General features: G+C 35.6%; 4 protein-coding genes and 1 long non-coding RNA gene across 8 annotated transcripts; 3 read left to right on the top strand and 2 right to left on the bottom strand.

Annotated features, from left to right (window-relative positions):
* The first annotated feature begins 2,392 nt into the window (after positions 1-2,392).
* On the top strand, positions 2,393-4,183 carry LOC145953915 (uncharacterized). Its single transcript, XR_014431136.1, has 3 exons — positions 2,393-2,424; positions 2,516-2,613; positions 3,889-4,183. It is a non-coding gene; the product is annotated as an uncharacterized LOC145953915 (long non-coding RNA).
* A 4,425-nt stretch (positions 4,184-8,608) lies between these two features.
* Positions 8,609-10,640, bottom strand: LOC145952996 (uncharacterized). The gene is made up of 4 exons (XM_083066233.1): positions 10,453-10,640; positions 9,755-10,209; positions 8,968-9,667; positions 8,609-8,615 (listed from the first exon to the last, which is right to left on the bottom strand). The coding sequence occupies exons 1-4, from the start codon at positions 10,638-10,640 to the stop codon at positions 8,609-8,611; spliced, it is 1,350 nt and encodes a 449-aa protein (XP_082922359.1).
* A 16,729-nt stretch (positions 10,641-27,369) lies between these two features.
* Positions 27,370-30,142, top strand: LOC109804539 (uncharacterized). Of its 2 annotated transcripts, none has more exons than XM_020366389.3 (4): positions 27,370-27,564; positions 27,639-27,927; positions 29,229-29,357; positions 29,909-30,142. In XM_020366389.3, the coding sequence occupies exons 1-4, from the start codon at positions 27,502-27,504 to the stop codon at positions 29,953-29,955; spliced, it is 528 nt and encodes a 175-aa protein (XP_020221978.1). In that variant the 5' UTR covers positions 27,370-27,501; the 3' UTR covers positions 29,956-30,142. The 2 variants fall into 2 exon arrangements, with proteins under 2 accessions (XP_020221978.1, XP_020221977.1); XM_020366388.3 differs by having other exon boundaries at positions 27,383-27,564; positions 29,884-30,142.
* A 2,473-nt stretch (positions 30,143-32,615) lies between these two features.
* Positions 32,616-38,078, top strand: LOC145952989 (uncharacterized). Its single transcript, XM_083066200.1, has 2 exons — positions 32,616-33,892; positions 33,938-38,078. Exons 1-2 carry the CDS (start codon positions 32,616-32,618, stop codon positions 38,076-38,078), a joined length of 5,418 nt encoding a protein of 1,805 aa, XP_082922326.1.
* An 8,327-nt stretch (positions 38,079-46,405) lies between these two features.
* Positions 46,406-50,419, bottom strand: LOC109803977 (polyadenylate-binding protein 3). 3 transcript variants are annotated; one of them, XM_083076626.1, is made up of 8 exons: positions 50,263-50,419; positions 49,898-50,141; positions 48,200-48,981; positions 48,001-48,078; positions 47,819-47,908; positions 47,251-47,547; positions 46,873-47,088; positions 46,406-46,773 (listed from the first exon to the last, which is right to left on the bottom strand). In XM_083076626.1, the coding sequence occupies exons 2-8, from the start codon at positions 50,130-50,132 to the stop codon at positions 46,549-46,551; spliced, it is 1,923 nt and encodes a 640-aa protein (XP_082932752.1). In that variant the 5' UTR covers positions 50,133-50,141; positions 50,263-50,419; the 3' UTR covers positions 46,406-46,548. The 3 variants fall into 3 exon arrangements, with proteins under 3 accessions (XP_082932752.1, XP_082932754.1, XP_082932758.1); XM_083076628.1 differs by having other exon boundaries at positions 49,898-50,158; positions 50,263-50,412; XM_083076632.1 differs by having other exon boundaries at positions 49,898-50,173; positions 50,263-50,407.
* Positions 50,420-60,948: the final 10,529 nt, after the last annotated feature.

The following is a 60,948-nucleotide window of genomic DNA, read 5'->3' as shown; positions in this document are numbered from 1 at the left end:
AGCAAAAATAGCTCCTCAAAAGCTTTGTTTCCATGAACACTAAGATAGATGATTCTTTTATTATATTGTGATGATTTTAAACAATTTAAGTTTTGTTTATGATATTCCATGTAGAAAATGATGATTATTGATGATGAACTTAAGGTCGTTTAAAATGAGTTGAGTGATTTATGTTGGTTTATCATATGTTGATTAAGTTGAGGTGTTGTAGTGTTGTAAGTTGTTTCTTTCTAAACCAAGTGGATTTTGATGTTGCTTTTGCATTATTTTTACTAAGTTGAAAGTTGATGAAAAACTAAAGGGGAATGAGTTGATTTTAAGTTGAAAGATCTCAGTGTGTGGATCTGAGTTGTGGTGCTCTAAAAATTGAATATTGAAAACTCCTAGTGAGAGGGTTAGCTCTTGAAAGGACAATTGTTTTTGTAAAGTTGTCCCCTCTATAATGACTCGACAAGTCACTACATTAGCTACTATACAACTATTATGTGCGGAAGGTTAAATTACATGCATCAGAATTAGAGTTTGTATTACAACTAGTAATTGGTATCTAATACACCACATATATATATATATATACATACACAAAATGCAGTACCAATTGCAAAATAAACCTAAGTGTCGATCAATGTCTATGCAAAATCTGACTACTCAAGAGTAGCCTATAACCAAAACTAGTCACCTCCAACATGACTATCCTCCAACTACACAAGTCATCCTGCTAATCTAGCCTGCTCCCATACCAAGTATGATCAACGCAATTCCCACCATAAGAAAAACACAAGGTAAGCTAGTGAAAAGAATTCAACATGCAACTTATAATACTTCATCATATCAAAATAATTCATCTTACAACAAAATAACATCATCATAGCAATTGAACAACTTACAACATATTCATCATGTCAACATACATAAATTTACATCATCTAATGCGTTGTTATGCATATCAACTATAGAGATCCCCTACATCTTAGGTTGAGTAATTTAAGTGGCTTGGCCCTACCAAATCACAATGACTGATATAATACCAGAATCAATGGCTGAAGTTGAGGTCAGAAACAACATCTAACATAAAGCTAAAAAAATATGGCTAGCATGATGGCATCCTTGCTAGCATTGGTGGAGAGATGGTGACCAATGTGAAGGAAGCCTTGACTCCTTGGATCAAGCTCTTCAAGGTGGGGGTGTTTTAGGATGGAAACCAAAAATGGAAGGGTGAGGTGAAGGTATTTGATGAAAGGTTTGATAAGGGGACTCTAGGTTTTGGCTCACTCCATGGGTGATGAAGGTCACTTCTAAGGTTTTCTCTCAAGGTGGAGATAGGTAGGGTTCTTGGCCAAATTTAGACCAAGAGAGACTAAGAAAAATATTAAGGCACAAAAGGCTCACTTAATATTATAACTTCCAAAGTGATTACAAGTGGGATAGCCTAGGGTATTTATAGAAGGGAGGGAGCATTTAGGGTTGCATTTGAGAGTGTATGGCTGAAAATGCAATGCCAAATGCACTTCAAATGAAACCTAAAGTAACCCTAGATGCTACTTGGTGGCCAAGGATGAAATCTTTGGGTTTGGCTAAGCTACAACTAGGTGCATGATAAGACCATGCAACCTAGGTGCCCTCCACTTGGGCCTAGGCCTTGCCAAGTCCAAAAATAAATCCAATGCTCACCAAAAATACGTCTAGGCCTATTTTCTCACCTTAATAAAATAACCTAGTCCAAAAATAAGATCCTATAATCTAAGGCACCCCATAATACAAGGGTAAAATGAGAAATACAAGTGAAAATATATCCTATGACTAAGATACCCTAAAATACAAGGGTAAAATGGGAAATACAAATAAAATAAATCCTGTCTAAGATACCCAAAATACAAGGGTAAAATGGAAAAATTAAAGACAAGGGAAAAATAGGAATAAAAATAAATTATATGCTAACTGTTCTTACCGGAAATCTGCTGTAGAGCTGATCCGTGTAACATTGTAAAAAAAAAAAAAAAAAAAAAAAGAGGCTGATTCAGTAGCCCAGAACGGGCCGTTTCCAAACTGGAACGGGCCGTTCCACACTACTGAATTGAACTACATTTTGTAGTTGAGAACGGGCCGTTCCGGCAAGGAGAACGGGCCGTTCTAGGAAGGAGAACGGGTCGTTCCGGAGGGAGAATGGGCCGTTCCGAAGGGAGAACGAGCTGTTCCTGAGGGAGAACGGGCCGTTCCGGATGAGTCCCGGAACGGGCCGTTCTGTTTTCAGAACGGGCCGTTCTGGGCGTGGATTTTGTGCGTGATCTGGGAGTTCAGAATGGGCCGTTCCGGTATCGGTACGGGCCGTTCTGGCCACTCCGGATTGCCTATAAATAGGGGTGAGGGGGGGGGGCCGTGAGGAGTTCTGGTTCTAGAGAGAAGTTTTAGAGAGAAGGTCTCTGGGTCAGTGAGCTCCTTTCTCTCCCAAATTTCTCTGTTTAACTCCTTTTCTCCTCTAGATCAATAACTCCTTCTGTCTTTTCTTGAAATTCAGATTAGAAAGCTTGTTTTGGGAGGATTGAAGTTTCGAGTTGAGCCTCGAGGGGAAATTCTACTTTTGTTCAGTCTTTGGCTATTTGAGCCAATCTTCAGGTAAGGGAAGCTAGATTGTTTGCATGTGGCTGAATTTGTTAGTTTGGATGAGAGTTTTGAACTCTCTGAATAGTTTTAGGCCGGGCGCAGGTTGAGCGTGTCAGGCGTGGAAGAGCTTAGAGCTCTTGGGTTGGTGTTAGGCCAGGCGCGAGTTGACGGCACTGTGCTTGAATATATTTATGAATGAATTGATGCTTATGCATGTTTAAAGTTGAAGTTTTAGATCATGTATGTATGATATATGATGTATGGTGAGGTGTGATTCATATGTATGCTTTGTGATGATATATATGAATGTTTGAATATGATACGTTCATATGGTATGTATTGATCATAATGGTAGGTAGACCATTTATGATGTATGATGCATTATTGCATGTGATGTCTTATGACATGTGTATGGTTGTTGATCATGATGGTGGGCAGACCATTATGATGTATGATGCATGATTGCATGTGATGCCTATGGTATGAGTCTAGCCTAGGACTTGAGGAGAGGAAAAATATTTTCGAACTAGAAGAGCTCACATAGAGTCTCTTGAGAGTGGTGCTTGGATAGGCCACTGATATATGAGAGTGGTGCTCTGGGAGGCCACTGGATTTGGGAGAGTGGTGCTCAGATAGGCCACTAGGTTGGGTGAGTCTCCTCTAAGTCCTTAGCTAGTGTTGGAGCGGGGTATGAGGTCGAGGGTTATTCCCTTAACCAAGTACTCGGGAAGGTGCGTGGATCCTTGCGGATAGTCGGTGGGCGAACTCCACTATTGACTTGGTTAATGCATGCCAAGGTCGTGGTAAGCCCGTACCCAGCTGTGCTATACCTGACGGTGGATCTGGACTTCCAAGTGTGTAAGTGACATCATCCGAGTAAACCCGAGGGAGGATTATATCCTGTTTAGCTGTGACCGAGCGGGCGCTTTGGGCGTGAAAACGGTTGGGGTGGTTTCGGTAGGATGGAATGTCACTTATACAGCTCTATTGTTATGGAGATCTCCTAGGTGTATGCGTGACGACGCATTAGATGATTGATATGTATGCATACCTGTCATGAGTTGCATTCATTGCATGATTATTAATATGATGAAGTGTGGTGTTTGACTTCATGTTTGGTGAATGAATGATTGATTGAGATGAAAGGTTCCTTAGGGACAGGTTTTGGGATGCATGTGTAGTATAGAATTTTTATTCTGTACTTGTATTATTGATCTTTGAATTCTAGCTTACCCTTCTGTTTTCCATGTGGTGGAACTGCGATGATCATACTTGGTATGGGAGCAGGTCAGGGATAGCTTGGGAGTAGAGATGATCGTTGTGAGACGAGGAGCTGAGTCTCGTGTTTTTAGTTACCATTCTGGGTAACATTTTTTTTGTCAGTGCTTGACCGGCACTAAGGAATATTTTGGGATGACTGTATATATATGGTGCTATATTTTATATACAGAAACTTAATTATTTCGATCTTTATATTTATGCCTGTATGTATGTGTTATCCAGTTTAATATTCTCTTAGTTAACTAGTTGTAGTGCGATTCCACTAAGTGTAGAGACCGTGGCGGGTCGTTACAATCCGCCTGGTAAGATCGGTGAGCCTCCTTTACTAGTACGCTGGTGCTCCAAGATGGGGGTGGTACCTGCAAAAGAGACTCCGATGCTAAAGTTAGTGTTTGTGGGAGTATGAATCTCGTATAAGTAATGCACTTACCTTAGTGTGAATTAGGGTTGCTTTGGGCCTTGGGCCTGAGATAAGATATGATAAGATCAGATAGTGGATCTCGTCTGGAGCGAGATCCCTTGAGATCAGTTATGATCTGCTTAAATGTCGAGCTGACGTCGCGTAGCGCGTTCCCGAGGTCATCTTGTGCTGTAACGCCGAGCTGGGAGCTCGGCCTTGCAGTACGGACAGTACACTAGCCCCCCGAGCTCCGACGACCATAGGTCGAGGAGTTAAGACCGAGCTCACTAGAGGGGAGTGACCTTTCGCGTACGTTGGCCTGTCAAGGTGCCACGTGTTGTAACCGTCGTTTCTCGTTTCGGTAACCAAGGTTGGCGCGTTAATGGGCGTGACGGTTATGTAATGATGGTTTTCATCCATCATGATGGGCCTCATTAAATGTGTCGCCAGTTGTGCCCCCTGGCCGACACGTGTTGTGGCCGTTTGGATTTTGGAAAAAAGCATTTTTCTCGCATTCGCGCCTCTTGGCCTCTCACTTTACTCATTTTCGCTTTCTTTCTCGCTTGGCTTCTTGCGCAAGCTGCTTTGTGCGCCTACCTTTCCGTCCGGTCTCCGTTGCTATTTTCACAATTCCCGTTGCCGTTTCCGGTAACCCTGTCATTATTAGGGTTGTTTTGTGAGGGAGAGTGCCAGGTACTTCCTTTCTACAATTTTCTTTTTTCTTTGCCCCGAATCTTCTTTTTCTTTAATGGCTGGTGGAAGTGGTGCCGGTTCTTCTGCGCCTACCAGGGGCAAGGCGCGCGACAAGGTGGTGGCCACCGGGAAGGCTGTTGTCGAGAAGAAGGACTCGCCTCCGCCCAAGGACCTGGAGCTGGGCATCCCTGGTTACAACTGGGTCAAGCGTGAGATGGCGGGGGTCCAGAGCATTTTCCAGTCCTTTCTTGAGGTTAATGGGATCCCGCAATCGTGTAGGGTTTGTGACCCTTCCATTTCCCGGATGATCCGGCTTGAACCCTGTCAGACCGGTGAGGGCGTGTACATGGGGAAGTCTACCAACCCTCCTCATTTCTATATGTATCACTGTTTTTTTAGGGATTTAGGTGTCTGTCTTCCCTTTACTCAGTTTGAGTGTGATTTTTTGAACTTTGTCAACTCGGCTCCTTGCCAGTTGCACCCCAATAGTTGGGGTTTTTTGAGGGCTTTTCAAGTTCTGTGTACGGTTTTACGGATAGAGGTGTCTCTTCCTGTCTTCCTTCATTTTTACCAATTAAAGTTAGGCGTTCCGCCATACGACACATTATCTCTGAGTGGGAGTAGGGATGGGGGTTTGTTTACTCTCTACTCCCAGTCGTACAAAAATTTTAAACAAGAGTTTTTCCGAGTCGCTCTTGTGAATGTCGACCCCTTGGAAGATGGGGCATTCTACTTCGGCGTTCTACCGAAATTTCCATTCTATTGGTGCCCCCGACCGTCTAGGGTTCATGGGGTGGGCCAAGTGAAGCTGACGGCCTCGGAGGCGGCCGCCATCGAGAATCTTGCCGCGCTTCCTCGTCCGCTGGATTGCAAGCTCGTTCTGTCGCTTGCGAACTCGGCGTACAGGGAGAGGGGCTTGGAGAGTGAGTATTTTATTTTTTGGTGGCTTGTTGGAGTTTGTGTGACTTTCCTTTGCCGATGTGTTTTACTTCCTGTCTGTAGGTATCATGGGGAGGAACCTGTGGCGTGAGCTCAAGCATCGCTACAATGTTACCGAGCTCGAGGTTCCCGAGCCTCGAGAGGAGGATGCTTCCCCCCTGAGGGTTAACCGAAAAAGGAAAAGGGGAGTGAAGGAGGTCGGGGGGACCTCTGCCCCTCCGGACTCCGAGGAGGTGACCTCCAAGGCTGCCGATGCTGACGCGATGGACCTTACTGAGAGTCTGCCGCCCAAGGAGGCTCCTCAGGTGGCCTTTGAGGAGATGGCTCATGCTGCTGAGCAGGTTGCTCAACCTGTCAAGGTGGTGAGTACCTTGTCTCTTCGGCTTTTTGATGTCTTCTATTGTGTTTTCCTGTGTTCTGACCTAGGGTCGTCCTTCGCAGGCAAGAGATGCTGCCGAGGCGGCAACCCAGGCCGCTGGGTAGGCCGCCCATGCTGCCGAGGTGGTGGCTCCAGCCACCGAGCAGGCTGCCCATGCTGCTGAGGTAAGTGGTGTTTCCTTACTTTCGTGATTTCTTGTATGTTGTCTCTTTTTTCTTCCTTTTTTGACGTGGCGCTGGTTTTCGCAGACGAGGTCGGAAGTGCCTATCGTGGACTTTCCAGTTGCCGAGCAGGGGACGCCGGCTTCTGCCTCTGTCGAGACTCGTGGCAAAGGGCCGAGTCTTGAGGTTCCCGTGTCCACCCCTGAAGCTTCGGCGCCGTCGTCTGGTTCGTCACAGGGGGCTTCCCGGAGCCGATACCTAGCCCACCGCTTCGGGAAGGGCCTTTCAAAGGTGTGATTGGACCATGTGAGCGGCTCGGCTGGCATGGATTCGCTGTGGAGCGCGGGGGTGACTGCCAAGAAGTTCTTCTCTCAAGGCTCGCTGAGCTCCGAGAACCAGGGGCTGATAGATGTGGATAGCTTTGACGCCGCCCAGGTCCTTCTGCAGAGGGCTATGGCCATTATGGGCCACTGGAAACCTCAGTGGTCCAAGCAGCAAGAGGACCTGGCCAGATTGAGGGGTCGGGTTCAACCCTTAAGGGACGAAAACAAGGTCCTGAAGGGGGAGAACAAGGTTCTTAAGGAGGAGAACGAGGGCCTAAGTGTCGAATTGCGAGCCGCGAGGGGGGATCTTGCGAGGGTGCAGAAGTCCCTGGAGATTGCTCTGCGTTCGAACGAGAACTATGCTTCTCAAGTGGGCGAGCTGCAGGGATTGGCCTCTTCATCCCGAAGTCGGGTGCGCTTCCTCGAAGATGAGGTGACGTCCTCTCGTGGTCGGGTTCGCTCTTTGGAGGATGAAGTGACCTTTCTGAAGAGTGAGCTGGCGACAACGACCAAGAAGCACCTCTGTGACGAGGTCATCGGAGGCAAAGAGGAGGAGGTCGCCACCTTGAAAGCGGAGCTGGCCAGGCAGGAGGTGGTGAGGGAGGCGCTGGATAAGAAGCTGGAGGAAACCGAACAATCTCTTGTGGTTGAACACAAGCGGGGTTTCCTCAAGGCGGCTCGCTAGGCAAGGCTTCTTGCCCCGGGGTTCGACTTCTTTACCCTGCACATGAAGAAGGTAGTCCGCTTTGGGAAGCTGGTAAAGGAGGACGACCTCGAGGGCAGCTCCAGCGAGAACGCCTCTGTGTAGGCCATTTTTGTTGTAGTTTATTTGATGTTTTTCTGTTTTATTTTCCTGTTGGATTTTGAGTACAGAACTTTAGGATATTGCTTTGTGTATATATATGTTTTTCTCTATTTTTGTTGTTTGCGATGTGGGACATGTGTTTGACATTTTGTTGTTCGTACTTAATTTCGGGATTTTGAGTATGTCTCGTACGGGTTCAAGCTCGACCTTGGATTTTCATTATTTAACTCTTGTAAAGGTTCGTACTCGACCTCGAGTTGATCATGTCGCGGTTCGGACTCGACCTCGGATAAGAGTGTTGAGGTTCGTATTCGACCTCAGATTGGAGTGAAATGATTTTATTAAGGTTCAGATTCGACCTTGGATAAGAGTGTTGAGGTTCGTATTCGACCTCAAATTGGAGTGAAATGATTTTATTAAGGTTCGGATTCGACCTTGGATAAGAGTGTTGAGGTTCGTATTCGACCTCAAATTGGAGTGAAATGATTTAAGGTTCGAACTCGACCTTGGATAAGAGTGTTGAGGTTCGTATTCGACCTCAAATTGGAATGATTTAAGGTTCGAACTCGACCTTATAATAGAGTTAGGCAAATTTTTACGAGGTTCGAACTCGACCTTGGGTAAGAGTATTTAAGGTTCGTATTCGACCTCAAAATTTTAACGAGGTTCGGGCTCGACCTCGGATAAGAGTCTTTAAGGTTCGTACTCGACCTTATAATTTTAACGAGGTTCGGGCTCGACCTCGGATAAGAGTATTTAAGGTTCATACTCGACCTTATAATTTTAACGAGGTTCGGACTCGACCTCGGATAAGAGTATTTAAGGTTCGTACTCGACCTTATAATTTTAACGAGGTTCGGACTCGACCTCGGATAAGCGTTCTTAAGGTTCGTACTCGACCTTAGGGAGGGTGAAAGAGGTTGGTTCGATTTCATCCTTTATAAAAACAAAAAATAACAATATGGATTGAGCCAAATGAGTAATTTTATTTATTATGTATGTGTGCCTCGTTAAAAGCCCTCTCAGTCAAAGACTGAGGCAGGAAAAGAGTGCACAACTTCGTTCATAGAGAAAAAGGAAATGGAACTTAAGGAGCTACGGTGGGGGGATCCCCCTTGCTTTGCTTGCTGGACGAGGAGATCTTCAGGCTCTCGGCGTAACACTGCCGAGCTGTCTTCTGATTTGCTTTGACGGAGATGATTTTACCGTCATTCCCTGGGAATTTCATGGTGAGGTGTGGAGTGGATACCACCGCTCCGAGCTGATTCAAGGTTGGCCTCCCGATAATGATGTTATAGGAGGTGTTGGCCTCCACGAGGAGGTATCGAACCATGATTCTCCTTGTATCCGGAGGTACTCCGAAAGTTGTCAGTAGGTCTACGTACTCGCGAGTGTGAACTCGCTCTCCTGCAAAACCAACTAGGGGCTCCGTATGAGGTTGGATGAGGGAATGGGGGACGTCTAGCCTGAGGAACGTTGGCCAGTACAGGACGTCGGCCGAACTCCCTTGGTCAATGAGTGTCTTCTGTACTTCCCAGTTGGCGACTTCCACGACGATAACCATGGGATCATCTTGGTTAGAGCTGACACCCGTGTAGTCCTCGTCGGAGAAAGAGATCGGCGGTGAGCTTTGGTGCGAGGCTGAGGTGGTAGAGTGGATGCAGTTGATATTTCGTAGGTGCCTCTTCCGGGCCGAGCTGCTGGCGCCTCCCCCAGCGAAACCACCTGCGATTGTGTTAATCACTCCCCGTAAGGGGGCTATCCCTGTCTCTTGGCTTATCTCGGCTTGCACTGCGCCGCCAACATTTTGTTGGGAGTCAGAGGGTTGGTCCGTGCGAGCTCCAGAACCTCGGCCTCTGACTCGCCCCCGACCGCCATAGCCTCCTCGGTGACCGTGCTGTCGCTGGATGTACTGGCCGAGGTGACATGCTTGGATGAGCTCTTCGATACGGTCTCGGAGCGTGCGACACTCCTCCGTGGTGTGACCGTGGTTCCTGTGGTACCGACAATGTTTGGACTTGTCGGCGCTGTTGGGAGTGTGACCTGGTGGTGGTAGGGCGAGTAGGTTGTTGTTGCTGGCTTCTTCTAGGATGTGGACTCTGGGTGCGTTCAGGGGAGTGTAGAAGTCATATCTCCCCCCTCTGTTTGCCCTAACCGACTTCTTGAACTGACTGTCATTGTTGACTTTGATCTTATCGTTGTGCCCCTGTTCTGGCTTCGCTGGTCCTTTTTCGCGAATCTGGTCACGGAAGGCGGAGTGTTCCTCCATCTGGATGTAGCCTGCAGCGCGGGCTCGGAGCTCGTCCATGTCACGGGGAGATTCGCGACACAGGCTGTCGACGAATGGCCCGGGCTTGAGTGCCATGAGCATGGCATGTAGGGCGACCTCGGGATTTAGGTTCCTGATCTTGATCGAGGTGGAAGCGAATCGATCCATGAACGCCCGGAGTGGTTCGTCGTCGTTTTGTTTGAGACTGGCCAGGGTGGCTGAAGTGACATGGTGAGGTCGCCTCGTCGCATATTGCGTGGTGAACCTCCTGACTAGGGTGCCGAAGCTGTCGATGGACTCGGCAGGCAGTTGGGTATACCAGTTGAGCGCGACCCCTTTAAGTGAGGTCGGGAACACCCTACACAGGATAACATCGTTGTTAGTGTAGAGATTTACCTGTGTTGTGTACAGGTCGATGTGCTCATCCGGGTCCGTCGTGCCATCGTAGCGGTCGAGGTGGAGAGGCTTCCACCTGTGAGGGAGTGGTGTCTCCATAATGCCATCCACAAAAGGGTGGCGGCAGAAGGTTGCCTAATCCCCCGCGGCATGAGTAGGAGCCTTGTTGACTTCATGGGTCGGCTTGTGCGTCGGTGCATGAGACCGATGTGAGGCAGGTCTGGGGGTTGGAACCCTAGTTGAAGTCCGGGATTGGGAGACTGAGTGTGCTTCTTCCTCGTGGAGGTTGCTCGCCTGAGGCTGATGATCAGAGGGACGCCTAAGGAGTTGAGCGCGAATACACTCGTTCTCGGCGCGCAACGCCGCCAGGTCGACCTCATTGGCGATTCGCATTGCCGCTAGGTCAGTTTCGTGCTTGGCATGCATGTTGCGCAGGTCGGCATCGTATTGTTGCCGCATCTGTTCGACTTGGTCGATTAGTCTCCTCAACGTGGCTTCGTTATCCATGGCAGTTGAATGTTCTGCGTCGTTTGTCGCGCGTCTACTATGGCTTCTGGTGAATACCATGTGTGTGGCCGATAAGAGCTGTCTCGATCGGCCCCACGGTGGGCGCCAAATGTTCTTACCGGAAATCTACTGTAGAACTGATCCGCCTGGTAAGATCGGTGAGCCTCCTTTACTGGTACGCTGGTGCTCCAAGATGGGGGTGGTACCTGCAAAAGAGACTCCGATGCTAAAGTTAGTGTTTGTGGGAGTATGAATCTCGTATAAGTAATGCACGTACCTTAGTGTGAATTAGGGTTGCTTTGGGCCTTGGGCCTGAGATAAGATATGATAAGATCAGATAGTGGATCTCAACTGGAGCGAGATACCTTGAGATCAGTTATGATCTGCTTAAATGCCGAGCTAACGTTGCGTAGTGCGTGCCCGAGGTCATCTTGTGCTGTAACGCCGAGCTGGGAGCTTGGCCTTGCAGTACGGACAGTACACTAACAAAGCTTAGGAGAAAGATCAATATTCTTTAACCATAAGAAGCATGCCTCTAGGGGTGTTAGCTCCCCTATCCTCTTCCAATCTCCTAGCCATGGACCTATTGATGGGTCCCACATGAAGCTCCAAGGATGGTCCTCCATCATTTCCTCCTTCTTGGGAAGGATTTGACCTTAAATCTTTAAGCTCATCCATTCCATTGGTCCCTTCAAAAGATGTGAGACCACAATTAGTGAAATAAAATACTAAAACTTACTTACACAATCCTTAAGTACATGATTTAGATGAATGAAAGCGTTAGGGGCATTGGGGAAGCCAAAAGGCATCACTAACCAAGCACATAGGAAAATTTAAAAAAATTTGGTGACCCCATGCAATTCATTCATCAAATCATCTATCTTAGGGATTGGATGCCTAAACTTTATTTAATGATGGCTTTCATAAACGGTGCTCATCCTCTATTGCCATCTTTCTTTGGCACCAAAAGAATGAGGATGGCACAAGGGTTAAGGTTTTCTTGAACCTAGCCCTTCTTTCTCTCCAAAAAGAGAATTCTTTTGTTTTTGTTTTTGTTTTTGTTTTTGCTTTTCTCCTCTTCATCTTTCTTGGCTTTCAATTTGAGTTGGTCCTCACTCATTTGAAAAGGTGATAGAGGACACCACACAAATTTCTTACCCAAGTGTTGGAAACTTATTTTATTTGTGAGGCCATCATGGATTGTTTTCTTGTCAAATTGCCATGGCCTCCCAAGAAAGACATGACTAGCCTCCAATGGTATTATGTCACACAAAACTTCTTTTTTATATTTACCAATGGAGATTGGTATGCTTGCTTGTTGATTAACTACAATACCTCTTTCCTCATTGATCCATTGCATTTTGTAAGGTTTAGGATGAGGTTTTGTAGTTAAGGGCTAACTTATTAACCAACCTAGTACTACAACAATTTGAACTAGACCCGCTATCTACAATGAGAGAACAAGTGTTTTCTAAAACTTTGCATTTTGTGTGAAACAAGTTCTCTCTTTGAGATTGGTCAATTTCACTTGGTTGATTGTTAAGAAGCCTTCTAACCAATAGTAAGTCTCCTTCATAAGGTAAGATTTCTTCCTCGGAATCTATGGCTTCTTCTTCACTACTAGAGGAAGATGAAGTAGCTTCATCAAGGCTATTATAGTAATCTTGGGCTTTTAAAATCATAGTTTTCTTTGTAGGACATTGAGAAGCAATATGTGTTCTTCCAAGACACTTGAAGCACTTGATGTCACTTGACTTAGATTCTTTGGAAGGTGCTTTGAAAGATGATTTTTCTTTTTCTTTATCTTTTTCCTTTTCTTTTTCTTCTTTGGGAAAAGGTTGGGAAGAGTGGCCCTCTTTCTTAAAACTCTTAGAATAAGAGGGAGTGGAGTCTTTTTGAAAAGATTTTCTTTTTAGTTGATGCTCCACCCTTGAGAAAAGTTGAATAAATTCATTCAAATCTCTATAAGGAAAAAGTTCAACTTTGTCTCTTATCTCAAGATTAAGACCACTTTGAAATCTAGAGATTGTGGTCCTCTCTTCCTCCCTAATCCCAGCCCTCATCATTAGCAACTCCATAGATTGTCTATATTCTTCCACACTACATGACCATTGTTTTAATCTTTGAAGTTTATCCATGAGTTCTCGGTCATAGTATGGAGGAATATGTCTCCTTCTCAAGGCACTACGGAGCTCATTCCAATATTGGATTAGGGGCTCTTGATTTATTCTCCTTTCTTTTTCTAAGGAGGTCCACCAATACATGGCATGCCCTTGGAAGCTAAGGGTTGCCAAAGAAACCTTCTTTTCTTCACTCACTCCATGGTAAGAAAAAAGTTGTTCAGCTTTCATTTCCCAATCTAAATAGGTTTTAACGTTGTCTTTGCCATGGAATGGGGGAAGAGTGATGTTGGGTTCCTTATTGGAAGACTCCTTATGTCATGGTTGCCTTGGGGGTCTTTGATAGTAATCATCATTGTGATGACTATTATAGAAGTTATCACTTGGAGGTTGGGTGTGATGCCCTTCCTCCTCATGAATACTTGAAGGTATTCTAACCCCCTTGCCCTTTGAGGACTTAGGTGAGGGAAATCTAGGGTTTAATCCACTAGCCTCCCCTCCGACAACTAACCTTGCAAGTAGTTGTCTTATTTCCTCATTATTTCTAGCATTCTCTTTTTCTAAGTTTTTCCTCTCTTTTTATATTTTCCTCCTCCTTTTTTCTCAAATACTCTTTTAATTCTCTAAGTTCTTCTCTAACACTAGGTCTAGTACTACAAGAATTATGACCATGTACACTAGAATGATCACTCATCTTTAATCAAGAAAAGGTTTTCACAAATATGTTTCAAAAAGGTTGGCAAAAAAGGTTTTCGCAAAGAGTGAGTGATGAAAAGATTTTCACAAAAGGTTTTCAAGGTGTAAGATTGGTATGAAAAGGCCTTAGTGTACAAATTGAACTATCAAGGGAGGTGGACTACAAGGAATCACTTAAAAACCAAACATTTTCAAGTAAGAATCACTAAGCCTTTTCGCACTTTTCTCACAAAAAAAATTTCACAATACTTATGTGTGTGCACGGCCCCCTAGTAGGCAACTTGTAGCCTTATAAAACAAAGCAAGGAAGAATAAAGAACCTAAGCAATTATACTACCAAAGCCATAAAGCATGCAATAAGGCAATTAAAGCATGTGCTAGTCGGATTCCCTAGGGTGGGAACTTGAAGTGACCTTGGTGGTATTCAAGCCACTCCCACAAGCACTACTCAAATTACCCTAAGACTAAGAGGTTTAAAAAGGCCATTTACAAACCAAAATGAATGAATAGAAAGGCAAAAAACACAAAAGGCCGAGAATTGAACAAAAAGAAGCAAGTAGGAAAGAAAATTTGCAAGTCTTCAAGTCTTCAATTCTCCACCCCCTTCACAATGAACACCCAAGGTTAGCCTTTCAATGGTGTATGCACTCTTTGATTTGGTGTAATCCTCCAAAGCACCTTGAACTCAATTTGGACAGCCCCTCCACTCAATTCACCAAGAGAGTGTGTGGTGTTTAGAAGCTTTCCTCACATAGGTCAAGAAGAGACCAAAACCCAAGAGTACAAGAGGCCAAGGAAGAAAAACTAAAAAATCACAATTAAAAAAAAGGCTAAACTCAAGTGGAATTGATGAGACAAACTTAAGAGTAGAAAGAAGACATAAAACTAAAATTAAGGCACATTAAATAAAGGCAAACACTCAAAAGATTAAGTCATAAAATGGCACTAGAATGGAATTCAATCAAATAGGTCTAAAATGAATAATGCACTTAATATGTTTGATAAAAGGTTTTATACAACCATACAATTTTTGTTCAAAGGTCCAAGAATAACTCCATTGCTAAGATAGGAAAATTTTGGTCCCAAAATTCACAAGTCTAGCAAAGGTTCCCTTTTTACTTGTTTTTAATTCTTTTGTTGCTTTTCACTTGTTTATGACTCATTTTTTTTCTTTAGAACAATGTCCAGCCACTTTTCCTTTTTTTTTTATATTAAAGTTCTTCCTTTGCTTGGGTTTTACACTTGTGTCCAAAAAATGAATTAGCAAAATTTTAGGAGTATCCTTTTAATATCTTGTGATGGCTTAATGAGACAATAACTTAAGTGATTTTTAAAAATTTTAATGTGTGTAGACACCCAATTTCGTCCAGGGGCATACAAACAAGGAAATGGACCTCTGTTATGAAGGGAAAGAGCTCCCGAAGCATGCAAACAACAAGATAGGACATCAGAAGGCTTAAAGCCCAAATAAATTGGTTTTAGTGGCCCAGAACGGGCTGTTCCAAAATCGGAACGGGTGTTCCAAGCCACAAAAAAGGCCTAAAAACCTAGTCTGGAATGGGCCGTTCCAAAACTAGAACGGGCCGTTCCAAACCAGGCAAAAGGCCTAAAAATAATAGGCTGGAACGGGTCGTTCCTAAGCCAGAACGGGACGTTTCAAAATTGAAACGGGTCGTTCCAAAATTGGAACGGGCTGTTCCAAGTGACAAAAAAAGCCTCAAATCTTAATTTGGAACGGGTCGTTCCAGCATAACAATTATGTGTTAAATGCACCTTTGGAACAGGCCGTTCCGATTTCAGAACGGGTCGTTCCAATATATGCAATTAACACATAACGGTCAGATCCAGAATGGGCCATTCTGATTTTGGAACGGGCCGTTCTGGCACCCTTCTGATGCCTATAAATAGACAGCTCGGGCACAGTTCTCAAGACCCCAAAAATTTTATCCAAGACTCCTTAGAGTTCGAAATTTCTCTATCTCTCTCCCTCCTATTGTATCTCTTGAAATTTGTAAGGCATATTGTAGTGTGAAAGGTTGTCATAAAGCACCTTCTCCATATTTGAAGATTCAATAGAGCTCGTTCAAGAGGTATTTCAATCAATCTTCTACTATATTTTATTTCTCATCTTTATCTTCATCTTTTATTTATAACAAACACAATCATGTAGATATTTTAGGATTAGTCGTATAATTTAAATTTTAAGCATGTAAATAGTCATCAATAAAAGGGGATTTAATATTTATATTATTATTGCTTATAAGAGCACCTCCAACGGGAGGTGCTTATGCTGTCCCTTAAAAATAAGCTCCAGTGCTTAGAAGCACTTCCCATTGGAGTAGTCCTAGCTGGCATAGAAAGTTGCTTATTTTTTAGCAACGGAGCTTCAGCAAGCAACGTTGCTTAGCTCTTATTAACTGTACCAAATTTTATAAAATGTAGTGTGAGGTGTCAAAAAGTGTAGTATAAGTTGTAAAAAGTAGGAGTGCTTATAAGCAATTTCCATTGGAGCAAAAATTATAAAAATATAGTATGAGTTGCTTATGAGTGACGTGGCACAGTAGGACCCATTTAAAGTGATTGGGAGTTGCTTATAAGTAACTCCCATTGTAGATGCTCTAATGTTAACTTCATCATAGGGTATCGATTAAGGGCGTTATAGGGGTGCTTAAAACCTTCCTTACACGTAACCGACCCCCGAACCCAATTCTGGTATCAAGGCCATTATTGGATTTTAAAAAAAACCTTTTCTTTTTCCAATATTTTGAGTAAAACATTGGTGGCGACTCCTAAGAACCTATTTTCAAAACCATTGATTAAGGATTAGTCTGGCGTCCGGACATTCCTTAATTGATGAGATTTTTAAAAGGATGTCAAAACCATAGGTCGCAAGATCAGAAATTTTCAGATTGCGACAAATAGCGACTCCACTAGGGACATTTAAAGAGGGTCAGGCCCATTTAATTGATGAAGTTAATAAAATAAAAATATTAATTTAAATATTTTTCCCCTTTACTTTGTTTGCTTTATTCGTTTGGCTTTAATATCTGTTTGCCTGTTTAAATTTCGCATATGTTTGAAATAAATTGCACACAAACCTTTCCACACAATAGTTCCCCCCCACACCCGGGGGCATGAGGGTATTAAACATAAGGAGTGGTTGACGTAAGACCGACCCAAGTTTGGCCTTGGAGCCTATGAGCCTTGTCGAAAATCACACTCAAGGTGATAACCGGTTACTCTAGCCCAAAATACTGCGACAGACCTTAGAGTTTGCCAGGTGACGGCGATAGAGATACTGGGTCCCTATAATGGGGGCACCTTGGGGATCTTAAGACCAGTGAGATTAGAACTGTCCTATACAATGCACTTTTCTTGTAGGGACCACAGACCAAGGATTTAAACGTGACTGTTTACGGGTGTATGTTGATTGAGCATGTGTGTGTGCATTTGTTTGCATTATTTGTTCTAATAAGAGTGGATTAATTTTTTTAAAACAAGCAAACTGATAATAAAAATATTAAAAAAAAATAAAGAAATATATACCCCTTTTGTACATTCTTAGGTCATCCCATTAACATCATATAGGTAGTTTCCTTTTTGTAAAAAAAATCAATAAAATAAATCTCATCTTTACCATGCATCATTCCCCTTTAGATAATAGAAACATGATAAAGATTAGGCAAAAAAAAATGACATGCATTCTAGATTAGCTCATTAATTTCACTCATTTTATTTTATTAGCTAAGGAGCATTAGGTTGCCGTATGTATAGCAAGTTAAGAAAAGTGAATGCTCTAATATACGATAGTATCTGCGCCATAAAGAAAAGTCCAAAACAATTTTTAAAAAATACTATGGTTGGGCCCTTGCTTTGATATGTTTGTTAAAGTAAGTCTTATTAGAACCTAATATAGATTCTCGTTTAATACTGTCAAAATCTATTTGAGCATTCACAGATAAAAAAATTAATGAGATATTTATTTTTTTCAACTTTCTCTACATTCTGCATTACATTCATTTAGAACAAATCCCTCCTTGTAAAAGAATAAATGAGAATAAAAAGGAAGATTAACCTATGTGCATTAGTCGAAAGTAATGGGATATAAGCCATATACATAAAGAGTTTTCAAGACGCCAACTCCTGCCTAAAGAAGATAAAGTCGTGTTGTGCAACTGTGAAATCCAAGTAGAATATGAGAAACGAATAAGAATGGATGGATCCACACTCTTAACGAGTTGCAAGCAAATAAAGAGAACTTGAGGAGGACGAATCCCTCAAAACACTAAGGCAAAATGGATAGAGCTTTCTTGAAAGATGATTTCAACAAGAGAGAAACATTGCTTGTTAAGAAACTACTAGAATGAAAACCCGCAAAGGGCATTCTAGGAAAAAAAGCAATGTTTGTTCAAGCTGAAAATCGAGAGATAGCTTGAATGTTCCTCTTGAGAAGCAAGACTCCATGGAAAGCTCTACTATCATCGCTTCTACCCATTCCTACTTCTTAGGAAAGTCTCAAGATATGGGTTGACAACACCTTCATGAGAGAAGAAGTCAAAGGACCTCCCTCTACACGAGATCTTCTGAAGTGCCACATCCAAGCAAGTGTAGGACTAGCCCTACAGTCAGACAACCTAGGCCTCTCTAAGGGGCAACCTCCTTCTTTTTTTCTTTGTGTACGAATCACGAACTTGGGGCATGCCCGGGCCCTTAAGCTACATTAATGGGCACGTGTAAATTGAAAATTCTATTTTAATGTCATACACTTTTCTACTTCATTTATCTTCTCCCTTTTATCTGCTCTAAGCCTTATTAACAAACCTTAAATGAACAAGTACATTTGAAATAAAGACGTCATTAGAAACAATGGCTTAATACGCAATAAGGAACACATAAAGATCAATCAAATTTGGCATGACTTGTGGATAAAAGTCCAAGCGAAATCAGTGCAAGGGGCACCCCTTTTATTGAAGGAATGAAAGATGATCACAAATGCTGCAAAGACAAAAGCCTGGAAGGAAACCCACTAAGGGGGTTGCGCAAAAATTAGGGCAAGGTCCGCTAGGAGACTCACAAACAAAAAGGGTAGCCTAGGCAAAAGTGAAGATCAAAAGAAAATGTCCGCTAGGGAACACATCTCAAGTAACCTAGGCAAAAGTTAGGACAAAGCAGCATCCCGAGCTGAAAACCGAAAGGCGGCTCGAGAAGATCATTTAATGAATATGCAATCCCAAGTCATCGCTTAACTTTGAAGGAAATAATAAGCTAACGCGGAAAATGATTTCCTCACTTTGAATGTGCTTGTTCATCAGCCTAAACTACTAGCCTACCTCGGCCAGCCATTCTTCTATAAACCATTTTTTCTACCAAAACTTTTACAAAAAATATATATATATCCTCTTCCTCTCTTTCCTCTTGACCTATATGGCATTAAGATAAATTTGAGAGATACACAGTGAAAACTCACAAGGAGAAGATGGAGGTGTCCTAGAACAGAGTCTAGGTACACCTGATCTAAGGGCTAACATATCATTTCCGGTACAAGCGAAAGGGCTGAACTACACAAACCTTAGGTTCAATAAGAAACACTGAATTTGACAAGGCTAAAGGCTAACAATCCATGTCATTGATCAATACGCATAGATTAATTTCTTGAAAGTAAAAATAAATTTGCATTTTAAGCATTAGCATAGAAGCATCATTGCATAACATGCATATGGAACAAGTGTGCACAAAAGGATATAAGTTCAAAAAAAAAAATTGAAAAAAATCCAATACATTCCTGCTTCGTATTTTCTTTTGCATTATTGCATTCTTTGTGTGTATCTATCCATCACTTGTCGAAGGAATCAAGAGGTCGAAGCACTCACAAAAAAGATCAACAGCTAGACAGTGCCTTAAGAGCCAAGATCATGTCAAAAAAGCATAGCCCCAACAAGGGCATTCCATACAAGTGGTTTCATATAGCCACCCAAAGAAGAAAGACCCGTCAATAGCAAGACGGGATAGAACGGAAAGAGGAAGAATAAGCAAGTCTATAAGCATGAAAAGGCCATCGTCCCCTACTCCTCAACCGAATGAAGGATGATCTAAGAGAATACCAAGGCCAGGAATGACTTCCTAACCAAAGCCAGGAGTGACTTCCAAAATAATAGTCATCAATAAAGATTCAGCAAATAACATCATGGGAATAGATCCCTCCACTAATGATGACAATAAAAAAGCAAAAACAACATGAGGAAAAGGCAAGCTTCATACATGTGGAAAAAGCCGAAGCATTTAGAAAAATAGCAGAAAAAGGAAAGCTTCAAACATGAAAAAGCCGAAGCTAAACAAAGATATAAAATTCAAAAAAAAACCTACCACAAGCATACGCCTGGAGAGGCATTACAATACTTACCTTGACAAGAACAACACCAAACTTTTACCAAACATCCCATAATGAAGGCACCTAGAGAGGCATCACAATATTCACATGGCAGGGGCAACACTAAAATCTCTGTCATCCATCTATCTCTGGCCACCAACATAGGGGCACATCAAACATCTCCTGCCCATTCACTTAGGGGTAGTCTTTCATCCCATAACACCCACAAGAAGACATCTAGTACAAGATTGGTAAGGGTTGCTAGATCCCTAAAACTAGTACAAGATCGGTAAGGGTTGCTAGATCCCTAAAACTAGTACAAGATCGGTAAGGGTTGCTGGATCACCAAAACTAGTACAAGATCGGTAAGAGTTACTAGACCCCAAAACTAGTAGTGGGTCGGCTGAAGCCCTAAATATTAGTCCAGCCTGGAGAGGCTGAGCTCAGAATATACTCCCTCTTTAACAAGCTACAAATAAAGGAACACACTATCATGAAGCAAGGAGAAGCAGTAGGATGCATCAACATCAAAGCCAGAAGCCTAGATGGTACAAGTTTACCATCCTTATCACCCGACAGAGCATATAAACCAATACTCAGCTGCTCTTAGGGACAAGGATACAGGTAAACACCATCTACCCGAAGGAAATGGTGTGGGGGACATCTACACTATTGAAGTAAAGGAGAAGATTCAGACACAACAAGCGACATGGGGCATTCACATGGATCTTGAAGCCTAGATGTTTCAGTTTACCATCCTTGACACCCAACAGAGCATACAACCCAGCACTCAGTTGCTCCAAGGGCAAGGATATAGGGAACACCGTCTACCTAAAGGAAACAACGCGAAGGTATCTATTGTCAAAACAATAGTGAAGATCTGAGTTTTCACCTCACTATCACAAGAGAAACAATAGAGCTTCTACTTGAAGACTGAAGATCAGGTGTACAGTTTGTCAACCTTGTTACCCAATAGAGTACGCAACCAAATGCTCAACTACTCTAAAGGGTGAGGATACAAGCAAATACACCTATCCAAGGGAAACAACGCAGAAGCACCAAAGAGATAAAGAGAAGACCCGGACGAAATGTCTACGTCTTTACTTGCCTTTGGAAAAGTAACACATTACTATCCCAAAGGACAAGTAAAGAGGGGCAGCTGTAGATACCTAATTTCGTCCGGGGGCATATAAACAAGGAAATGGACCTCTATTATGAAGGGAGGAAGCTCCCGAAGCATGCAAACAACAGGATAAGACATCAGAAGGCCTAAAGCCCAAATAAATTAGTTTTAGTGGCCCGTAATGGGCTGTTCCAAAATCAGAACGGGCCGTTCCAAGCCACAAAAAAGGCCTAAAAACCTAGTCTGGAACGGGCCATTCCAAACCAGGCAAAAGGCCTAAAAATAATAGGCTAGAACGGTCTGTTCCTAAGCCAGAACGGGACGTTCCAAAATTGAAATGGGCCGTTCCAAGCTCTTAAAAAAGGCTAAAACCTACATTTGGAACGGGTCGTTCCCAAATTGGAACGGGCCGTTCCAAGTGACAAAAAAAAGCCTCAAATCTTAATTTGGAACGGGCCGTTCCAGCATAGCAATTATGTGTTAAACGCACTTCTGGAACGGGCCGTTCCGATTTCAGAACAGACCGTTCCAATATACACAATTAACACATAACGGTCAGATCCAGAACGGGCCGTTCCGATTTTGGAAAGGGTCGTTCTGGCACCCTTCTGATGCCCATAAATAGACAGTTCGGGCACAGTTCTCAGGACTCCAAAAATTTCGTTCAAAACTCCTTAGAGCTCAAAATTTCTCTCTCTCCCCCTCCTATTGTATTTCTTGAGATTTGTAAGGCATATTGTAGTGTGAAAGGTTGCCATAAAGCACCTTCTCCATATTTGAAGATTCAATAGAGCTCGTTCAAGAGGTATTTCAATCAATCTTCTTCTATATTTTATTTCTCATCTTTATCTCCATCTTTTATTTATAACAAACGCAATCATGTAGATATTTTAGGGTTAGTCGTATAATTTAAATTTTAAGCATGTAAATAGTCATCAATAAAATGGGATTTAATATTTATATTATAATTTCTTATAATGTTAACTTCATCATAGGGTACCGATTAAGGGCGTTGTAGGGGTGCTTAATACCTTCCTTACACGTAACTGACCCCCGAACCCAATTCTGGTATCAAGGCCATTATTGGATTTTTAAAAAAAACCTTTTCTTTTTCCAATGTTTTGAGTAAAACATTGGTGGCGACTCCTAAGAACCTATTTTCAAAATCATTGATTAAGGATTAGTCTAGCGTCCGGGCATTCCTTAATTAATGAGATTTTTAAAAGGATGTCTAAATCATAGGTCAGAAGATCAGAAATTTTCGGGTTGCGACAATGTGCAATGTCCAGCAGCAAAAATATGCACATAAAATTCATTTTCACACTCAAATCATCAAACAACATGTAGGCATATCAAGTGCACAAGGAAATATTCGAAGATGGCCAAAATTTTTGAATAAATGATGTGTAAAGAAATTAATCACACATGAGAAATTAAGTGATTTAGAACATGCTAGGACTAATTAGCATGCATGATTGACCCTCTAAAGCGCACCAGAGACTCACGACCATTTCATCAAACAAGTGGTATGCATGTCATTTTTTTTATCATTTCAAGGTTAAAGCATGAATACTTGGAATTCTTTCAAGGTGGGTTCAAAAGAGACAAGTTAATGACAAAACCGAATGGATTAAAAAACAAAATATATCATATCATCAATGTTTCACATGCAACCCAAAATTTCCAGCAACTCAAACTTAAAAAGAAAATGGTAGAACTTAGGCAAAGATGCCTAAAACACCAAGATGATTCACAAGGATGAAGATGGCATGAATTAACACATGAAGAAAGAAAAATGGATCATGAAAATATGGTAAGGTGATGACCCACTCTAGCACAACAATTTTGACAAGTAAGAAGACTCAAGAACATGACTGAAAATTTAAAAAAAGGACTAGATGTTTTTAATGCATGTCAATGCTATGGTAGGCTCACACATGAGTTGTTTTATTCCTGACAGTAGTACTGAACCTTTCCAATCTAAGTGGCGACATTTGATAAATCATCCTAAGTAGAGTCAATACTAGAAGGATTGTATTCTAAGTCGGTTATTATTCCATTTCTACATCGGTTCTAAAACCGACTTAGATGAAGGCAACTTAGATGAATGAACATATCTACATTAGTTATGTAAAAACTGACTTAGATGTATGTGTTCATCTAAGTTGGTTTTATTAAAACCGTCTTAGAAGTATACATGTGAATGACAACCCAGAATGCTCAACCACCTCTTTTACAGATGAAAATGATTTTTCCCAAATGTCTTCACAAAGCTCTTCAAATTTTTCACGCATTATTATGCTCCTATAAAAAAAATGAACCATGAATATATAAACCCTAATGCCCAATCTATCTCCAAACGAGCCATGAATGAAGTACCTTTTCGTTCCCTCACAACTGCAAAGGGAAACACCTTTGGCATCACTCATTTCTTCGACCCTGTTGTGTTTGAAACACCTCTGGCCACCATCACTTCAGTGAGAGGTTATGCACGAGAGGTTAAGAGTTCTCACAAGGTTGTCGTTGAGAGGTTGTTGAGAGATACGACGAGGTTGAGACGTTGAGAGCAACTGAGAGAGACGATGAGGTTGAGACGTTAAGAGCAAATGAGAGAGAACTGAGAGAGACAACGAGGTTGTAGGTGGTAGATTGAAAGGCGTGCATGAAATGAGAGAAAACGTGCGTGTGATAATTTTGGGTCTCCATCTAAGTCAGTTTTACACAAAAATCATCGTAGATCAGTTATCATCTAAGTCGATTTTACAATAAACCGTCATAGATATGTGCGTCTAAGTTATTCTACTACGGTTATTGTCTAAACCGTAGTAGATTAGATTCATTTTATTTACAAAAATGTCACTGTGTCTTCTTCTTTATCATTTTTTAGTAAACAGTCTTAGATTGAGCGACTTAGATTATTCAAATTGTAGTAGTGAGTTGACCTTAGACCTTGTTTGCAGGGGCAACCACCTAGGACCCATGACCTAGAGAGGCCCATTGTTTTCAAACTATACAATTATGTTATAATTTTTATATTATTTTTAAAATTAAATTAAGATTATCATCTTTTATATATTTAATTATTTGTTATATTTATTGTTAATTTTTTATGCATTACATTCATAAAAGGGTAAAATATGTTTTTAATCCCTGTAAAAATTTTCAAGTTTGGTTCCAGCTTCTCAATTTATTTTTGTCCCTTTAATTTGGAGAAACATTACTTTTGGTCCTTAAAGTTATTTATATAATACTTTTATAATAAATGATAATATGAAAGTAAATTGAATAAAAAAAATGTAGTATATCTACTTAGATTTTTTAATATAATAAAACATGTTATTTTTTATCAAAAGTTTAATACATTGTTTAAGTTTCTAATTAAACTAAAAAAATTTATAATTGAGTTATTCATTATTTTTTGTAATTTAGTCATAGTTACATCAAATTATTATCTCATATATCACCATACCTGTCTAACGGATTTTAATCTACTTATAAAAATTTTCAGTCTCTTTAATCATAACAATAATAGAATAGTAGAAAATTTTAACTAATGGAGTGTAAAACTTAATACACATGAATTATGACATTGGATAATAATATAACATAATTGTCTGAGTATAAGGAAATAAAAAATATTTTGTCAAATTAAATATCACAGATCATAAACAAATTTATAATCATGGAGACTATAAAAAGATAAAAGACCAAATTATAAAAAAAATAGTTTAAAACCTGATTAAAAATTCTCAAAAAAAAATTCATAAACTAGATATATTAAGCATTAATTAAATCATGTATCTATTTTTATATAATAAATGTTTACATTTCAAATTTTTTATATATAAGGGTCCATACTTATTGTTTCGTCCATGGTCCACGAAATGTCAAAACCGACCCTAATCCTAAGTTGCTTACAATTGTTATTCAAAAAGTGTGTTGTTATGTCCTAGAGATGAAAGGTTATATTTGTTGTAAATTCAATAGGGTTAAGTCACTTAGATTTCTTATCATGTTGCAAGATATCTTTAGAGTTGATAAAATGTGTGATGATGCATAGAGTTGTTGTTCATTTGTGTAGTTTTAACTTGCCAAGTTGTGCATGTATAATGATATGTATGCTTTTGTTGAACTTAAGTTATTGAGTGATTTTGAGTTGATGTTTTGTTGTTCGGTTGGAAGTTACTCAGGATGTTGATGTTGAGCTATGAGAGTTGAAATGGAGTTTAATGAAAATTTGGTGTTTGAGTTGTTATTTGTAAGGTTGATTTTTAAGTTGAGTGATTTGAGTTGATGTTTTGTTGTTCGGTTGGAAGTTACTCAGGATGTTGATGTTGAGCTGTGAGAGTTGAAATGAAATTTAATGAAAAATTGGTGTCTTATTTGTTATTTGTAAAGTTGATTTTTAAGTTGTTATAATTAGCTTTTATGCTTTCTAATCCTTTATGGAGTGAGTTTCTCTAAAGTGAGGAGATTTCACTCTAGAGAGAATAGAGTACAATAATAATTATTTATTAAAAATTAATAATAAATATTATAATTGATTTTATTATACATGTATTTGATTTATTACAATTCTAAATTATTTATTTTTTAATCAACAGTGAGAGTATTTTATCCTTTAAAGTGCACCTTTCACCTTAGAAGAGTTGAACCCTTCATTGTAGATTTTAAAAGACTTTGTAAAAATGTCATGATTTTAAATATTTTTTTAAAAGACTTTTAAAACTTGGATTTTAATCAAGACTTTGTAATTTAGATTTTAATATATTTTTGATGAATTTATATTATAAGATTTTAAAGGATTTCAAAGGAAATCATGGATTTGCAATACAACAATATTTAATAAAAAAAATAATATAAATAATAAAGAAAAGTAAAAGCAATACAATTTTTCTATCTTTTGATAAATATTTATCTTTATCTTTTGACAAATAATTGACTTTAATGTCTTTCTAACTAACATGTCTTCACAAATATGAAGTTATACTAGTCCTCGATGCATTGACATATTCTCTTTTATGCATTTGAGTTTGAATAATATGTTTAAAATTATAGTATTTATTAACTAATAATATTGAAAATGAAGATTCATCCACTATTTCAATTAGAAATTTATTTGAACAACATGCTTTGTGAAAAAAAATTATGTAATTCTAGATTCTAATATAAGTTTAGCTTGTGAGAAAGAGAGAGGAGAAAGAAAGGCAAGAAGAAGAGAGGAAAAAATAGTGAGATGGAAAAAAAAAAAAAAAAAAAAAGTAAGAAGAATAATAATAATAATAAAAAAGATAAATGAGAGGAATAAATAAATAAAAAATGAGAAAATGAGATAGGAAAAAGAAAAAAAGACAGAGAAGCAAGAATGGAGAGAGAGAGAGAGAGAATGAGAAAAAAAAAGAATATGAGAGAGAAATAAGAAAAATAAGAGAAAAGTTTTAAGAAAAAGAGAGAAAAAAGAGAGTAGAAATAGGAGGAAAAAAATCATGTGAAATTTTAAGGATTTTGGTAAAATTGTTTGATGAATGAATTACATATAAATTATACTAAAAAGATATCTCAAAATCTAGTATGCAAAATAATTCATTGAAATATCTTTATTTTTTAATATCAATATAATTTTTCAAGTAAAGAAAATCTTAATTGAATACAACTAGATTTGATGGACTCCTAGAAATTTATAATTATCTTAATTAAATATTATCAAATTTTGACGAATTCTTAAAAATTCTTAATTGTTTTGATTAAATATTACTTAATTTTTTTATATTAAAAAATTTTGATTGAATACCAAAAAAAGTTTTATAATAAAAAAATCTTTTAAAATTCATCGAAATTCTAATTAAATATAATCCTAAATTTCTTTGTTAAATTCTATAAAAATATGATATTATTTAATTTTTTTATTTAAATTTGTGAGATTGAAATATAATAATTTTTTTAACTTTTATTTTAGACTTATGGAATTAAATTATTTTAGTTTATTAAATTTGTTTAAACTTATGCGATTAAATTATTTTAATAATTAAATTTAATTTTAAAATTAAAAAATCCTAATTAATAAAATTATGTATAATATTTAAATAATTTTAATTTTAATTTTTAAATTATAATTTTTAAAGATTATTATAATAAATAAAAATTATCATTAAAATATCATTTAAAAATTATATATATTTTTAAAATAAATATTTACAAATATTTATAAATATCTATAAATATTTAAAAAATAAATAAATACTTACTTAACAAATATTCACAAAAATATAAAAATAGAGCGAATATTTATCCAAAAACAAGGAACTTCTGAATAACATCCCTACCTCCAACTCCAAGGCAAGTCTCCACATTTCAAAATTGGGCGGCAAACGCAAAACATTCCCCAATTTAACAAATTTCCCAAACATTTTGCATCTTCAAACACACACAACACTCATTCCAATGTCATCCTCCTCCACCACGCTCTTCATCGCTCTCCAATGCAGCCAATGCTCCACCATGCAGGTACTCTCTCTCTCTCTCTCTCTCTCTCTTTCTCTCTCATCATTCTAATCCCATTTACGCGCCACTCCGTTCAGGTGAAGCAGAAGAAGAAAAGCAGCAACAAATGGAGTTGCGCGATCTGCAACCAGAAACAATCCGTACGCAGAGTCTTCGCCCAGGGATTAATGGCCAAGGACCTTCGCAAGTTCGTTCAGGACTTCAACATGTCCCGCAAATCCTTCGACGACGGAGATTCGCCCCTCGCCGGAACCCTAGATCCGCCGCCGGAACACCACCACGGCGAGGTCGACCGCAAGCAGAAGAGGAGCGATTGGTCCGCGTACCTCGACCGAGAGGAACAACAACAGGATCATATTGATGATGGTTAGTCTTTATTTATATTTTATTTATTTTTAGACCTAAAACCTTATGAAAATATACTATAGAGATTTAAAACAAAAAACACTACAGCTTGATTTTTCTTTTATGTATTATTAATCTGAAGATTTCTAAACCGTTAAACTAATTAGGAATAATTTTAATTTTAAAATAATATTATAAAAATTAATAATCATGTCTTCCATAATTTATAATGAAATAATAACGTAAAAAACTTTAATGTTGTTGAATTTTTAGGTTTAATTATCTAATAATTAAAATATTTTCATTTTAGTTTCTGCATATATCATTTATTTTTTCTTTTACCCCATATAGTCGCACAATCTATCTCTTTTAGTTTTTATAATTGCATAAATTTTTAATTTAGTCATATATTTTCTTTTTTTTTTTAATTTCTATAAAAATAGACAATAAAGCCTAAAAAGAAATAGAAATGATATTTACAGATACTAAAATGAAATGTTTTTAACTATAGTAACTAAAAGTTAAACTTTATAAAATTATATGGATAAAAAGGTAAATAATTCATATTTTTATTATATTTCAATTAAATTACCATCTATCTTCTTAAGTGAGGTTTTGTATTTAAGTTGATAAAAAAGAATGATTGAAAGTATAAATTTTTTATTTTAGTCTTTATAGTTGCATAAATTTTCATTTTTAATTTCTATAAAAATAGACGACAAAGCCTAAAATGAAATAGAAATATTTATGAAATGTTTTTAATTATAGTAACTAAAAGTTAAAGTTTATAAAACTATATGGATAAAAAAGGTAAATAAATCATATTCTTATTATATTTCAATTAAATTACCATCTATCTTCTTAAGTAAGATTTTGTATTTAAGTTGATAAAAAAGAATGAGTGAAACCACTAAAAGTGGTTAATGAAGTTTCTGAATGAAGATCAGTTGTTAACTAAGTAAATCAACCATCCTTTGCCGTCATATTAATGTGTGATATCATAATGGTTAAATTTTGGCGAGTGACTACATGGATTGTTAAATAAGCTAGGCAGCTTCGCACGGTAAAGGAAAAAAAATAAATAGAGAGTACCATATATCATTGTAGATAAAGGGATATTTAGTGGTTTTAATTTATTCAATAGGGATAATCATAATCGTTGTGTGGAGAAGAGGGAAAAGTTACTAGTGTGTTGATCATTGTAATAGTGTTGGTGGTAGATATAATTTATTTTAATAATTGTGGATTAACTGGGTTTTGGTTCGTCATGGTGTGTATTTTAGCTCGATTTTGATGAATTTGGGACGGATTGAATTGAACAGGAGATGATTTTGAGCCACTGGTTGTGACTGAGTTGCAGAAAGGTATGTTCAAGAAACGCAGAGTGGCAGAAGATTCCACTGCAGGAAGTGACAAGCTTTTCAAAATGCCTCTTTCCTATAACGCTCAAGGTGCATATTCCTTCATTTATGTGTTTTTATATTTCAATTTGTTTTGATACTTCACAAATCACAGCATACAAAACAACATATTTTATGTATTGCAATTTGTTGATGAGAAAATTATTGCCTTGTTACTTTGTTTTTGAGCTTTATCTACTTGAGCTTCACAAATGTCAAATCACCATATGCATTTAATCATGTTAATATATAGCATTAGGACCATTATTTGCTACTTAAAATATCATAAGCTATAAGTCTTAATTGAGTGATAAGACAACCAATTTTGGCACTCGTTGAATCCGTTGCAATAGAATGTGGTTTTAGTACTGGAGTGGTTTTCAATGCAGGTGGATAAGGATTAGAGTGAATCTCAATAAAGATAAAATAAATTTTCATCAAAATTTTTTACTTTTAAAATTACATATATCTTTCTAATGCATATGAGCAGAAAATATAGTAAAAATTTTATTTTCTAAATGTATTGAATACATTAATAATGATATTATATCATGTATGTGGATTCATATTGATGCAGACGAGCCAATTATTGATCAACGCAGAGTTACATCATCGACTGAAATCAATCCACATAGAAATAATTACATGACAGCAGATAATCAGAGGACTCAAAAATGCAAAACAAGCAACAACAGGGCAGCCTCCAAATGGAACAATTACTTAACTGAGGACAATGAAAATTTAGAGCTTGGATGGAAGAGAGGCTTTGACTTGGACCAATCAGGTCCATGAAACAACAGCATCTTAGAGGCCATGGCTAGTGAAACAGTAGAAGATGATGTTCACCCAGATTTTGTGTGAATTGTATTATATCGTAGATATAATAATTAGATTACTGATAGTTGAGTTGCATATTTACCAGCGCGGTGACCAATGGCTAGAAGAACAAAAAAAACACTTCACCAAATGAATATAAACAGTGCCTTACATAAAAAATTTCTGAACCTTTTCCGGGTAAAATTTTGCGTTACTTTAAAAGAATTTTGTTTTTCTGTAGTTCTTGACAACAAAGAGAGATTACTGTCGAGAAGAATACTGTATATCTTATTCAAAAGATGGTGATAAGTGCGCATTGTTAGGGTCACCTGTTTTAGTGCTTGATGGCACGTGGTTTTATCTTGATGAGTTAAAGAAAAGGTGTTTATAAACTTTCTTTTATCTCGAATGTTAATCAATGTTAGGTTTTTTCAGCGTGCCGAAACAATAAAATTATTAGTATTCTTGAATTTTTAAAAGTGGCTTAAAACAATATCTAAATGCTAGTTTTCTTCCACAATTAGCCAGGGAAGATACAAATAATAAAAACATTCTCTTTTAAGATCGTTTTATTTCCATGGCAAATATGTTTAATTTGGAATATGGGAACTAAATTAATGTCTCATGAGTGCCAAAACATTCAATGGCATGGTAATTGCAATGTACATAAAAATGGTTTTCTTTTGTCAAAATATATATATATATATATATATATATATATATATATATATATATATATGTTGTGCACCGAGGAGGGATTTTACGCATAAATACATGTCTTCACATTAGTGAGATATTGTCTACTTTAGGTCCAAGTTCTCACGAATTTGCTTTTAGACATTACCCAAAAGGTCTCTCAACCAATCCTTCCCTCAAGCAAAGGACCATAGTTTACCCTCCTCTGCCGCGAAAACTACGAGTATTATTCGACGGTGGTCCCACAGAGCTCACTCATGTTCAGAGTGCTTGCACCACCGCTGATAAGTGTCTAATTAGCTTGATTTAACATTCATTTGAGACACTTATCTAATAGTTTTTGTGTTGTTATTAATGTTATTTTGATTTATATAGGCATGGAATCAAAGAGATACTCTTGATCAATGTTAGCACATAGAACAGGAAGCCTTTGATCTAATTTTGTGCTTATTTTGTAGGATTTGAAACTTGGAGAAGAATGGCTCAGCCATTCTGAGGCGCTCAGCGGAATAAGAACAGAGAGTTTCCACAATGAAGGCGCTCAGCGGATCATATCCGCTCAGTGAATTGGTCCCTAGAAGAAAAGGAATGCTCTCTGCCTCCAATCCGCTCAGCCATTTCCAATCCGCTCAGCGGATTTCATCCAGAAACGTGAAGGTGCTCTCTGCCTCCTATCCGCTCAGCGAATAAAAGGCGCTCAGCGCCTAGGTTCCTTCATGGTGAAGAATTCAGGTTTCTTCATGGTGAAGAACTCCCAATCCGCTCAGCCGTTTAGAGGCGCTGAGCGGATTCATATCTCTCTTGCTTACTCTGTTTTCATATATAAGAAAAGAAAGAGAGAGAAAAAGGGGACTGGCACGAAAGGAAGAAAAAAACAGAGTACTCTGGAGCTCGTGGAAACGCGAATCTTCAAAGGATTTTCTTCTCTTACCTCTCCACTTGTAATTTGGTGATTTCTTGTAATATGGAGAGCTAATCTCTAGGGTTGGGATAGATGTAATCATCAAACTCCTATGTATTCTCTTTGATTCATATATATATATATATCATCCATTACTTTATGTTAGTGATTCTGTCCTGTTCTTAATGCTTTGATAATCTGATCACTTATCTCTGATCTCGGATTTCGGATTTGGTTGGAAAACGTTTCTGAAACCAGACTTGGAACGAATCACCTATTAACTTTGAGAGCCAGGAATGGTCTTGAAATTAATAGTTGTATCAGGTTCTGATTCTTACAGCGGGATGTTTAACTTAATGAAGTGAGGAATCATTCATTGAGTTAAATATCTTAGAATTTCTTATGCCAAGGAATTGGGTTTGAATGAAATTAGGGAACTCAATGACAATGAGTAATGGAATCTTTAGAAAGAATCAATAGGAATACATAGGAGGGAGATTGATGAAATCAAATCCCGACTGTTTCTTATATCTGTTTTCTTTAAATCAAATTACTCTTTGGTTTCTTGAAGTTGGAAAATCATATATATTAAATTTGAATATGTGTAACTATTCCAGTTTTAAATTTATAAGCATCAATTAATATAATAGAAATCTAAGTTATCTCACAAGTCCCTGAGGTTCGACAACCTTTTATTTTTACTACAGAGACTTGGGTGCGCTTGCCTATTTAAAATCTTAACAAGTTTCTTGGCGCCGTTGCCGGGGACTTGTGTCAAGATAGTTGTGATTTCTATTGTACTAGTTGGATCTTATTGTATATATTGTTTAGTTTTCATTTTGTTGAATATATTCTTTACCTGTTGTTCTAACTTTTCTGTTTAAGTCAGTCTTTGTATGCGAGGAAAAATTCCTGCTGAGCAGCTGTTATTTGATCCAGAGATTGAGAAAACAGCTAGGAAAAATAATAGCAGAAGAAGGCGACAAAGGAAGCTTGAACAGAAGAGACGGGAACAGGAGGGTACTTCCACTTCAGTTTCAGCTCAACACTTTAATTCTGAATCAATGGCTGAAGAAGGACCAGGTGGTCATGGACCTCATCATCAGCCAAGGAGACTCCTTGGAGAATACAATCATCAATTGGGTCCTAGGCACTTTTCCAGTATAGCCAGACCAGCTAAGGGGGTGGAGATGAAACCAGCATTATTATCTCTCATCACTGCCAATCAATTTGCAGGGATGGACCATGAAGATCCCTACACACATCTGTCAACTTTCTATGAGCTTATTGGCACTATGGGCATTCCTGGAGAAGATGAAGAAGCGGTCTACTTGAGATTATTTCCCTTCTCTTTGACAGGAAAAGCGAAGACATGGTTGCAGGCTCATCCAAATCAGAGCCTAACTAGATGGGAGGACGTAGAAAGGAAGTTCTTAGCTAGATTCTTTCCTCCTTCTAGATATATAAGTGCCAAATCAGCAATTGCAACATTCTCTCAAGGCGCTGATGAACCTTTGTGTGAGGCTTGGGAGAGATATAAGTCCTTGCTGAGGAAATGCCCAAATCATGGGTTTGATGATGTTGCACAACTCAACATGTTCTGTAATGGGTTAAGGCCTCAAACAAAGATGTTATTGGATGCTTCTGCAGGTGGTTCTATGATGATGAAAGATTCTGAGGAAGCAATCACTATTATTGATGCTTTGGCAGCCAGTGATTACCAAGCTCACCATGACAGGAGCCAGCCTTCAAAAAGGGGAATTCTGGAACTGGATACTCAAAATGCAATTTTAGCTCAGAATAAGCTTCTTTCTCAGCAGATGGAAGAGATAAAGAAACAGATGTCCAAACTTCAAGTAGGATCATCTTCACGCTCTCAACAAGTAATGAGATGTGATTTTTGTGCAGGTGATCATCCAAATGGGCATTGTTCTATATCTGAATCAGAACAGGAGGAGGAAGTTAATTATATGAACAATCCAGGAAGGCAAGGGAATTTCTCTGGTAACTATAATCAGAATCAAGGCTGGAGAAATAATCAAAATCAGTACTCTGGGTGGAAACAAGAAGCAGGACCATCACAAAGGCAGCCTCCACAAAAGCCATATCAAAATCAGTCTTCTTATCAGCCAGATAGGTTGTCAAAAATGGAGGATGCTCTTACACAATTTATGTAGGTTTCCACAACTAACCAGAAAAACACTGAAGCGTCTATCAGAAACCTGGAGGTTCAAGTGGGGCAGCTAGCCAAGCAATTGGCAGATCAACAAAGCAAAAATTTTTCAGCTAATACACAAGTCAATCCTAAAGAGCATTGTCAGTCAATTACAACTAGGAGAGGCACTGTGATAGGAAAAGGGATTGGTGATAATTTGAGAGACAATAATGGTGGAGAAGAAGAAAAAAAGAGTGGAGTTGAGTTAGAAAGTGAGAAAGGAGTGGAGTTGAATAAGGAGGCTAAAAAAAATGGAAAAGACAAAATAGAAAGTCAAAAAAATGAGATTAGAGATGGAGATGTTAAGGAGGAGAGTAAGAAGAAAGGGAAAGAAGTTGTTAGGCCTCCTCCTGTGAAGAATTTACCTTACCCACATGCTCCGTCAAAGAAAGACAAGGAACGACAATTTGCAAGGTTCCTTGATATAATCAAGCGGTTACAGATCAACATACCTTTTGCAGAGGCCTTGGAACAGATGCCATCTTATGCAAGGTTTATGAAAGAGCTTCTGACAAAAAAGAGGAAGTTGAGTGAAGATGGAACAGTGGAGCTAGAGGCAGGTTGCAGTGCTATAATTCAGAAGTCACTTCCACAAAAGTCTAGAGACCCAGGGAGTTTTACTTTGCCAGTCACTATTGGCAATGTTTCTGTGGGGAAGGCATTGTTGGACTTAGGAGCCAGTATCAATCTGATGCCTTTGTCTATGTTACAGAGGATAGGCCAAGTAGAGGTGAGACCTACCAGGATGACCCTGCAGCTGGCTGATAGATCCATTAAGTATCCTCATGGTATTGTTGAAGATCTCTTGGTGAAAGTTGATAAATTTTGGTTCCCAGTTGATTTTGTTGTCATGGATATGGAGGAAGATTCTGAAGTTCCTCTTATTTTAGGACGACCATTCATGAAGACAGCCAAGGTTATTATTGATGTTGATGATGGCAAACTCAAGGTTAGAGTTCAGGATGATGAAGTGAATTTTAATGTATTTGAAGCCATGACACATCCAAGTGATAAGTCAGGCTGCTTCAGGGTGGATGTGATTGATGAGCTGTGTATGGAAGCTCAAAAGTCATTCTCAGTAGCTACACCATTAGAGAAAGCACTGGTTAATGCAGTCAGTGAAATCAATGAGGAGGATGAAAAAGAAATACAGAAGTGTTTGGAAGAGCTGGACAAAGCAAAGGAAATTTCTCCTAGTTCAACAAGTGTTCAAGATTTAAACAAGGAGGAAAAGTTTCAACCTCAGAAATTAGAGTTGAAGCAATTGCCAAGCCATCTCAAGTATGTCTTTCTTGAAGCAAATGGTGGCAAACCAGTTATAATCAGCAGTTCCTTATCTGTGGAGGAGGAAAAGAAATTAGTGGAGGTTCTGAAGGCGAATGAAGGCGCTATTGGGTGGACTCTATCAGATCTCAAAGGTATTAGCCCTTCATATTGTATGCACCGGATCCTGATGGAACAGGATTATAGGCCTGTAGCACAACCTCAAAGGCGCCTCAATCCAACAATGAAGGAGGTGGTCAGAAAAGAGGTGATTAAGTTGCTTGAAGCTGGCATGATTTACCCTATCTCCGATAGTGCATGGGTTAGTCCTGTTCAGGTGGTTCCTAAGAAGGGAGGTATGACGGTCGTGGTGAATGATAAGAATGAATTGATTCCTACACGGACAGTCACGGGTTGGCGGATGTGTATTGATTACCGGAAACTGAACCAGGCCACAAGGAAGGATCATTTCCCATTACCCTTCATGGACCAGATGTTAGAAAGGTTGGCAGGTAAGGCATACTACTATTTTTTGGATGGTTATTCTGGTTATAATCAGATAGCAGTGGATCCGGAGGACCAAGAAAAGATAGCATTTACATGTCCTTTTGGTGTTTTTGCATATAGGAAAATGCCATTTGGATTATGTAACGCACCAGCCACATTTCAAAGGTGCATGTTGGCCATCTTTTCTGATCTTGTTGAGAAGTGTATTGAGATTTTCATGGATGATTTTTCTGTGTTTGGAGCATCATTTGATACATGTTTAGAGAATCTCAACACTGTTTTGAGGCGGTGTGTTGAAACAAATCTGGTTCTTAATTGGGAAAAATGCCACTTCATGGTGACTGAAGGAATAGTGCTTGGTCACAAGATTTCTGACAAGGGTATCGAGGTGGATCCAGCTAAAGTGGAGGTCATTTCTAAGCTTCCTCCACCAACAAATGTGAAAGGGATTAGAAGCTTTCTTGGACACGCTGGATTCTATAGGCGGTTCATTCAAGATTTCTCAAAGATCGCTAAACCGCTTAGCAATCTCCTTGTGAAGGATGTTAAGTTTAAATTTGATGATAATTGCGTGTCTGCTTTTTCACTTTTGAAACAAAAGCTGTGTTCAGCACCCATAATCACTAGCCCTGATTGGAACTTTAATTTTGAGCTAATGTGTGATGCTAGTGACTATGCAGTCGGTGCTGTGTTGGGTCAAAGGAAAAACAAGATTTTTCATGTCATACACTATGCGAGTAAAGTTTTAAATGAAACTCAAATGAATTATGCAACCACAGAGAAAGAATTACTGGCAATAGTGTATGCACTTGAGAAATTTCGTTCTTATTTGATTGGTTCGAAAATCATTGTGTTCACTGACCATGCAGCTATCAAATATTTGTTGACTAAATCTGATTCCAAGCCAAGGTTGATAAGATGGATTTTGCTGCTACAGGAATTTGATTTAGAGATAAAAGATAAGAAAGGCTGTGAAAATCACATTGCAGATCATCTGTCAAGATTAGAAAATGAAGAGGTGACCATACTTGAGAGTGCAATCAATGAAGAATTTCCAGATGAGAAATTGTTCTCTGTGCAAGAAAGGCCTTGGTTTGCTGATATGGCAAATTTCAAAGCAGCTGGGGTCATTCCAGAAGATTTAAATTGGCAGCAGAGGAAGAAATTCTTCAAGGATTCCACTTACTATGTATGGGATGACCCTTATTTATTTAAGATTGGTGCGGATGGTTTGTTGCGAAGATGTGTTTCAGGTGCAGAAATCAAGGATATCTTGTGGCACTGCCACAACTCACCTTATGGAGGTCACTACAATGGAGATCGCACAGCAGCAAAGATCCTCCAGTCTGGATTCTACTGGCCTACTCTCTTTAAGGATTCTCATGAACACTGCAAAAATTGTGATAAGTGTCAGAGAACTGGAGGAATTTCCAAAAGACATGAACTGCCTTTGCAAAATATCCTTGAAGTTGAAGTTTTTGACTGTTGGGGAATTGACTTTGTAGGACCACTTCCATCTTCTTATTCTAATGAATACATTTTAGTTGTTGTGGATTATGTCTCTAAATGGGTGGAAGCTGTAGCAACTCAGAAAGCTGATGCACGAACAGTGATCAAGTTCTTGAAGAAGAATATCTTTACCAGATTTGGAACACCGAGAGTGCTCATAAGTGATGGTGGTTCTCATTTCTGCAACAAACAGTTGAAGAAGGTGTTAGAGCACTATGGTGTGAGACACAAAGTAGCTACGCCTTACCATCCTCAGACAAATGGACAGGCAGAGGTTTCCAATAGGGAGTTGAAGAGGATCTTAGAAAAAACTGTAGCTAACTCAAGGAAAGACTGGGCTTTGAAATTAGATGATACATTGTGGGCTTATAGGACAGCATACAAGACTTCAACTGGACTCTCTCCGTTTCAGCTTGTTTATGGGAAGGCCTGTCATCTCCCAGTTGAGTTGGAGCATAAAGCCTATTGGGCTTTGAAAGCTTTAAATTTTAATTTGAAGGCCGCAGGTGAAAAGAGGAAGCTTCAGCTACATGAGCTCGAGGAAATAAGGTTGCAGGCCTATGAATCCTCCCGGATCTATAAGAGCAAGGTTAAGTCGTATCATGATAGGAAGATTGTTCAAAGAAATTTTCAACCAGGCCAACAGGTGTTGTTGTTCAATTCCAGGTTGAGACTGTTCCCTGGGAAGCTAAAGTCCAAATGGTCAGGACCTTTTGTGATTAAATCAGTTAAGCCATATGGAGCAGTAGAGTTGGAAGAACCAAATTCTGGGAGATCTTGGATGGTGAATGGTCAGAGAGTCAAGCCATACTTAGGTGGTGAGGTTGAGAAGCTCACCACTGTCACTCATCTCAATGATCCATGACCTCAAGAAATGTCAAGCTAATGACAATAAAGAAGCGCTTTCTGGGAGGCAACCCAGCCAACATGTTTTGAAATTAGTTTTGGTTACTTAGTATTTGCAAGTTTTAATTTCAGTGTTGTTGTTTTAGAGATTGAGTTTAGGGATTGAAAACTTAGGTAATTTGCTTATATGCTTGTAGGAAAAGAACTTTACGATTTTTAGGCCAACACTTAGTTAAATTTGGAATCAAGAATTTCTGATCCAGGACTCAGTGGCTCAGCCACTCTGAAGGGCTCAGCCCCTTATATCAGTAAGTAAACCAGATGAGTCCCTGGAGGGAAGGCGCTCAGCGCCTGGAATGGCAAAAATCCCTGGAGCTCTCTGGAGCCAAATGGCTCAGCGGAATTAAGGCGCTCAGCGCCTGAGGTTTGTGAGCTCTCTGGAGGCAAAACGCTCAGCGCATTCCAAGCGCTGAGCGGATGGATCACGGGTTGGGCCTCTAATTGAATTAAAAGTCTCAGCTGAAAAGGGGTTATACACATAACCCACGTTCACTCTCCTATTCTTCACGTTTTGAGCCTATCCCTCTCCCTCTCCCTCTTGCTATGCCTATTCTCACATAACTGCTCTCTATACCCTTGCTTCTGTGATTTTTCTTTGTGCATCTAACAGATTTCAGGTATGTCCATGCATGTTCTTCTTTTGCACCAGCCCTTGGCTTTCATGGATGAATTTTTCTGTCATTGTTCTATGCTGACTAGGGTTTAACTTTTTCTGCTCTATTCTTTAAATTTTGTAATCCCATTGGGTTGCTCTTAATAATGTATGTTGGGGTTTCAAATTTTACATCAAAGTTCATAGACTGTGTTAGGGTTCCTGAGTTTCTGCAATCCATGTTAAGGGCTTAGGCTTGTAAATTCATTGTCATTTCATTTAAAGCCAAAATTGTGTTTTGTGAGAAGGTTTTATTGATTGTTGGGTTTTAAGTTCAAAAACTGAAAATTTTCAAGTTCTAGAGCAAGGCGCTCAGCGCTTCAAAAGCGCTGAGCGGATTGAGGCCAGAAACCCAGGCTTGTTTGAGGCGCTCAGCGGATCAGAGGCGCTGAGCGGATCAGAGGCAGAGACTCATGCTGTTTTTATTATTGAATGAATTATTTGAAATTACCTAACACTTGTGATTTGCAGATGGGAAAACCTAAACCCACCCATGAGATCCCAGCCAGCAAGAAAAGGAAGGGAGCTGCTTCTTCAAATCCTCCTCCACAAGATTCTGACAATGAGGATCCTTCTCCTCCACCTGTCGCTCCAATTCGTTTGGATAGACACAGGTTCATGACCAAGTCCAAGCAGCAACGATATGCAGAATTGGAGCCTCGACAGATAGTAACTGAAAGGCGGGTGGAGTTGGAAGTCGGAGAATATATGGACTTCCAAAGGGAGCTGACTCGCAGGAAATGGAACAAATTGGCTACTCCTGAAAAGAAATATAATGAAGAGATCATCAAGGAGTTTTATGCCAATGCTTACCCGCTCCAGAGGACTGATCAAACTAGAAACAGCTGGGTCAGAGGCGCTGTGGTCAGTTATTCTAGGGATGCCATTCAGCAGTATTTGGGTAGTCGTGATGTTATAGGAGGTGATGGTTTGGATGAATTTGGCCGATTGAAGAAAGCCCATGCTTTTAATGCGGACAAAATGGCTAAGCTGTTATGTTTGCCTGGATGTACATACACAGTGGGACTCACAGGTAACCCAGTTTCATTCCTTAGGAAGAACTTGACTACCACTGCACGTATCTGGCAGAATCTCCTATATTGTAATGTGTACTGCATCACCCACATATCTGATCTAAACATGCCCAGAGCAACACTTCTTTATTCTATTTTGCAAAAGACAGAGGTGGATATACCTACAATTATTTCAGATGAAATACACAAGATCGTGCTATCTTCTCCGTCTTCAACAGGTGTTTCTAGACCTTTGGGCTTTCCAGGTTTAATTACTGGGCTATGTTTATTTAGTGGTTCTCGTTTGCCTGGTAATTTAAATAAAGCTCTCCGACCTCCCATCAATGCTGCATATATTAAAATACATTGCAAAAGTGAGCAGCATGGAGATGCTTCACAACCTCGACTCCCGAGGCATGGGCAAGGCTCTTCTTCTTCCCAAGTACCTGCTCAGGACTTCATGGCTGCACACTTTCATCACATAGAGCAGCAGAATCTGGCCAACCATCTGGCGCTGATGTCACTCAACACTAGCATGTATCATGCCCATCAGCAACAGTTTCAGGGTGGCCCTCCTTTCCAATGGCCATCCCCAGAGGCATTTCAGCAACACTTTTATTGGCCTGGGGACAGTCCACATTTTGAAGGAGGAGAGGAGGAGCAGCCAATGCCAGAGGATGAGCAGGAGCAAGAAGGTGGAGCTGGAGGTGAAGAGGAAGAAGGAGGAGATGGAGCTGAAGGAGAACAAGAAGGAGATGACCATGATGATGAGGACATCTGAGGGTTTTTGTGCAGTTTATTTTGTTTCGTTTTATTTATTATCAGTATTGTGCATTTTATTTTGGATACATTAGTTGCTTGCTTTGGTTTAACTCAACTGACAAATTTTTCTAGAAAGTGCAAATTCATGATTCAAAGTTTTCAATGATCAATATTTTCTAATCTAGGAAGTTACATTGTTGCACAAGTGGTTACAATTTTGACTTTGATTGTGTGCTTCAAGTTTGTTCAAGTGAAGTTGAAATGATTCTAAAGTTGTTGATGTTAGGGCACTTAACCAAACCGTGTGAGTGAGTGAGCCAAACAGTTAAAATACAATCTTGGAGAGTCATCACTAATTCATGCGGTCAGTTTTGTTTGAGTCTCTCATTAGTTACAGTTATGCTATGCATGAAATTTCTAAGTTGGGGGTAGTTTGATAAGTGTCTAATTAGCTTGATTTAACATTCATTTGAGACACTTATCTAATAGTTTTTGTGTTGTTATTAATGTTATTTTGATTTATATAGGCATGGAATCAAAGAGATACTCTTGATCAATGTTAGCACATAGAACAGGAAGCCTTTGATCTAATTTTGTGCTTATTTTGTAGGATTTGAAACTTGGAGAAGAATGGCTCAGCCATTCTGAGGCGCTCAGCGGAATAAGAACAGAGAGTTTCCACAATGAAGGCGCTCAGCGGATCATATCCGCTCAGTGAATTGGTCCCTAGAAGAAAAGGAATGCTCTCTGCCTCCAATCCGCTCAGCCATTTCCAATCCGCTCAGCGGATTTCATCCAGAAACGTGAAGGTGCTCTCTGCCTCCTATCCGCTCAGCGAATAAAAGGCGCTCAGCGCCTAGGTTCCTTCATGGTGAAGAATTCAGGTTTCTTCATGGTGAAGAACTCCCAATCCGCTCAGCCGTTTAGAGGCGCTGAGCGGATTCATATCTCTCTTGCTTACTCTGTTTTCATATATAAGAAAAGAAAGAGAGAGAAAAAGGGGACTGGCACGAAAGGAAGAAAAAAACAGAGTACTCTGGAGCTCGTGGAAACGCGAATCTTCAAAGGATTTTCTTCTCTTACCTCTCCACTTGTAATTTGGTGATTTCTTGTAATATGGAGAGCTAATCTCTAGGGTTGGGATAGATGTAATCATCAAACTCCTATGTATTCTCTTTGATTCATATATATATATATATCATCCATTACTTTATGTTAGTGATTCTGTCCTGTTCTTAATGCTTTGATAATCTGATCACTTATCTCTGATCTCGGATTTCGGATTTGGTTGGAAAACGTTTCTGAAACCAGACTTGGAACGAATCACCTATTAACTTTGAGAGCCAGGAATGGTCTTGAAATTAATAGTTGTATCAGGTTCTGATTCTTACAGCGGGATGTTTAACTTAATGAAGTGAGGAATCATTCATTGAGTTAAATATCTTAGAATTTCTTATGCCAAGGAATTGGGTTTGAATGAAATTAGGGAACTCAATGACAATGAGTAATGGAATCTTTAGAAAGAATCAATAGGAATACATAGGAGGGAGATTGATGAAATCAAATCCCGACTATTTCTTATATCTGTTTTCTTTAAATCAAATTACTCTTTGGTTTCTTGAAGTTGGAAAATCATATATATTAAATTTGAATATGTGTAACTATTCCAGTTTTAAATTTATAAGCATCAATTAATATAATAGAAATCTAAGTTATCTCACAAGTCCCTGAGGTTCGACAACCTTTTATTTTTACTACAGAGACTTGGGTGCGCTTGCCTATTTAAAATCTTAACAACCGCTCCATGATGACATCATGACAGCGGAACACGCCTCCTAACCCTCCATGTTACTGGGAAGTCTCTCTTCTACCCTCCATGTCTCATGTTCAGAGTGCTTGCACCACCGCTCCATCATGACATCATGACAGCGAGACACGCCTCCTAACCCTCCATGTTACTGGGAAGTCTCTCTTCCACGTGGGCCCATCGTTAAGAAAACTTTCGACACAAGGGATCTCAAACTTGGATCCCCATCATACTCGTCGAGCTGGTCACTTGATTAGACCATTAGCTCTAATACCACTTGTATGCACCGATGGGGGGTTTCCACGCATACACACATGTCTCCACATTGGTGAGATATTGTTCGCTTTGGGTCCAAGCCCTCATGAATTTGCTTTTGAACATCACCCAAAAGGCCTTTCAGCCAATGGAGACAATTGTGTGTATATAAACTCATGTCCATTCTCTTATTTGAACGATGTGAGACTTTGCTTGCATCCTAACAATATATATATATATATATATATATATATATATATATATATATATATATATATATATATATATAATGTAGTTTATACACTATTTTAATATTGATAATTAAGAATTATTTTTCTTTTTGTAAAACATGATATTTTTTAGTTAAATATTATTTTATATAAATTTTCTTTATTTATTTTATTTGAGAACCTCATAATATATGAGAAGTGCTTTTCACATCTTGAGATGAAAAGCGACGAAAACCCATTCATTCATCAAAAAAATACCTCACCTCATACTTATGTATATTAGAAGTGCTTTTCACTTTTTGAGAATGAAAAGTGACGAAAACCCATTCATTCATCAAAAAGATACCTCAAGTCTTTTTGCATGCACTTTTTTATTACTAAATGATTTTTTCGTACTGTAGCATTTAAGGGGTTACAATCCTCCTTATTCCAAAGGAGACTCCTAAACTTTCACATGTACACTTATATTCCGAGGCACTAATTCATAGATTAAACAATATATACGTAAGTAAAAACATGATGGGAATCATATTATTTCAAGGGTCTCATGTTTGGCATGGACATTGTTGGGCTTAGCACGATGGATCTAGATACGACTGCTCATAGTTAAATTATTTAAATAATCTAATTATAATCATTTGATAACCATTTATGAATTGTGAATTGTGAATTGATTATTATCTTCAAATTATAACTAATTTGATTCCATAAAATTGGTTACAAATTTTAGATTTAGATATATTTTTAGGTCTTTGAAGAAATTGTTTTTTTATCAAATTTGAAATTGTTTTTTTTTTCAAATTCTGTAATTTCAAGAATATTTTAATCTCTTAAAATATTAATAGCATTAGTGACAATGATATATTGAGTTAGTTACCTACATATTAGTTGAGTTTAATGTGTTTTTTTTTCATTAATGAGATATTAATAGGTGATTTTTATGAAATAGAGTATTATATGAATTAATTCCAAGTGTGTAGTTCAGCGGTAGGGGTTGATCTAGCTTAAGTAAGATCAGGAGTTCGAATTCTGCCTTGTGTATCCAGGGACGAAAAAAAAAAGTATTATATGAGTTTTGTTCGACAAATTTATTAACATTATTTGAAAAGTGAGATTAAAAAATACATGTTTTTTTTAAATTACAAGATTAATTTTAAATTCGAGAAGAAAAAAATAAATTTACTTTATATTTGATAGATAAAAATAAATTTAAGCCTAAATTTCAAATAATAATTATATATTTTAAAATTGGCTATATGACCGGTTAAAACAAGTTATATATCTAGTTATAGCAAAAGGTAGTTTTGAAAATTTTTAAAATTAATTTTGTACTTAACACACTTTTATAATTTTTTTTAAAATAAGAGAAAATGAAAAAGAGAAGAAGAGAGGAACTATAAAAACTAATCTATTTGTATGACATGTTCATAAATAAAGGCATTAAACAAGTTGGACTGACCTAACCTAATTTAACTTACATGGGTCAAATACTATTTTAGACTAGATTGATCTTACCTATATTTTTTTGAGCTATCATTTCTTAACTCAACTTAATCCATATCGATCTATGGAGCCAAATTGACCAAATTAAAAAAAAATATATATTTAAAAAAATTAACATACTTGTACTTGGTAAGAGTTGAAACTTAAGGCAACACTAACATCGGGTAATAAAACAATAAATGATATATGAAATTTAAGATAGAAAAAATGTTATAAAAAAAATGATTTATTAGCATAGTCTTCCATCATAGCTAGGTAAGTATATTTGAATAATTGACAAGGACATGTTACCTAATCAGAGACTATTTTCAAAAGGTTTATAATTAAATAAGTGTGAGAATTCTCAAGGTACACATTGCATGCAAAATAAGCATAAAAATTGGGCATGAAAGTATCCATAATTATACTTTACTTTTTCTTCATCTAATAAAAAAAAGAAACCAACTTTCACGAAAAGATGCAATTTAAGTTACTCTATATTAAAATTGAATCAAACTATATTCCATTTCAAAATTAAATTTTATATTATGATATATGTATGCTTTTTATAGTATGATCTACTTTTTTTTTAATGAATTCATTTATCATTATTAACTACAAATTTATCACCTTGTTTTTTTTAACAAAATCTGGCGCCAACAAGAATAAGATATTATAGTGTTGTTGGTTTACTATTCATGAATTATGTATTTTCAATTAAAAATTATTGTTTGAAATGAAATCAACTTAAATATACACAATAACATAAACCTAATTTGATTGACTATCTATCTATATATATATATATATATTGTAGTTATTTTTAAAAATATTTATTTTCTTCTCCCAAACTTATAATATTGTTATTTTATAAAAATATAGGTATCTTTTATTTTGTTCAAGTGAACGACATTTTTGAATTTCATGGTTTGAGAAAAAAAAAAAAAAAACTATTATTATATTCAAAGCATTATCATTTATAAATATTGAGTTCAAATAATTGAAATAAGTGTTATATAAACAATGGATAGTTCAATACAAATTATTAATTATCAAATTTGTCAAATGAGTAATTCACAAGTCTGATGAGTATTTATTAAACAATAAATTTATGACCACACCTAACTTAAAAAGGTTTTGTAGGTTTATTAATTTAAATATAATTTATTGAAAGATCAAAATTTTGAGAGGCTAAACTTTTTATTATAAATTATTTTTAAAATAACTTTATTACTTAAATTGTTTAAAATACGATGATAAGAAGATCAATGTATAGAAAACATGAACCTAGTTTAGTTTTTAAATAAAAACACATGTAATTTATATTTTATAAATTTTTCAAATTTTTTTTAGGAAAAATTGTAATGCAAGTAATTTCAACATTCAATGATGATTGTCTAATGCATGTATAGTTATTTATTTTGATGTTAGTTTGTCAACTATTTAATCTCATTTTTGTCTTTGTTCTTTTTTTAATAATAAAAAAATTTATGATTTTTTTAAAAAATAATAGTTTTCATTTTATATAATAATCATTATAAATAAAAATATTATAAAAATATTTTATAGTTGCAAAAATAATAATTCAAAAAAATATATTTATGTAATATTACAATATATACTTGATATAAAAAATTAATAATTCTATTTATTTTTAAAAATATAATTATATATACTTATTTATTTATGTAATTATATTATCTACTTAATAATGTAATACTAAAATATATTATTTTTATAGAACTATGTATTAGAACTTAATTAACATATATAATTACTAAAATATCTTAAATTAAATAAAAAATTTAGATTTTTTAAAAATTTAAATTAATCCATACATTTCATTTAAAATATCCTCATAAGTTTTGCTAATAAAAAAATATTCACTTTACTAAAATTTTAAAATCAATAACTATATTATTTTTGCTCATACAGACTAAGAAGAAATTTTTTCTTTAAAATTTAAAAACAATCATGACATACAATAATAATTGCATCAATAAACATAAACATGCACACCATCCAATCAAATGCATTTTTAAAAAAAAATATATAATATTATAAAATAACTAAAAAATTAAAATGTCAATTAAAATCCAAAATAAAATAAATTTATAAAAACTAAAAAAAAACCAATAATCCTGAATAAAAAAAAACCCATAACTAATAAAAACTTATTTGAGCCCCCCAAAATGGCTCAAACTGTCTAACACTAAAACTGAAATTACTCATTCATTCAATGATAAAGAGCCAATCTGATCACCAACTTCAGAGCCTGCAGCATCATGAAGGACTTGCATTGCCTCAGACACCTTAATCTTCAAGTCCTCAGGAGACTCAATCAGATGGATTACCTCTGCTTGATCCATTTCAAGCAACATTCCGGTAACTTTTGCTGTCTGATGATTTGGTGTCAGTCGGTCCACAAGTGGATACAGATGTTCACCCAGCATCTATTATTTTAACAAATATTTACAAATAAAATTATATTTTGTATATTATAAAAAAAACATTATATAAAAAAAATATAAAGAATATAAACTTTTATATACCAGGCGCTGATTTTCTGGAGTAGCAGAGGCCAAAGCTGATGCAAGTGTGTTAGACAATGCACCATGACGCTGATTATCAGGAGTTGCAGCAGCTGCTGAACCATCAAAGGGCATTGCCATCATTGGACTCACCAGACCTTGAGGAACATATGGATCCATGCCATTTCGACCATTTCCAATATATCTAAACCCTTGGTTGGAGTTTCGATATAACATCTGTATTCAAAATTTAAAATATATTAATGTATGAAATAAAAATAATATTATTCAAATTAAAATAATAATAATGTACTGGTTCTGCTACATATTTAAAATTTAAAATATATTAATGTGTGAAATAAGGATAATATTATTCAAATTAAAACAATAATAATTTACCTGGTTCTGCTGCACTGATTGAAAGTTTCCAGCTCTTCTAGTACCCATCCTTTGTCCATGCGAACCCTGTCCAGGAGGACCCTGCCTCTGAAGATGGTATGGCATAATGAAATTTGGAGATACTCCAGGACGCATGCTGGGCATAAGTTGCTGCTGGAAGCCATATCCTGTTGGCTGAGGTGCTACAAGTCCAGCACCTTGACCATAATACAAAGGTTGAGGAAGTCTTGGTGCTGCGGGATGATACGGAGACAAAGGTGTCATTCCACTTGGGGCTTGCAATTGAGAAAACTGAGCCTATAGATAAGCCAAAGCCAATTTATAACACCATCAATTGAATTAATGAAAAACAATAAAAACCAAATATTTATGACTGAAACTAAAATTACTTAAATTACTTCAAGTTTAGGAAAGAGAACACATGATAAATATACCGACATGTTACATAATCATTAAAGAAATCAAATTGATTTAAATCATTGAACTTATTTGTAATTTAATTAAAAGACAGATTTTAATTATATATAAAACATTCAAAGAATGATTTTAATTATGAATGAAACATTACTTGCAAACGAGCTTTCCTCTCTTCTTTGCGCTGAGCCACAGCAACATACAAAGGCTTCCGTCCAATCATCTTACCATTCATTTCAATCATCTAAATGAACATAATAAAAAAAACATTTCAACTCAAGATGATAATAAAAAATATATATATAATATTTTTTAAGAAACTAACTAAAAACTCACAGCTTTACTAGCTTCCTCTGGAGAAGAAAAAGCAACAAAACCAGCACCCTTGCTATGTCCATGCATATCAACCATTACCTGAAAAAGGAAAAACAAATACCTTGAAAGATTATCTTTTGTACATATAATAACAATGAAGTTATTAATAATACAAATGGAATTGTACAACATACATACAAATACAAAAATAATAATATACCTTGCAAGATGTTGTTGTACCAAACTCAGAAAACATCTCCTTCAATTTTTCATCATTGATGTTATCATCAAGATTTTTCAGATACAAATTAGCACCTTGTAATTTCTCATATTTACTTATTCTTTCCTGCTCAAATTTGGCTTTCAACTCAGCCTCTCTTTCTGCTTTCCTCTGAGCCCTCGCTACATATAAAGCCTTGTCATCATCGACTATGGAACCATTTAACCTGTCAACTGCAGCAGCGGCTGAATCTGGACTTTCGAAGTTCACAAAACCAAAACATTTGGATTTTCCATTGGGTTCTGTCATAATTACAGCACTAGTTATTGTACCATAGGGGGAAAACAGCTTCTTAAGGTCTTCATCAGTGTATGTTTCAGAGATGTTTTTCACATACACATTGGTGAATTTTGGTGATCCATTTGCTTCAGCTCTTTCCTGGCGCCGAACAAAGAGTCCAACATAGACTTTCTTATCATTTATCAACATACCATTTAACTGTTTGATAGCATTTTGTGCAGACTCTTCATTGTCAAACTGCACAAATCCATACCCTTTCGATTGACCAGTGATGCCATCAACAGCTACCTTACTAGAAAGAACAGATCCAAAGGCAGCAAAAGTGTCATGCAATGCCTTGTTATCAATTGAGGTATCCAGATTTTTAATAAACACATTTGCATATCCACTTTTTCGGATGCTAGGATCTCGATGAGAAAACATAATACGAATGGGTTTCCCATTCAGAGGAGTGTAGTTCAGATGTTCCATAGCATTAGCAGCTGCAATATAAACACATAAACATGAAGTCAGGGAGGCAAACCAAACATGAATAAACAGTTGTTCACACTGTAGTATTTCAATCCTATAAACCTATCATGAATAAATGACATTATTTTCTTCCCATCTTAATAATTTATATTTATTAATTCCTTAAAAGAAAAGTTATAAATTGTAATTCAAAAAAACCAATTCTTAATCTAACGCAAAATAATAATTAGTCAATTACAACTATATTTTATCCTCTGCAACCGTCACACTGTAAAGGAGACAATATGCATAAACTAGGCTTAAAAAAGTATAACATTAAAAAAAATTATAAAAGAAGGCATTAAAAATTTAGGCCAAAATTACAATTTACCCAAAACCTTTTTTATTTAATGTTCTTATTAATTTCATTATTATCTTCCCGTAACAGAAGCACAAAATAAGGGTCAAACATTTAAGACCCAAAAATACAAATTGACGAGAAAAAGAAACAAACACCCACTAACTCCCACCCCTTACCCCTTAAAAACAAAATTCACTCAAATATTATTTTCCAATCGAATCAGCAAACTCACATAACAATAAACACACATTTTTCTTCTTTTATTTAAATAAAAATAAAAATAAAAATCATTTAAAAAACAACAACCCTATAACCCAAACAAAAGATCAGGATCAGCCGTCATCAAAATAATCAAACACCCAAGGTATTTTTTTTTAATTCAATTTAAAAAAAAATACAACACAGTTATATACATACATACATACATATATATATATATATATATATATATATATATATATAAAATAACTCAGCCGATCTCAGTAAACAAATTAAACCATTCACAGCAAATAATCAAATCAAAAACTCTAAAAAAAGAAGATACGTTTTAAAAAAAACTCTAAAAAAGAAAGCACGATAAAACAAACCATCTTGAGGGTTGGAAAAGTTGACATAAGCGTAACCGAGAGAGGATCGCCTCGTCTGATCCCTGCAAACCCTAATGGAAAGCACCTGCGCCACTTGGCTGAAAAGATCATACAATTGCCCCTCGTTCACGTTTCCCTCAAGATCCCCCACGTACAGCGAAGCGTTACCGAATTGCGCAGTGTTCAATGCCGCCACGGGAAGCGCCGTCGTCGGAGCAGAAATCGCCGCCGCCATTTGTTTTTCCTGCAAGAGTCTCAAACCTTGTAAAAAAATTTCTGAAATCAGAACAACAGAGTAAGGTTTAAACAGCGAAGCTAAAGAATAAGATGAGAAAAGAGAATTATATTAGTGGCTAGGGTTTTACCGAAAAGAAAATTGGGGATTTTTTTTGGTTTTTTTGATATGTTTGGGGTTGTTTCCCTCTTCTGTCTTTGAAGAAGGGAACAATGGAAGGAGTTGTGATGTGTTGTGTGTGTGTTGGGAGTGAGAGAGGGAAGGGGAGTTTATATACGGTTGAAGCGTGGTTTGTTGGCGTGTTTGGGTTTGTTGAATCGCGGCGCTTAGGCCTCGTACTAACCAGAATCATATTATGGGCCCATCACAGGCACGTGACATGGGCTTTTTTTTCTTTTCTTTCTTCTAATTCCCACACGTGAGGTGTGACGCTGTCACACTTTCCATTCGATAATATGCGAATGCGACGCATTTAAGGGACAAAGGAGGGACCCCATGTGTTTTCATGTTGTTTCATTGGGCCGAGACCCGCCACGTCATATCAACATGCAACCAATAAAAAGTTTGCAAAGTTTAAAAACGGCTTAATATTTTATTAACTTGATTACGTTTTGTTTTTATTATATAGTGTTATAATTATGTAGTTTTCATCTTTAAAATTTTAATTAAATAATATTAATATATTAAATATCATAATTATATATATATATATTAAGAGATTAAAGTTATACAACTGCAATATTTAGAAAATTATGTATTAAAATTGTTCAATTAAAATTTGAGAGACTAAATTCACACAACTATTATGTTTGAGAGTTCAAAAATGCATTTAAACTTATATAATTTAATGCATTTTTTTAAAAAATATTAATTAAGTCATTAAATTAAAAAAATTATAATTTTTTTAATATATTTTTGTAATTTAGTCATGAGATTAAAGGTCTTTTTACAATCCATGAAATTTGATAAAATATTTTTTTATAACTTCATATATGAATTATCATATTAAATTACTATTTTATGTCATTATATATGTGTATCAGGTTTTAATCCTCATACATTAAATTTTTCTACTATTCTAAAATTTTTATTATTAGAAAGATTACAAAAAAATTTTACATGTAAGAATTAAAAATTGATACACATAAATAATATTTTTTATCCATAAGAATTATAGGTGTAATATTCCGAATTTTCTACTAATAGACTATTAATTATTGTTTATTTTTATATTTATGAAGATTATTTTTTTTAGTTAATTAAAGGGGTTTTTATAGAGTATTGTAAAGGTTTGTAATAATTTAAATTATTTATGAAAATTTTTATAAAATTCTGTTTTTTTACGCCGGAACGGGCTGTTCCAAAAGTGGAACGGGCCATTCCAAATGAAGAAAATAAACTATTCTTGAAGTAGCAGAACGGGTTGTTCCAAAAGTAGAACGGGACGTTCCAAAGTAGTAAAGAAGCCCATTTGGGTTATGCCGGAATGGGCCGTTCCAAGGTTCTAAAAATGCCTAAAAATCCAAGTTAGAAACGGGTCGTTCCAACTATGGTCAATAAGTGTTAACATGAACCCCAGAACGGGTCGTTCTAATTTTAGAACGGGTCGTTCTGATTTTTGGAAACGGGCCGTTCTGGTTTTAGAACGGACCGTTCCAATTGAAAATTTTACATATGATCGAAGGGTCCCGAACGGCCCGTTCCGGATTCAGAACGAGCCGTTCTGGGTACCCCAGAATGCCTATAAATAGGAGGCATGGGGGGTGAAAAAAATTATAACTTCCGAGGGTGAAAATCTTAGAGAGAGAAAGAGAGAGAAGAGAGAGAGAGAGAGAGAGAGAGAGAGAAAGGAAGAGGGAATCTAGAGGAAGAGGTTCTGCTCAAGTTTCAGCTCCTGCTTATCCAGGTAAGGGGGGAGTGAGAAACCTCGCTCAGGGATGTGGGAATAATTGTTGGATAGTTTGATTGTCGGATTGACCCCAATCCCTTGCCTGTTGCATGCTTCTAGGAACATGCAAAATATTAATGTGTTCTGTTTTATTTTCTGTTTGCTCTACTTTGTTCCTTGTTGGATGTAATAAATGTATACGTAATTAATGTTAAAAATAAACAAGTTTTAATATGAATAAGAATGCTCTCTATGGATTCCTGTGCGAACCTTATGAGGAATAATTATGACATGACCATGTGAAATATGGACAAATGACATGAGCCATAAGAATGGACTATTGAGACAAGCTGTGATTATAAGAATATGAAAAATGATGACATGATGTACTAAATGAAATTCTGTAATAAGTTAAATGTTGAGTCAATGAAATAATGAATGTATGACATGCATCATATACATATATTACTCCAGGTGTGCCGCTGAGGCCGCATACCAGTGATGTAACCAGGTGTACCTTATGGTCACCAGTGATGTAACAAGCTAACAAGGTGTACCTTAGGGTCACCAGTGATGTAACCAGGTGTACCTTATGGTCACCAGTGATGTAACAAGCTAACTAGGTGTACCTTAGGGTCACCAGTGATGTAACTAGATGTACCTTATGGTCACAAGTGATGTAACCAGGTGTACCTTAAGGTCATCAGTGATGAAATGTGAAACATCCGTATGACGCCACATGCATGCATTTATAAGTCGAGTCTATGACATCATTGCATGATAAAATGAGTGTATATGTGATATTGATTATGTATGTGTATTGTTTACATGTGACTTATATTTTTGTGTGTGTGAGTGCTATCTAACCTTTATTTTTGCACCTGAAACTGAGTGAGATGTTTCTCACTCTCTTGTTGTTCTTGTATATGTTTAAATTATGTTGCAGGTGATCATCATCATAAGGATGTTGGTGATAAGGCTTAAGGTTTCAATTGGGCATGCTCTGATAGGATGTGACATCGGGCATAACTAGGCTTAGTTTGGGATATTATTGTTTTAAAAGCCTTTTCTTTTCTTTTGTAATTTTGAACATTCTTGATAAAAGACCAAAATATGCATCTTTGTCATATTATTTTTATTACATGATTTGGAAGTTATAAATTAATTCCTAACTAGGAGGCACTGCCACCTTTGCTGAAATTAATCTATATTTTCCTTTATATGATTTCTTGAGTTTTGATACTTACATGTTGACTTTTTATGATTGATGAGTTACGAATGTGAATCTTCTAGCTTATGATATTCGAGACAATTGTTTTATCCATGAAAGATGTTATCAAACTATGAAAGATTTTATTTACTCAAAAAGAAAAAAAAATATTTACATTTATTGTGTATTAATGTTGGGGTAGAGAGTGTCACAATAGGAATAATATTAGGGTTCCAAAGTAAGACTCTGAATACTACCTCAACTAGTAATTCACATAAATAACAATATGAAGTCAACTCTAATATATTAGACATAAATATCTATTTTAAACGAGAGTATTTTGGGAGTTATTCTTTAAAGAGAGGATTTTTTTTCAATTTCTTATTTAATTCAATTTTTATTTAACATAATTATTTATTAATTAAATTTTAACATATTAAAAATAAATATTTATTATATATAATTAAAGTTTATAATATATATATATATATATATATATATATATATATATATATTATGTTTGAATATATACATTTTCTTTAAAACTATTATTTTAGTTTATGCAATGCACAGACACATTTATTATATATAGTTAAAATTTATAATAATACATATATTAAATAAATATTATGTTTGAATATATAAATTTTATTTAAAATCAATATACATAAATATTTTTAAATACATAAATTATATTTTAAACTTATGACAAATAACATGTATTATAAAAAAAATATGTTTATTTGTTGATAATTTATGTTAAAATATTATTATTTAATTTATAAATAATTTTGATAAATAAAATCTGAATTAGATAAGAAGTTAAATTTTTTTTTAAAAACCCTCTTGTTGAAGAAAAACTCCTAGAAACACTCATACATTCACACATGATAGAGGTTTGTCTTTAATATACAGAGATTGATTAGTATACATAAATAATTTGTATTATAACATAAAAAATATTTTATTTATTGATACTTTATTTTAAAATATTAATATTTAATTCATATATAATTTTGATAAATAAAATTGAATTAGATAAGAAGTTAAAAAAATATTTACAAATCCTCTTGTTGAAGAAAATCGCATAGAAACACTTTTAAGCAAGATACAATATGTAAGTTTGTGTTTAATATATAGGAATTTATAATAATATACTATAATATAAATTATTTATCATAAATTTAAAATATAAATTATACATTATTTTCATAATTTATGTTTACAAATATTTATTTATATAAATTTTAAATATAATTTATATATTCAAATATAATATTTATTTATATGTAATTTATTATAAATTTTAGTTATATATAGTGAATATTTAGTTTGTGCATTACATTTGGTAGAAATATAATATGTTTGATTACAAAGATATAAACAAAATATTCTATCAAATTTGACTAATTGTAAACAAATTTTTAACCTTAAGGACTAAATCTATACTAATTTATATTATATATATCAAGTCCTATGTATTAAATATGAATATCTATCTTGTATGAAAGTTCTTTTAGAGACTTTTTTTTTTCAATAAGAGTTTGTAGAGATTTTTTTATCTTTATAATTAATTTATTTTTTATTTATCATAATTAATTTTAAATTAAATATTAATATTTTAAAAGAAATTATTAATAATTAAAAACATTTTTTTCTAACCCCAAGCGTGTGGTTCAGCGGTAGGGGTTGATCCATGCTTAAACAAGGTCAGGGGTTCGAATCCTGTCTTGTGTCCTTCCCTCGTAGCGATGAGATTAGTCACTACTATCGGCCCTCGATACTCCAGGGACGAACCTAAAAAAAAAAATATTCTTTGTTATAATACAAATTATTTATCATAAATTTAAAATATAATTTATATGTTTAAAAATATTTATGTATATTAATTTTAAATATATATATATAGACATAATATTTATATATATAATTTATTACAAATTTAAATTATATTATATATAATAAACATGTTTGTGCATTATATAGACTAAAATACTCATTAATATATAAAGAAAATATTTCTTTTCGTAATCATTTTTTGTATTCATAATTTGTAGACGATTATACCCCAATTATTAAGAAAAAATAATTTTAGTAAGGATCATCAATCAATTCTAAATAATTGTCCTCATTATTATACATTTTTTAGCTTGTTTTATTTTTAAAAGTATTTAAAGTCATGAAGTATTTTTTTTCCTTGTTTTATTTTTAAAAATATTTAAAATCATGAAGTACCTCTTTTTTCTTAATTATAATAGTATAAAAACATTCGGTTTAAAAACTTAGGGGCTGTATTGGATTAGGATTTTAAAGAACTATTTTAGTTGAAAAAAGTCCAGTGGATTTTAAAAGACTTTATAGGATTTTCATGAATTTTAAGATTTTGTAGGATTCTACAAGACTTTCAATCAAGATTTTAATAGATTCTACAAGACTTTTAAGTTGAGATTTTAATGGATTCTACGGGACTTTGTGAACTTTGCAGAATTTCGTAAGTTTTTTACATACGATAAGAGTTCAAGATTTTTTTCATACATTCAAATTTAAAAAAAGTTAAAGACAAAAATAATTAAAAAAAACAACAATGTATGGATAAATAATAATAATAATTATCCGTAATATCATGTCCTTCTAAATAACATTTACCCACATATTTATAACTATATTAGTCCTTCAAGCATTAACATCTTTTCGTTTTTGCTCCTAGGTTTTTATAATAGGCTCAAAATTATGATTTTCATTAACCGATAATGTTGAAGATGAAGGTTCGTCCACCACTCTAATTGAAAATTCATCAGAATGACATTCTTTACGAAGAAAGTTATGTAGTATTGCACATGCTAAAAATTATTCTAAACAACATTTCAAATTTTTTATAATTTGTGATTTAAAATATTTTATTTATAAATTTATAAATGATTACAAAAAATAGTGAGACAACTACCCTACTCTATTATAACTAAATATGTCCCTTCTTTTTATATTGGTACTGAAGTAGAAATTTACAAACATTAATTAGGAGAAAAAAATATATCTAAAATTTATTACAGGTATAAAATAATTTTTTTAATTTTTTAATTGCTTTCAATTATTCATGCGTGAAGAAATATTTTTAGTATTGAATTCTAAGATACTGCAATGTCTTATGTTAATTTTCTTTTTTAAAAATATAAAAAATTCTAATTTCATAATATAAAAATTAAAAAAATCATAGTAAATAAAAGAAATAAAATAATTGTTGAATCATAAAAGGTGAAGGATAATAGTAAGAAATTCAAGAGAAGGAGAGAGATCGCAATTTTTGTGCCGAGAGGGTTATTTTCCCAACTAAGATCCATTCTTATCTCATTCTACTTACATAAACCCTAACTCAAATTCATCTTGTATATATATATATATATATATATATATATATATATATTTGTTCTAATAAATCTAAATTTATTATAAGGACTTGAAGATCTACAATTAATTATAGAGATCATGATATCAATTTTAACTTTCACCTTTCTCTTTTCTTGACGCGTGTTATAAAAAAAATTACTACAGTTAAAATTTCAAGCATTTTCTGTGTTATATAATTGAGGAACAATCTCAATTAAATAGAGTAAAATAGAGAAAGTCAATTAAAGAGAATGGAGAGAAAAATAGAGCAAGTCAATGATACTATCATTTACGTATAGAAGTTTCACCGAATAGGAGAATGAAATGGGAACAGCAGTACAATATTATATCTAAGCAGTAGTGCAGTATTATTAGCAAGAGAAAAAAATGGAGAAGATATGAGCATAGAAAAGAAAAGAGATGAAATACTCACTTGAAAATTCTTGAAGCACTTGAAAAGTCACTTTGAAAAACTCACTTGAAAATTTTTAAAAGCACTTGAAAAGTCACTTCAAACAATCCTCCAAAATCTGATGGGTTTGGATGTGATTGTTTTATGAATTTGGTATTTATAGATACCACTAAAAAGTCCTTCAAAATTCCTCTAATATAACAATTCTTTAAAATCCCTATATTTTTGAATATCAATGGATTGTTTTTAAGTTGTAAAAAGTCTTAAATGTATACCAATGGATTTTAATGGGCTCTTAAAAAATCTTGAAAATCTAGATTAAATACCACTGGATTATTTTTAAGTGACATAAAATCCTAATCAAATACCAACAAACTTTTTTACTTAAAAAAAATCTTTTAAAATTCTATGAAATCCTAAACCAGTACACCCCCCTTCTTTACAAAAAAAAAAAAAAAAAAAAACCAATACACCCCACTTAATTAATTCTTTTAAAAAAAATTCAGAAACCAAATGATGGATTAAACATTTAAAATAAAGTAACTTTAAATATTATTTTGTATTGCTTTTAAAAATTATTGACGCCTTTCTTATTTAAATGAAAATACGGATTGAAAAGTATGTGATTGCTAGCTATTTTATGATGTGTTATATCTTTAAATTTCTGGTTACTCGTCACACATGATATATAATGGATTTATTACGATTTAGATTTAAAGTCTTTGCTTTTTTAACTAAATAAGAAACATAAATCAAAATTCAAATTATAAAAAAATTAAAATTAAAAGCAACATATTAATAATAAAAAATTGGTAAAACATTATTAATAAATAATGGGTAAAAAATATTATTGTGAAATGATATTTAATCAATGATAAAATGAAAATTATAACATAGTTTTCAAGGGCCAGATATAAAATTAAATAATAATTTTAAAATAAATATATTAAATTTCATCAATTTTTTATATTTTTAATTTATAAAAATATATTTTTATATGTAATTTAGATTTAATTTTACCATATTAAGTATATATTTTGATTAAATTAATTAATTAATAGTAAATGAATTTTAATTATAATATAATTATTGCAACTTTTAATTGTTTATAACCATAAATATATGTTAAATGAGAAGAAAAAAAAAAGAAAATTTTGTTCAAACAATTTCAACGCGTGTATATATATATATATATAAGAGGGTTCAAACGACACGGTGTAACTTTTACTAAGTGTTATACCACTCAATAACTTTATATTAAATGTGAATTTTATAAATTCAACCGTTAGATTGAAAGTTCATATTAATTTATATGTGTATGTCAAATTTTATTAAAATTGAACAATAACTTGAGGGTAATCAAAGTGTTCATATTTTAGTATATTTTGAAATAAATATATTACGTCAATTTTGTTTTTATAAGAATGAAGTATCAAACCATCTTGGATTACTATAAAATTTTGTATATATGATCTAAGTATGTCAAATTTTATTAAATTTAACAACAACTTGAGGGTAATCAAAGTGTTCATATTTTAGTATATTTTGAAATAAATATATTATGTCAATTTTGTTTTATAAGAATGAAGTATCAAATCATCTTGAATTACTATAAAATTTTGTATATATGATCTAAGAGTAAAGAACTTTCAATCTAACGGTTGGATTTATAAAATTCACATTTAATATAAAGTTATTGAGCGGTGTAACACTTAGTAAAAGTTATACCGGTGTCATTTGAACCCTCCTCATATATATATATATATATATATATATATATATATATATATATATATATATATATATATATATATATATTATTCTTTTGATCAAACCTTAAAGACGCCAATTTTTATCTATTAAATACTATTTTTATCTATTATTTTACTACATTGATGCCTCTTACTATGATTCATCTTTAATGACAAAATTATAGAAAAAATTATATATTTATATATTCATTCTCACTTCCTAGGACGCGAATCTTTTACATTTTATTAAAAAGTAAGGAATTTTTTATGCAATTTTTCATGACTAAAATAAGGACACCTATAATATTTAGTTATTAATTTATAATTGTTTTTAATAAATTATACTCCAGTTATTTTAATAAAATTAACTTATAAGTTGACTAAAAATATAAACTAATTTAAAGCTTATAAGATACAAGTTTTTTTTCCTAAATAAGTTATAAGATAAAAATTGATTAATTGAAAGCTACAAGTTAATTAATAGAACCAAATAAGTGGTATATTTTCTCCTATTTTGAATTTTTTGCATTTGCAAAATTCAAGATTTGACACCTTGACCAATTGGTTAAGTAATGTGAGTCCTTTATCATTCCCGCTAACCCAAGTTGGTAATGTCATTTATTTATTTGATAATGAGAGTGAAAGATTAACATGTAGACAAAATAGATTATAAATTAAAAAATAAAAAAGAGTTTCAAGTAAATTAAGAAGGATAAAAAAAAGAAGGAAAAAAACTAAGAGTTTATATGTGACACCCTCTACCCCAACATTAATACGCAATAAATGTAACAATATTATTTTTTTCCCTTTTTAAGTAAATAAAATCTTTCATAGTTGAACAATGTCTCAAATATCATAAGGTAGAAGATTCACATTCGTAACTCATAAATCATAGAAAGTCATCATGTAAGTATCAAAATTCAAGAAATCATATAAAGAAAAATATAGATTAATTCCAGCAAAGGTGGTAGTGTCTCCTAGTTAGGAATTAATTTATAATTTTCAAATCATATAATAAAAATAATATGACAAAGATGTACATTTTGGTCTTTTATCAAGAACGCTCAAAATTACAAAAGAAGAGAAAACTAAGGCTTTTAAAACAATAATATCCCAAACTAAGCCTAGCTATGCCCGATGTCACATCCTATCAGAGCATGCCCAACTCAAGCCTTAAGCCTCATCACCAACATCCTCATGATGATGATCGCATGCAATATAATTTAGACATATACAAAAGCAACAAGGGAGTGAGAAACATCTCACTCAGTTTTAGGTGCAGAAATAAAGGTTAGATAGCACACACACACACAACAAATATAAGTCACATGTAAACAACACACATACATAATCAATATCACATATATACTCATTTATCATGCAATGATGTCATGGACTCGACTCATAAATGCATGCATGTGGTGCCATACGGAAGATTCATAATTCATCACTGGTGACCCTAAGGTACACTTGGTTACATCACTGGTGACCCTAAGGTACACCTGGTTACATCACTGGTGACCCTAAGGTACACCTTGTTAGCATGTTACATCACCGGTTACCCTAAGGCACACCTTGTTAGCATGTTACGTCGTGGGTGACCCTAAGGTACACCTTGTTAGCATCACCGGTATGCGGCCTCAACGGCACACCTGGAGTCATATATGTATATGATGCATGTCACACATTCATTATTTCATTGACTCAACATTTGACTTATTACAAAATTTCATTTATTACTTCCAACAAGGAACAAGGTAGAGCAAACAGAAAATAAAACAGAACACATTAATACTTTGCATGTTCAAAGAAGCATGCCACAGGCAAGGGATTGGGAGCCAATCTGATAATCAGACTATCCAACAATTATCCCCACACCCCAAGCGAGGTTTCTCACTCCCCCTTACCTGGATAAGCAGGAGCTAAAACTTGGGCAAGACCTCCTCCTCTAGATTCCCTCTTTCTTTCCCTCTCTTTCTTTCTCTTTCTCCCTCTCTCTCTTTCTCTCTCTCTCTCTCTCTTTCTCTCTCTCTCTCTCTAAGATTTTCACCTTCTCACTCAGTTATAATTTTTTCACCCCCAGCCTCCTATTTATAGGCATCCCGGGGTACCTGGAACGGCCCGTACTGAATTTGGAACGGCCCGTTCCGGAGCCTTCAAATATATGGAAA

Source organism: Cajanus cajan, chromosome 1 (assembly GCF_000230855.2).
Source record: "Cajanus cajan strain Asha chromosome 1, NIPB_CcT2T_4, whole genome shotgun sequence".
NCBI lineage: Eukaryota > Viridiplantae > Streptophyta > Magnoliopsida > Fabales > Fabaceae > Cajanus > Cajanus cajan.
The sequence above is the reverse complement of the archived record's forward strand: the minus strand, read 5'-3'. Positions and strand labels throughout refer to the sequence as shown.

Bases quoted from the DNA above. Each gene is read 5' to 3' on its own strand.
- LOC145952996 (XM_083066233.1), bottom strand. From the start codon at position 10,640: ATGCGAATCGCCAATGAGGTCGACCTGGCGGCGTTGCGCGCCGAGAAC. The intron at 10,210-10,452 runs GTCTCATGCACC...TATCCTGTGTAG, and splicing joins CCCAGACCTGCCTCACATCG to GGTGTTCCCGACCTCACTTA. The intron at 9,668-9,754 runs GTCAGTTCAAGA...TCCACATCCTAG, and splicing joins GATCAAAGTCAACAATGACA to AAGAAGCCAGCAACAACAAC.
- LOC109804539 (XM_020366388.3), top strand. From the start codon at position 27,502: ATGTCATCCTCCTCCACCACGCTCTTCATCGCTCTCCAATGCAGCCAA. The intron at 27,565-27,638 runs GTACTCTCTCTC...CACTCCGTTCAG, and splicing joins GCCAATGCTCCACCATGCAG to GTGAAGCAGAAGAAGAAAAG. The intron at 27,928-29,228 runs GTTAGTCTTTAT...TGAATTGAACAG, and splicing joins ACAGGATCATATTGATGATG to GAGATGATTTTGAGCCACTG.
- LOC145952989 (XM_083066200.1), top strand. From the start codon at position 32,616: ATGCGAGGAAAAATTCCTGCTGAGCAGCTGTTATTTGATCCAGAGATT. The intron at 33,893-33,937 runs GTAGGTTTCCAC...AGCGTCTATCAG, and splicing joins GATGCTCTTACACAATTTAT to AAACCTGGAGGTTCAAGTGG.
- LOC109803977 (XM_083076626.1), bottom strand. From the start codon at position 50,132: ATGGCGGCGGCGATTTCTGCTCCGACGACGGCGCTTCCCGTGGCGGCA. The intron at 48,079-48,199 runs GTATATTATTAT...TTCCTTTTTCAG, and splicing joins GTACAACAACATCTTGCAAG to GTAATGGTTGATATGCATGG. The intron at 47,089-47,250 runs GTAAATTATTAT...TTTTGAATACAG, and splicing joins AATCAGTGCAGCAGAACCAG to ATGTTATATCGAAACTCCAA.